The following is a 70,733-nucleotide window of genomic DNA, read 5'->3' on the forward strand; positions in this document are numbered from 1 at the left end:
TTTCCCCTGCAATAACAGTTGGACACCTAACTTGTCTAAACTCTTTTGAAAATCCCAGCCCGTTGGTTCACTCTTCATTTAACCCAAACTATGTCTCTATAAAGCCAACTTGGACAATAGATTTATTCGCTGAGGCAAAATTCTTAGCTGGCATATATCAGTGTAGCTCTGTTTATTTCAGTAGAGCTATGCTGCTTTCCATCAGCTGGGATGCTGTACAGAAGGATGATTTTCACCTGGTTATGGATTGCCAGCACCACTTCTTCTTATGTTTATAGCTTATGTGTTTGCACACTTAAGTGATACACAGGTCTTTCACACTCAATGGTGAGTGAAATTTGAGGGAAAAGAAATCATTTTAGAATATGGACTCTGTTGGCGAGGAAGACGGAGCAAAAGAAAATTTCAGGTGGTATCTGGGATTTAGCTGGAGGTATTGATGGTATCATCTGCCTCCCGCTCTCTGGGCTGGCCGGGTCAGGATGTGTCTCAGGATTAGGATGAAGAAGATCCACACTCTCATGAGAAGGTTGGTGTGGCAGCCATGATGGGGAAGGTCACTCCAGTAGTTGATTTTTCTCCCCAAAGTCTCTTTATTTATGAACCTCAAAAGGGAGTGATGGGTGCAAAAGCTCATCCCCTCATTACTTTGTCCACTACTTAGGCCTAGTTTCTGATACACTGATTTTGGTTCATTGATTTTTTGGTTTCATATTCTCTTACTTACTGAAGGGAAAAGAAGATGGGCACAGGAAGGTACATTTGATTTAGATGAACTGCAGTATTTGAAGGGGTTAATAGAAAATCCACACCCCAAGCAAATGGAATATTGGTATCTGTGGGATAATGTAGCTTTTAAACACCATACGGAAAGTCAGCGAGCTAGCTATAAATCAACGGTGAAGAATTTAGAAAGGAAATTGGCAACTGTTGCGCTGTTATCTGCACCGCCGATTTCTAACACTGGTGAATTTATTTCAAAAATCTATGCTTCTCTTACTAATCCTCTGCCTTACAATGAAAAGAGTTTACAAGCAGGGAAAGCAGAGGAGGAGGATTGGCCATCGCCTCTTTGCTGTGTGTTTGAGGGAGAGGGAAAGTCTAAGACCCGTCAGGCAGCATTCTGGAGTGGAGTTAAGCTTACTTAAAAATGTTAAGGTCCCTCTGGACCCTAAGCATTCTGTTCCGGTAGTGGGGGTGTCAGGAAAAATACACCGTGTTTCCCAGACTAAATCTACACTTGCTTGTATAGGACCTCTTACAGAACAACACGCTTTTTTGATTTCTCCAGATTTCCATCATCACTTGTTTGGGAGAGACTTGTTATGTTGAATGCCACTATGATTTTTACACCAGAGGGAATTTTTTGTCTTTTCCTAGTTCACTGGTTCCTTTATTTCAGGCTTTTATTACTGAAGTTGTAGTTAAACCGTCTCTTCCTCACCCTGCATTAAGTGAACTACCTGAAGGGTTATGGGCTCATACTTCTGCTGAAGTGGGGTTATTAAAATCTGCAGATCCAGTTAAAATTACTGTCCGTCCTGGTTCTACCACCTTCGGTGTCTCAGTATCCTTTATTACAGGAAGCTATAGAAGGAATTCGCCCAGTGATTCCAGAGTTTTTAAAGCAGGGTATTTTAGTACCTTGTCAATCTCCTTGTAATACTCCTATATTACCTGTTAAGAAACCCAGACCAGGTCCAGATGGAAAACCTGTGTATAGATTTGTGGTTCCAAATAAAGCAACTATTTTTACTTTAATTTCACCCTCTTCCACTTGTTTTACTTGCATTGATCTTTGTGTTGCATTTTTTTAAATACCTATTTATACAGATTTGTGGGTTTTGGGGAATGGTTAGTTATTGCAGGCAGTGAATTCCTAATTTTGCTGCAATAGCTAAGCCTCTGGTTACAGTTACTAAAGTTTCTGAGACTGATCCACCTCCTTGGTGAGAAGAAGCTGAGGCTTCTTTCATTTTTTAAAGTAACCTTATTTTTAGCCCCAATATTAGGGCTTCCCAATTATTTTAAATTGTTTAATTTTTACTGTTATGAACAACAGGGTACTGCATCTGGAGTGCTTACACAACCAATGGGAGGGGCTTAATTACCGGTTGCTTATTTTTTATGTCAGCTTGATTTTGTGACACAGGGTTATCCAGCCTGTCTTAGAGCTGTGGCAGCTGCTGCTTTACTAGTTCAAAAAGTACAAGATCTGATGCTTGGACATTTTTTAACTCTTTTATGTACCACATGCTGTAGAAGCCCTGTTAATTAAAGGAAAAACTCAGCATATTTTAGCACAACGCCTTACTCAATATGAAATTGTGCTTTTAGCAGCTGATAATATTATTATCAAACGTTGTGCATCCCTAAACCCAGCTACACTGTTACCAATTCCCACTGAAGGGGAACCTCATGATTGTGATTATGTTATTTTTCAGAGCACTACACTCCGCCCTGATTTACAGGATACTCCTTTGACTAACCCAGATTATATTCTGTATATTGATGGTTCTTGCTTTGTTGATGAGAGAGGAATGTGTAGAGCAGGGTATGTGGTATCTACATCACATGAGGTTTGGGAAGCTCATTTTTTACCTAATGTATATTCTGCTCAATTGGCTGAATTGATTGCTCTTACACGTGCTTGTTGTTTAAGTGTAAATTTGATGAGGTTCAACAAGGACAAGTGCAGAGTCCTGCACTTAGGATGCATTGACGGGCCTTCTTAAATCGGCCCGGTCGCTGTGGCCCTTCCTCGGGTCCTGACTCCGGAGGAGGCCACAGCACCTTCCTGTAGGGGAAAAGTTCGCTCTCCAGTAGTCTCTCTCCCGCCTCAGCAGGGCAGGCAAGCAAGCAGTCTCTTGCCCAGGGTTGGTTAGATATTCACACTAAGCAGTTCAGGGTCCTGTCTGGGCACAGTGGATATGATCATTTCATTTCTGTGTATTGCAGTAGGCTCTGTAACTTGAATCAAAACCTGTACTTTTTCAGCACGAAGTTTGTGACCTACTGTCCCTTCTTCCCCTGAAGGGAAGGTTCGTTCCAGCTTTTACAGAAGAATACAAATATCCACAAACTAGAAGATTGTTAGTCCCAGTCCTCTGGTAGCATAATTTGCTCCCTAGCCATGTAATGAGGTCTCAGTCCTTTATCACCTGTGGGGATAATTTTGTGTTGCCAAAGTTTTGTTTTCTTAACGCCCAGTATTGAATATTTGGGTCTCCTATAACTGCATTTTTAAAAGCAGACGGGTTTTTGTTTGGTTTTGTAATTGATCTCTGGCAAACATATTGCAGATAGGGATGAAATCCCATTGCTTAACTCTTTGAAGGAGACAGATCTAAACTGAAAATGGGCCATAACCCCGGGATGGCCCTGAATCGTCACACTGTGGTTTTCATTTTTAATTCCGAGTTTATCAACTTTTAATCACAATATTTTGTTACTGAAATCATGGTTTAATATTTATTACTGTCCATTTGTCATTCCTGTGGTCAGCTGCCATCCAGAGATTGTTAGATGAGACACACAAAATCCTGGCCACATTAACCTTGTCTTCCCCATAGTGGCTGTTCTACTCCCTAATCAGGCCTTTACCAGACTTTACTCTCCATTATGCACCATACCCCCGGTGGCAGCATAGGTGCACCCAAGCGTCTAGCTTCACACAAGCCTCTCTTTCCATCAGTCAGCCCTTTTTGACTTGGCAGATTATCAGCACTCCATGTTAATGCAAAAGCCCCTTTCCTTGAATTATCGGAGTTCATTTCAAAGCCAGGAATGTTCTGACGTATTTTCACAGGGGCTCACTGGTTGGGTGAGGTCTCCACCCTGATTTTGCACCAGTATCACTATTCTGGTTAGTGCTGTGACTTTGTTATGTCAGTACAACCTCTAGAGCGGCCACAGTTTCCCAATGTGGAGGTCTCTAGCATCGGTCTGGCTTATTGCCAGGACCATATGCGAATAAACTATATCTATATAAGCGCCTTCACATCACTATAATTGCATCCGCTCGCTGTGGATGAGTGGGTCCAGCGTGGCACCTCCTGAAGGCCTCAGAGTAGCCTAAAATTCAGCCCCTCACCTCAGTTTCCCGCCTTTGTTCCCCAATAAACTCCACACAGGTTTTCTCCAGTGCAAATCACAACAGCCCTCCCATCGGTTTCATACATTAACTTCAAGTTCAGAACTAAACCCAGAAGTCTTACCTGCAGCTGCAAACACCGCAAACAGCCCTCTGTTCAGAATCCTTCCTGCCATAGCAGGCTACCCCCAGCTCTTCCGGGCTGGAGCAATTCACCCAGTCGAAGGGTTTTCCCTCACTCACTCCCTGAAATTTCACTTCAGCTTTGTGAGATTGCCTCTCACTCTAGCTCCTTCTAGCTCTTTATTGCAAATTGCCAGGATAGCTAAAGTGGTGCAACATCTACATGTAGACAAACCTTTCCATATTGATTTCTCACACCAGACACGAAGGGAACAGATATTGGGAGATCTGACAACAAAGATGACAGAAAGAGACATTTTTAGCTTCCTTTAGTTTTTATTGATCTAGGCTTTTGGTAATAGACACAGAGTTATTGGTGTGTCCTAGAAAATGGTAAAACCTGAAAAGGTTCTGGTGAAAAACATCCCTTGGGCGTAGGGGGAATTCTCAGGATACTGGTTTGGCTATAAATGTACAGGCTTGGTTTTCCAATAAGAGATGATATTAGGCACCTAAATCCCACAGCCAAGGAATGGGAGTTGTGTACCTAACACCCTTAGGTGCCATTGTCAATTACAAGTGGACAGGGTGGAGCAGACATTTCTCCAGACTAAGACTCTGGACGGCTGGTTTCTGTGCTATTCTCTGCCACTCGCCCACTCAGCAACTCTGGACAGGTAACTGCACCTCGCTCTGCCTTAGTTTCCCAGCTGTAACACGAGGATGAGAATGTGGGCCTAGGTCTGGAGTCACAAAGCTTCCACGCTGGGCACCTAAATCCCAGAAACCAGCCTCCCAGGATTCACAAAACCCTGCTCAGCTGCCTGCGACCCTTTAGGCACCTAAGTTTTTGGAGAAAAAAGGCCATAACCTCTGTGTTTCTGTCTCTAGCCATGCCCTCTGTGGCCTCACACTGGACAGCTGGGTACAGAGACCGTAGAATGATGCAGGGACCTGGGGCAGGAATACATTCCCTGCCCTGAATCTCCTGCATGGCCCAATCCGGCAGGCGAAGTGCCCAAATACTTTTGAAAAATCCCATTACGAATCCAAGTATTTTGAGAAACTGGCCCTATGTCACTGCTGAGAATGGGCCAGTGATAGGTCTGTGCTGGGCCCTGTAGCTCAGGTTAGATGTTTCCCTTTAAATTCCTGTCCCTTTGGAAAGAAACCTGGGGATGAAATACACTACAAAAATCAAATGCTAATTACACAATTTCCTAACGCTGGGTCCCAGTCTGACTTTATACAAATATATGGTGGCAATGTAGGCACCATAGATTTTTGTGTGTGTATCTAAGTCTCTCACAGAAAACAGATGCCCAGCTGAGTCTCTTCTGCCTGCACCGTTTCACTGAGCACAATTCCTCATCATTGGCTGAACTTTGAACAGCCACTAGTTCAAATCTCCCACCAGCCCAGTAACACCCCAGCTGTGGCATCTGATAAAGGCCCTAACAAGAATGGGTCAGAGATTACAAGAGGTTCTGTCTGTCTCCACTTCGTCCCCTGGCTGTGACTCTCAGAGCATGAAAGAAAGTCAAAAAGCGAGTTGAAAGAGCCTGAGATTAAAGTAGACTTGGTTAAGGCCCGAAACCAGCATCTGGCATAGCTATTTTATTTCAAGCTAAGGCACTCGGTTGGCTACCATTGTCCTAACATGAATTTCCTGCAAGCTTTCCTCAAGGCTCCCTTCACCTCTTTGTTTCTCAGGGTGTAAATGAGGGGATTGACCAGGGGAGTCAGGACCGTGTAGACGACAGAGAGAACTTTCTTGAAGTCGCTCAGCGTGTTGTCTGTGGGGAACATGTAGACAAGAAGCAGAGTTCCATAATAAATGGACACCACAATGAGGTGGGAGGAGCAGGTGGAAAAGGCCTTTTGCCTCCCGGTGGTGGAAGGGATTCTCAGGATGGTGGTGATGATGGAGATGTAGGACATCACGGTCAGTAGGAATGGGACCAGTAAAAAAGGGAAGCTGAGTGTGAGAGACAACATTTCCATCAGCTTAGGATCACTGCAGGAGAGTTTTACAAGGGGGATACAATCGCAAAAGAAATGGTCAATGCTATTGGGGCCACAGAAATTTAATTGTGATATTGACACTGCTGTTATGCTACAAGCTAGGAAGCCACATACCCAAGAGCCACCTGCTAGCTGAAGGCAAGAGCTGCCATTCATACGGGCTGCATAGTGAAGTGGTTTGACTATGGCTAAATACCGATCGTAAGACATCACCGATAGGAGCAGGCATTCTGTACCTGCCAGAGAACTAAAGAAATAAAATTGTGTGATGCAGCCACTCACTGAGATGGTTCCATCCCCAGTCAGGAGACTGGCCAACATTCTGGGCAGGATGGTGGAGGTGTAGCAGGTCTCCAAGCAGGACAAGTTCCCCAGTAAGAAGTACATGGGGGTGTGGAGATGCTGATCAGTCACAACTAGCACCATGATGAGGATGTTCCCAGCCATGGTTGAGATGTAAATCACTAGAAACAGCAGGAAAAGAAGGATTTGCAGTTCAAGGACCGTCCCAAATCCTAGGAGGATGAATTCTGTGATGGACGTTTGATTTCCCTGTTCTGGGGTCACCATGAGGTGTGTCTACAGGAAAGAAATTCACACTGACATAAATAAACAACATTCACTCCGAAATATGTCAACCTTATTTTTCTTGTCTACCTCTGCTGGCTACCAGAAAAATAGCTGAATGAAATATGGAGGCTAGGGGAGGGGACATGCCATCTCTTTGTCTCTGGAACAGATTTCATATCTGGGCAGGCTGCAGGTTCAATACAACATTAGTTTCTCTGCAAACACAAGTAGTCACTTCACAGAGGGCACCCATGGCACATGATTTGTTCTCCGGTACAAGAGCATACAAACTCAGACATTGGTTCAAATAGTCACACCTTTCACAGCCCAGTGTATGAAAATAGAAGCATGTATTCGCAGATCAGGGTTCCACTGGCGAAATGGGTCAGGATTTTATATTTGGAAAAAAACAAGCAACTAAGACTCAGATATGCACTCACTGGGCAGCCAACTCCAAGTGAATTGCACTGGAGATGGGCCCACAAACTCTTTTAAAGCAATTTGAAAATGTATATCTGACAAATACCTGAGCTTCCCCAGGACAATATTTCTTTGTCCTGCAATGGGACACACCACACAGAGAGACAACCTAAACTAAAACTGAACAAAAACAAGCACTCCAGCTAGAAAGCACCATTTTGGCTAGAAATGTAGCCTCTATTGCAAGATCACATTCTGTATATAATTTGAAATTTGTACAGACTGGGTTATTTTCATACAATGAGAATTTCATGGGCAATTCTGTGATTTCAAATGTTGGTTTTCATTCCAAATCTGACTTTTTAAAAATGTATTTATCTATATTCATTTTATTTTCAGGTTATTTTTATTTTATATTACATTGTATTTTAGAGTAACTTTTTAAATTTTGTTTTATGCTGTTTCATAAATCCACAGACAATAACTTGCTTTGTAATAATTTTTTTTCTAACTTGCTATGTTCCCATGGAACATTTTGATCTCAATCAGGAAAACATTTCTCCCGCAAAAATACCAGTGAAATTTTTTTCTGCTCTACATTTTCTTCTTTATCTTTGGATAAAATAATATTAATTCTTTGTGTGTAGCTGTCTTCTCTGCCATTCCTCATCCTGATTAGTCGCTGAATAAGGACGTGATCCCATAAAGAGCGATTCACAGAATTAATGTTACACTTTTGGAATAACTCTGTGCAGTCTGAGCCTTCACTCACTGAAGCCTAAGCTAAACTTTCCACTGACTTCAAGGATAGAAGCCTCTGATTTCAATGGCATTTGCACAGCTAACGCCTGGAGCCTTCTTTGAAACTTACAGCTCAGCTCGGCAGGATTCGATTTCAATCATTAGACATCAATACATGTTGATATTGGCTGAAACACCGAAACCACTAATAAAAATGGTCAGTAACGCTGGGCGTTAGTGCAGCCTCCTCCCATGCCTTGTACCTGCAGGGATGGTCTCACCAGCCTCGCTGCCGTGCAGGAGTGAAAATTAAAATAGTTAATAACTGAAACCCCCCAAAATCGATATTAGTTGTCAAAAGGGCAATCCCTCCCCCAATTCGGCCAGGCCCACTCATAGCTAATGTCTCTGCCCTTCACACTCAGCACAACAGCAAATACCAGCTCTGCTTCACCCACATCAGCTCCCTGGAGCTCTCGAAGCTCCTTATGAGACTTTCAGGCGAATGATCAAAGGCTGGTGGGTTCCTAAACATGCGGACACATGCCTGAGTAGGGTTGGTAGCTAATCATTGATTTCAAATCCCAGCAGAGAGGTCTGTGCCTTTAGGTGCAGAAATATCTCTACCAATCAATCCCTCTGTGCTCCAGTCCCTCATCTGTAAAGCCGGGAGAACAGCCCCGCACCGGGGTGCTGGGAGGATAGACCCATGCAAGACAGAGAGGTGCCCAGATACCATGGTGATGGAGCCAGATAAGGCGCTAGGATAGCAGTGACCTGGCAGCTGTTGTCTTTTTACATATTCAGTCATTTTAGCTTTGGGCTGGGAGTTTGAGAGAGATCATTGCCCCATTGCGCTTGGATTGCCATGGGATAAGGTACCTGACACACTGACATTGCAAACAAGCTGCAGGAGCAGAGAGGAAAAGGCTGATGTACCTCTAAGGTGTATCTTCTAGCAGCTGCAGTCTCTGTTGTCACCTCCTCACTCAGCCGTTCAGGGATCTGGATCCAGGCTACTCCATCCATCCTTTCTCCCCACCAGATATACCTCCAGTCATTTTCCCAGTAAGTAGAACGAGAACCCAGATAAGCTGCCCTGTCTGATAACGTCACACATCCCTCATACCCTCAGTGAAACGGGGAACGTATTTCTGGTTCATTTTATATCCTTCTGTGGTAAGGTGCAGTCTCCTGAGACACGTCTGCTGTGGGGAACGTAACAGGTAAGGGAAAGCTGGGATTTACTCGACAGTTTTGCAAAAATAAACCAGAGTCAAACTTCTAGTCAGAAAGGGAAAGGCTTCTAATCCAGATACAAATTTCTCTTTATTGGTTACACACTGCAGTGTCTGTCAAGAAATATCTCACCAATCCTAGATTTTACAGATGAGATTTTCAGCAATACCAAAGTGATTTAGACGCTGAATTTCCAGCCAAATCCCATAGAAGGTTTTGAAAATCTCAGCAGAGTTCGTTGATCTTACATTTTCTCCATCCAAACCTCCCCTCACCCTCCAAGGCAAGTGTACATATATCCAATCCCCCTTCAATAATCTCACTCCAGGTAACATTTGTAAAGGAGTCTAAGTGATTCAGGAGCCTAAGTCCCATTTTTTTCAAAAATGACTTAGCAGCCTGGATGTCTCTGAGAGGCAATGGGACTTAGGTGCCTCTATCACTTTTGATGTTTGCTTAAGTTTTTTTGACCATGTTACCCTTAGCTCAGTGCCTGGCTCAGTCATTTCTGAAAGGAGGCAGCACCAGTTGCTCCTGAGATCCAATGCAGATGCAGCCAGGTGCTTTACACATTTCAGTTGGGATTCTCCCAGTGGGGCAATGTACACCAGAAACACCCAACTGCCATGACATAGCTATGAGAACTTGGCATCTAATTCCCTTAGGCTTCTTGGAAAGGCCCAGACTGTGGAAGCATGGAGGTTAGAGACCTGAGAGTATAAAGTATACATTTTTTGCCACCTGCCAGAAAAGTTTGTGTCACGGGGATTTTCAGTTCCACAGCAATTATAGAAATTACATCCCCTTGTACCAGAACTACAGGCTCTGACTGGTCTATTTGAGAGTTTCATAAACAGCAGAGCAATACTGACTCCATCCTGTGAAGGACGATGTGACACGTTCCCACAAACCCATTCATGTTCCAGTTTGGATACAGTCAATATCATCTGTTCAGTTGTGTGCATTGCAATAGGTCTGCAACTTCACTCCAAAACTACTCTGTCACTATTGAAGTTAAATTACATTTTTTGACAATGTTACCTTTAGCTCAGTGACCTGCTCAACCATTTCCAGAACTAGGCAGCGCAGGCTGCTGCTTAGATCAGATGCACCAAGATGCTTTACATATTTCGGGTGGGATTCTCAAAGTGGGTAATGTACACTATAAACACCCATCTGCAGTGACATTGCTAAGAGAATTTAGCACCTAACTACGGTAGAATTCTTGGAAAGGCCCAGATGATGGAAGGTTTCTTCCAGCCTTTAGGGAAGAATACAAGCATCGACTTATTTCTGAATGCAAAACTATCTAGAAGATTGTTGTTCCCAGTCCTCACATAGCATGACTGGCTTCCTCAGCATGTAATAAAGTCTCCTTCCAATTTAGCATCAGTGTGAATCATTTTGTGTCACCAAAGCTTTATTGTTCATGAAAACCAAATGTCGAATATTTGGGGCTCACATAATTGTTTTTTGGAAAAGGACTTTTTTGGTTTTGTTTTTCAGTTGATCCCTGGCAAAAATATTGCAGACAGGGATGTAATCACATTGCTCAATGCTTTGAAGGATAACTGTCTAATCCAAAACCTGGCTGTACCAAAGAGATAGACCTCAATCTTATCACATTGTGGTTTGACTCTGAATTACTTAAGGAATATTTGTAACTGAAATCACAGGTTTAATCATTATGACTGTCTATTTGCCGCTCTCTGTGATCAGCTGCCATCTAGAGATCATGAGGAAGGCTACATGAAATGTTGGCCACATTAAGCTTTGCTTCCCCGAGTGCCCAGTATACAGAATAGCCACCCCGCCCCATTCCTGAGGCTCTGCCGCCTCGAGTGTCTCTTCACCGCAGGAACATTGTTGCCTGTGCAGCTGGCACTGTGCAAAAACAAACAGGACATGGTTGAGAAAAACCAAACCCCAAAACATCTTTGTAGGCTGTATTAGGAGGAGCGTTGTGAGCCAGACACGGGAAGCAATTAATTCCCTCTGCACCATGCTGAAAGGCCTCAGCTGGTGTCGTGTGTCCAGTTCTGGGCACATATTTGAAGAAAGAAGTGGATAAATTGGGGAAAGTCCAGAGGAGAGCAACACATATGATTAAACGTCTAGGCAGCCTGAGCTATGTGGGGAAGTTGAACAATTAGGGGTTATTTAGTCTGCAGAGGAGAAAACTGGCGGGGCGGGGGACATGGGAAGAGGTTTCAAGCACATAAAAGGTTGTTACAAAGAGGAGGGTGAAACGCTATTCTCCTTCACCTTGGTGTAGGTCTATAATCACCCTAGGGACATGTGTGGTTGTGTATATAGTTTGGTATAGTTGATAAAGATCATTTAACAAAATGGAGTTTTTACAAGGTTTTGTCCCCTGCTGTGGCAACTGTCAGAAACTGTCACTTGGCACAAAGCCAAGTTCTCTATTCTACCTAGTGACAGTTGGAAAAGAGCGGGAAACACCTTTCTTAGTAGGTCCCTGTCCATCAAGGGGACCTAGGTTAAAAGGTCAGCTAAGACAGTTGGTCTAGTCTGCCCAGTAACATCTCTCTAGCCAATCGGAGACCAGGGCTGGCTATGAAGTGCCGTGTGCATAAGCCTATGGTGCCGTGTGCACAAGCTTATAGTGCTGAGTGCAAAGGATAGTGCCGTGTGCACACCCTCTCAGAGCGGGAAAAATCCCAGCCCTATGATTGGATCTCTAGCCATCGGCCAAAAACTATATAAGTCCAGAGCACCTAATGACGGGTGCTGTCCATTCTAGTGACAGTCTGTGTGGGGATACTCGTTGTGGTTGTTGTGGGTAGGCCTCTTCGGACCTGGAATTGAAGCAGACGACATCGGACCTGGGACTGAAGCAGACGTGACCAGATCGTACCATCAACGCCAGGAGGGGTGAAGAAATATCGTGAGCGTATAACACCAAGCCACAAAAAGACTCTTGGGGCGGGGTTAAGTTGCCTTCGGGTTGTGTTTGGGTACTTGGGTCCGGGGTTCAACCCCTCTGTCTAGACCCTCGTGCTTTTGTTAAGTTGTCATTCAATAAATTACCCCATTTGTTTTGGAAGGACTATCTGCGTCTGTCGTTTATACGTATGCCGTTGATAGATGCGTCCAGAACAAAGATCCCTCACCCTAAATAACTGTTCACAGGGTTAACATTGGGGGACAGGACAAGCAGCAATGGGTTTAGGTTGCAGCAAGGGCGGTTTAGGTTGGACCTTAAGGAAAACTTCCTGAGTGTCAAGGAAGTGAAGCACTGGAATAAATTGCCTAGGGAGACTGTGCAATCTCCGTCATTGGCAGTTGCTAAGAACAGGTTAGACCAATGCCCATCAGGGATGGTCTAGTCAATAGTTAGTCCTGCCTTGAGTGCAGGGCATGGGCTTGATGACCTACTAAGGTCTCTGCCAGTCCTCCCTGCAATGTCTATCACTAATATATCACTTTTTCCCTTTCCCGTGTGGGAATGAATTACACTGCCAAAAGCACCTTTAACTCAGTAGAATTGCATCCACTTGGAGGACTCACAGGAGCCCTTCAGCTCAGTTTTCCTCCTTCATTCTCCCTATAAGGAAGGAATTTCCCCCGTCTCAGGGTTTTTTCTCCAGGATCCTCTCTCACTCTCCGAAGTTTCAGTGCAGCCTCCCAAGTTTGCCTCTCACCCTGGCTACATCTGCCCTTGAGTGGAAAGTGCCTGATTCCCCTCAGCTCAGGCTCCTTCTCTAATCAGGGCTGGCGTGGCACCAGGCTGACCAGCCCAAGGCACACAGACCTGTCACAGGCAGGTGTAGGCCAGTATACTTAAAATAGTGCAACACTGAGGTGTAGAGATGCCATGACACATGTATTCCTCACACCGGACATGAAGGGAGCAGATAATGGGAAGTCTGAGAACAAAGACGACAAAAGAGAAGACTTTGTTTAGTTCTTTTATTGCACTCGGTTTTTGGTAACACACACACAGTTACGAGGGTCTGTTAGACAATGGTAAAACATGAGAAGGAGCTGGTGGAAAACATCCCCTGGGAGTGGGGGGAATTCTCAGGATACTGGTTTGGCTATAAATGTACAGATTGGGTTTTCATCCTAAGAAGTGATGTTAGGCACCTAAATCCCACAGACAGTGAACGGGAGTTGGGCATGTAACACACTCAGGTGCCATTGTCCCTTACAAGCGGACATGGTGTAGGAGACATTGCACTGGACTATGACTCTGGAGGTTTGGTTTCTAGTCTATTCTCTGCCACTCACCAGCTGAGCGACTCTGGACAGGTAACTGCACCTCATTCTGCCTTAGTTTCCCCAGCTGTAACACAAGCATAAGGATGTGGGCCTAGGGCTGCAGTCTTCCCCTTTAGGCACCTGAACCCCAGAATCCAGCCCTCCTGGGATTCACAAAACCCTGCTCAGCTGCTAGAGACCCTGTAGGTGCCTATGTGTTTGCAGCAAAAGGGCCACAGGTCCCTGTGTTTCTGCCATGACCTCTGCAGCCTCACATCAGGCAGCCGAGGCTCCAGAGCGATGCTGGGACCTGGGGAAGTGAGACGTTCCCCCGCCTAACTCACCTGCAGACCCCTGTGTTTCTGCCTCTGGCCATGACCCCTGCAGCCTCACACCAGGCAGCCAAAGCCCCAGAGTGATTCAGTTACCTGGGGATGGGAGATATTCCCCTTCCTGACTCATCTACAGGCTCCTCTGGCAGTCAATGTGCCCCGATGTTTTTGAAAAATCCCACTGGGCACCCAAATATCTTGAGAAACTTGCCCTACATCTTTGTTGAGAATTGGCCAGTAATAGGCCTGTGCTGGCCCCCATGGCACAGGTTAGAGGGTTTCCTTTTCATTCCTGTCCCTTTGGAAAGAAGCCCAGGGATGAAATATACTATAAGAAAGAAATACAAATTCCTAACGCTTGAGTCCCAGTCTGACATTGCAGCCATTATTTGTGTAATGTAGGCATCAAAGGTTTATGTGTGTGTGTGTATAAATCTCTCACCCTAAAAGGAAGGGATGCTCAGGTTCCCAGTTCAGTCTGTTTTTCGTGCACCATATCACTGACCACAATCCCCTGTCATTGTGTGAATTCTGAGCAGCCACTAGTTTAAATCTGCCACCAGCCCAGTAAAACCCAGTTGTGACATCTGATAAAGGCCCTAACAAGAATGGGTCACAGGTTCCGAGAGCTCTGTCCATCTCCACTTCCGCCCCTGACTGTGACTCTAAGAGCATGACATAGTCCAGTGACGCTTTGGTTCAGGCCCTAATAAGCCTGTGGCATAACTATTTTATTTCAAGCTAAGGCACTCGGTCGGCTACCATTGTTCACACATACACTTCCTGAAAGCTTTCCTCAAGGCCCCCTTCACCTCTTTGTTTCTCAGGGTGTAGATGAGGGGATTGACCAGGGGAGTCAGGACCGTGTAGACGACAGAGAGAACTTTCTTGAAGTCGCTCAGCGCGTGAGCTGTGGGGAACATGTAGACAAGAAGCAGAGTTCCATAATAAATGGACGCCACAATGAGGTGGGAGGAGCAGGTGGAAAAGGCCTTTTGCCTCCCGGTGGTGGAAGGGATTCTCAGGATGGTGGTGATGATGGAGATGTAGGACATCATGGTCAGTAGGAATGGGACCAGTAAAAAAGGGAAGCTGAGTGTGAGAGACAACATTTCCATCAGCTTAGGATCGCTGCAGGAGAGTTTTACAAGGGGGATACAATCGCAAAAGAAATGGTCAATGCTATTGGGGCCACAGAAATTTAATTGTGATATTGACACTGCTGTTATGCTACAAGCTAGGAAGCCACATACCCAAGAGCCACCTGCTAGCTGAAGGCAAGAGCTGCCAATCATACGGGCTGCATAGTGAAATGGTCTGACTATGGCTAAATACCGATCATAAGACATCACCGATAGGAGCAGGCATTCTGTACCTGCCAGAGAACTAAAGAAATAAAATTGTGTGATGCACCCACTCATTGAGATGGTTCTGTCCCCAGTCAGGAGACTGGCCAGCATCCTAGGCAGAATGGTGGAGGTGTAGCAGGTCTCCAAGCAGTACAAGTTCCCCTGTAAGAAGTACATGGGGATGTGAAGGTGCCGATCGGTCACAACTAGCACCATGATGAGGATGTTCCCAACCATGGTTGCGATGTAGATCACTAGAAACAGCAGGAAGAGAAGGAGTTGTAGTTGAGAGAGAGTCTTAAATCCCAAGAGGATGAATTCTGTGATGGACATTTGATTTCTCTGTTCTGGGGTTGCTGGAGGATGTGTCTACAAGAAAGAATGTCACTCTGATATAGATAAATAACATTCACTCCATAACATTGTTTTCATTGTCTCCCTTTGCTGGCTATCAAAAAAATAGCTGAGTGAACTATGGAGACCAGGAAAGGGGAAATGCCATCTCTTGACTCCTGGGACAGATTTTCTAACTGGGCAGGCTACAGGTTCCACAAAACGTTAATTTTTCTGCAAACACGAGTTGTAACTTGACAGTGGGCACCAACGTATTCAAAGTGTACATCATGGGGCTCGGGTATAATAGCAGAGAAACAGTTGTTTGTTCAAATAGTCACCTCTCTCACTTCCTGGTGCATCAGAGCAGAACCATGCCCTTCTCAGGTTAGAGTTCCTCTGAAAAGTGGGTCAGGATTTTATATTTTAGAGGAAGCCCCTACAAAAAAAGAAACGAAGGCCCAGAGATCCAATGATTGGGCAGCCAACTCATAGTGAATTGCAGTGGACATGAGCCATCTAACTCTATTAAAACCATTTGAAATTTTTTATCAGATAAATACCTGTCCTTCCTTAGGAGAATATTTCGTTGCACTGCCGTGCAAGACTCTACATAGTGATGCAACCTTAATTGAAAATGAACAAAAACAAAATCTCCAGTTAGAAAGCACGATTTTGGCTGGAAATGTATCCTCTATTGCAGAGGTTCTCAACCATGTACCACCGGTGGTACTTACCGGATGGCTGGATGGTACGCGCGCCGCTGAATCTGCCGCCGCTGGAAGGGCCCTCCCACCCGCCCCTGTGAAACTCTGCCGCCGAAAATGGGGCAACGGCGGAAGGGTTTCGGCGGCGGGTATTGTTTCCGCCATGAAACCCTGCCGCCCATCTCTCTCCGCCGCAAATCCCTCCCGCCGTGAAACCCCGCTGCAAGTCCCCTCCCTTTTTTTTCCAGAGTGGTACTCGGGTTGGGTACAGTCGGGTCAAGTGGTACTGGACCCGACTGTACCCGGCCCGAGTGGTACTCAGGAAAAAAAGGTTGAGAACCGCTGCTCTATTGTAAGAAAAAATTCTGTATAAAATTTGTATTTTGTACGAACTGTGCTATTTTCATATTGTCAGAGTGGGGTAGGTGTCAAATTTCCATTTAATTGGCAATTCCATGATTTTAAATGTTGGTTTTCATTCCCATTTTGACTTTTAAAAATGTATTTATCTATTTTAATTTTATTTCTAGGTTAATTTTATTTTACATTACATTGTATTTTACAGTTAAATTTCTATTAATTTAGTTTTATGTTATTTTATCTTATTTTATGCTGTTTCATAAAACCATAGACCAAATTGCTTTTCCTAAACAAAATTGTCGGAATTGACAGGTTCCCCTGAAACATATTGATCTCGATCAACAAAACATTTCTCCCTCAAAAATGCCAATCAAATTTTTATCAGCTCTAAACTTTGTTCTTTATCATTGATGAAAAAAATATCAGTTCTGTTTGTGGGTGTCTTTTCTGCCATTACTCATCCTTATTAATGGCTAAATAAGGATCTAATTGCATAGGGTGCTATGCACAGAGTTAATGTTTCACTCCGGGAATAATTCTGTTCAATCTGAGCCTTCTCTCTGAGGCCTAAGCTAAAATTTCCACTGACTTCAAGGTTAGGACCCTCTGATTTCAATGGCATTTGCACAGCTAATGCCTGGAGCCTTCTTTGAAACTTACAGCTTGGCTCGGCAGGATTCGATTTCAATCAATAGACATCGGTAAATATTGATGTCAGCTGAAACAGCGAAACCACCAACATAAAATGTCAGTAACTGTTGATGTTACTGCAGCCTCCCCCCATGCCTTATGCCTGTAGGGATGGAGTCACCAATCTCGCTGCCGTACATGGGTAAAAATTAAAACAGTTAATAACTGAATCCTCACAAAAATCAATATCACCATTACAAATAACCAAACAGGTTGTCCCAGGGGTGGATTGGGGAGACAGAATCCTTTATTGCCTGCTCGTTCCAGATCGGTGCCGCGAGTGAGCAACGAAGGGGTTACTTTACAATTCTTTTATCCATAACAGTATGTATATGTATACATTTCCAGCAACTCCCCATAGACCCTTATTTGGTTACATTGACACCTATACAATAAATATTAACAGCTACATGATTAATATAATTATACCCGCCCCTGTTTGTTGTTTACAGGATTACCATACAGAGGTCAGGCACATCACCTTCAAACCTATCAATTTCACACTAACATTCTTTGAAGTAAAGGCATGTCAGGGAGAAAAGAAAGATATTGCTTTCTTCCCACCAAAAGGCCTTGCACAGAAATAGCAATAGTTGTTTTATTAGCCTCATTCCCAGCACAGATGTCCAGGAAGGGAGGAGAAGAAGAGAGATAACAGACTCTAATTAGAAGAAGAGAGATAACAGACTCTAACTAAAATTCACACCAAGTAACAGAAACAAGGTTTGCCCTTGCCTTGACCCCGTTCCCTCTAGCTTAGGCCTGACCATTTGTCCAGCTTTAACGCTTTACTCTCCTACAGTAACACAGAGAAACAACGAAGAAGGGAGGTACACAGGGATTTACTTGGCTTGTTACTGGATTTTGTGCCTTACACAATGACAGCGCTGTGCAGGTTCACATGCTGTGCACCCTCCTCTCATAGCGTGAGTGTTGAGCCAGCACCATGGAGAAATATACCATCGTAGAGCGTGTATTGGTGCTGAACGTGGAGAATGACAGAGCTGTCCTCAGCCTCACTTTCCTGGGTGTTATGATACATGAACACAGCCTGGGACCATAAACACCCTCAGTAACTCTCAGCAGATTATCTACGCATTTTCCACATTACAACTGATACTTCGAATGGGAGTTTTCAACTTCATTTGAATGGGGGCTGATTGGTTAAATCACCAGGCAGCATTGCAAAACCTCAGTTTAAATTATTATCTCAGAGTCTCTGCATGGTTCTGTGAAAGCCACATTTACTGATGGCTTTGCTCAAGGCTGCCTTGACCTCCTTGTTTCTCAGGCTGTAGATGAAGGGGTTTACCAGGGGAGTCAGAACTGTGTAGCAGAGAGAGAACACTTTGTTCAGCTCTCGCAATGAATCACCTCTCAGTAGCAGGTAGACGATCATTAAGGCTCCATAGAAAACTGTCACCATGATGAGGTGAAAGGAGCAGGTGGAAAAGGCTTTTTGCTTCCCGGTGGTGGAAGGGATTCTCAGGATGGTGGCGATGATAAACATGTAGGATGTCAGGGTTAGCAGGAATGGTGGCAGGGCGAATACACAGATTAGAATGAAATCCAACAACATGACCAGGTGTGTGTCACTGCAGGAGAGTTCCAGCAGTGGGATAGAGTCACAGTACAAATGGTCAATTTCATTCGGGCCACAGATTATTAACTGTGATAGGAATAAGAAAATGATGGTAATAACCAGACAACCATTTAACCAGGATCCAGCAGCCAATTGGAGACAAAACCTGGTGTTCATAAGAGTTGAATAGTGCAGGGGTTTACATATCACTAAATACCGATCGTAAGACATTGCTGCTAGGAGGGACAGAGTCATCCATCTGCCGTCCGGACCAGGAAACTAGAGAAGTGTGCTGCTTGCCTGGAGCTAGGATTACGGATGTGACGGAGAGACTGCCAAAACTTATCAAGTCCTCAGACTGCTACCCCTTCCTGCTTCTCCACGTGGGCACCAATGACATTGCCAAGAATGATCTTGAGCGGATCACTGCAGACTATGTGGCTCTGGGAAAAGAGATAAAGGAGCTTGAAGTGCAAGTGGTGTTCACATCCATTCTCCCTGTTCAGGGAAAAGGCCAAGGTAGGGACCGTCGCATTGGGGAAATAAATGCATGGTTACACAGGTGGTGTCGAAGGGAGGGCTTTGGATTCTTCGATCATGGAATGCTGTTCCAGGAAGAAGGATTACTAGGAAGGGACGGGATTCATCTAATGAAGACAGGGAAGAGTATCTTCGCAGATAGGCTGGCTAACCTAGTGAGGAGGGCTTTAAACTAGTTTCAACGGGGGACGGGGACCTAAGCCCGAAGGTTAGGGGGGAAGAGGGACACCACAAGGAAGCAGAAGGAGGAGGGTGCAGCAGGGGAGGCCTCCCGATTCATACTGTGAAAGTAGGCCACTCGGCTACTTATCTCAAGTGCCTGTACACAAATGCAAGAAGCCTGGGAAACAAGCAGGAAGAACTGGAAGTCCTGGCACAGTCAAGAAACTATGACATGATTGGAATAACTGAGACTTGGTGGAATAACTCTCACGATTGGAGCGCTGTCATGGATGGGTATAAACTGTTCAGGAAGGACAGGCAAGGGCGAAAGGGGGAGGAGTTGCACTGTATGTAAGAGAGCACTATGACTGCTCTGAGCTCCAGTATGAAACTGGAGATAAGCCAGTTGAGAGTCTCTGGGTTAAGCTTAGAAGCAAGAACAATAAGCGTGATGTCGTGGTGGGTGTCTGTTACAGACCACCAGACCAGGAGGATGAGGTGGATGAGGCTTTCTTTACTCAACTAGGGAAAGTTTCCAGTTCACAGGGCCTGATTCTCATGGGAGACTTCAATCACCCTGATATCTGCTGGAAGAACAATACAGCAGAGCACAAACAATCCAGGAAGTTTTTGGAGAGTGTTGCAGACAATTTCCTGGTGCAAGTGCTGGAGCAACCAACTAGGGGCCGAGCTTCTCTTGATTTCCTGCTCACAAACAGGGAAGATTTGGTATGGCAAGTAGAAGTGGGTGGCAACCTAGGCAGCAGTGACCATGAGATGGTCGAGTTCAGGATCCTGACGAAAGGAAGAAAGGAGAACAGCAGGATACGGACCATGGACTTCAGAAAAGCAGACTTTGACTCCCTCAGGGAATTGATGGGCAGGATTCCCTGGGAGGCTAATATGAGTGGGAAAGGAACCCAAGAGAGCTGGCTGTATTTTAAAGAGACCTTATTGAGGGCACAGGAGCAAACCATCCCGATGTGCAGAAAGAATAGCAAATATGGTAGGCGTCCAGCTTGGCTTAACAAAGATGTCCTTGGTGAACTTAAATGCAAAAAAGAAGCTTACAAGAAGTGGAAGCTTAGTCAGATGACTAGGGAGGAGTATATAAACACTGCTCAAACGTGCAGGAATGAAATCAGGAAGGCCAAAGCGCAATTGGAGTTACAGCTAGCAAGGGAAGTGAAGAGGAACAAGAAGAGGTTCTACAGGCATGTTGCCAACAAGAGGAAGGTTCAGGAAAGTGTGGGCCCCTTAGAGAATGAGGGAGGCGACCTAGTGACGGAGGATGTGGAGATAGCTGAGGTACTCAGTTCCTTTTTTACCTCTGTCTTCAGAGACAAGATCAGCCCCCAGATTGCCGTACTGGGTGGCACAGAATGGGAAGGAGGCAAACATCCCGCAGTGCTGAAGGAACGGGTTCAAGACTATTTAGAAGGATTGGACATTCACAAGTCCATGGGGCCAGATGCAATGCACCCGAGGGTGCTGAGGGAGTTGGCTGAGGTGATTTCAGAGCTATTGGCTATTATCTTTGAAAGCTCGTGGCAACAGGGGGAGGTCCCTGAGGACTGGAAAAAAGCAAATAGAGTGCCCATCTTCAAAAAAGGGAGGAAAGAGGATCCAGGGAACTACAGACTGGTCAGCCTGACCTCAATCCCTGGAAAAATCATGGAGCAGGTCCTTAAGGAATCCATTTTAAGGCACTTGGAAGAGAGGAAGATGATCAGGAACAGTCAACACGGATTCACCAAGGGAAAGTCATGCCTGACCAACCTGATTGCTTTCTATGATGAGGTGACTGGCTCTGTGGTTGTAGGGAAGGCGGTGGACGTGATATACCTTGACTTAGCAAAGCTTTTGATACGGTCTCTCATGGTATTCTTATCGGCAAGTTAAAGTAGTATGGGTTGGATGAATGGACTATAAAATGGATAGAGAACTGGCTAGGGCATAGGGCTCAACGAGTAGTGATCAATGGCTCCGTGTCTAGCTGGCAACCGGTCACAAGCAGAGTTCCCCAGGGGTCGGTCCTGGGGCCGGTTTTGTTCAACATCTTTATTAATGATCTGGAGGATGGGGTAGATTGCACCCTCAGCAAGTTTGCGGACGACACTAAGCTGGGGGGAGTGGTAGATACCCTGCAAGGTAGGGATAGCATACAGAGTGACCTAAACAAACTGGAGGATTGGGCCCAAAGAAATCTAATGAGGTTCAACAAAGATAAGTGCAGGGTCCTCCACTTAGGAAGGAAGAATCCCATGCAAAGCTATAGACTGGGGACCGACGAACTGGGCAGCAGCTCTGCAGAAAGGGACCTGGGGGTAATGGTGGACAAAAAGCTGGATATGAATCAGCAGTGTGCCCTGGTTGTCAAGAAGGCTAATGGCATATTGGGCTGCATTAGGAGGGGCATTGCCAGCAGGTCACGGGAAGTGATTATTCCCCTCTATTTGGCATCGGTGAGGCCGCATTTAGAATATTGTGTCCAGTTTTGGGCCCCCCACTACAAAAAGGATGTGGACAATTTGGAGAGAGTGCAGCGGAGGGCAACCAAAATGATTAGGGGGCTGGAGCACTGGACTTATGAGGAGAGGCTGAGGGAACTGGGCTTGTTTAGTCTGCAAAAGAGAAGAGTGAGGGGGGATTTGATAGCGGCCTTTAACTACCTGAAAGGGGGTTCCAGGGAGGATGGGGCTAGGCTGTTCTCGGTGGTGGCAGATGACAGAACAAGGAGCAACGGTCTCAAGTTGCGGGGCGGGAGGTCTAGGTTGGACATTAGGAAAAAGTTTTTTACTAGGAGGGTGGCGAAGTACTGGAATAGGTTACCTAGGGAGGTGGTGGAATCTCCATCCTTAGAGGTTTTTAAGCTGAGGCTTGACAAAGCCCAGGTTGGGATGATATAGCTGAGGTTAGTTCTGCTTTGAGCGGGGTGTTGGACTAGATGACCTCCTGAGGTCCCTTCCAACTCTAATATTCTAAGATTCTATGATTCTATGGCATTCAGTAGCTGCTAGAAAACCAAAGAAGTACAGTTGTGTGAAGCAGGCACAAAATGAGATGACTTTTTCCCCAGTCAGGAGACTGGCGAGCACCCTGGGCAGGATGGTGGAGGTGTAGCAGGTCTCCAAGCAGGACAGGTTCCCCAGGAGGAAATATATGGGGGTATGAAGGTGCCGATCAGTCACAACAAGCACCACGATGAGGGTGTTCGTGGTCAGAATTGTGTTGTAGATCACTAGGAACACCAGGAAGAGAAGAATTTGCACATCAGGGACTTTCCCAAATCCCAGGAGGATGAATTCCAGGATGGCGGTTTGGTTCTTCCATTCTGTGTCTGCCATGGGCTGAGTCTCGGAACAAAACAAGGAACTGTGCAATTGAATCAGAAGAACATAGAGTTAAAAGTTAATCAAGTCTTGTGAATTATTTCCAAAAATATTCATAAACTCCCTGTAGGCGTTTCTGGTTCCGTGGGAGGCCACAGCGGCTTCCTACAAACAGGGAATAGCTCGCGTTTGGCGAGTGAGTAGTCCTACTAGTCCGCCCTTAGGCAGGGTGAGCAGCAGTTACTCGCTCCGGCCCTCTGTCAGGGCGGGCGAGCAAAGAGTCAGTGGCTCCAACCCCTAGGCAGGGTGAGCAGAGGCAGATCGCTCAGGCCCTCAGGCAGGGTGAGCAAACAGGGAGTCTATTGCTTCAACCCCTAGGCAGGGTGAGCAGAGGATCGCTCAGGCCCTTAGGCAGGGCGAGCGAACAAGGAGTCAGTTGCTCCAACCCCTAGGCAGAGTGAGCAGAGGAGGCAACAGCTTTCAGCGGGGTCAGGAGAGCAATCCTCCTGGGGTGGTTAGGGCAAAGGGGAAGGGGAGGGGGACGCAGGCCCACCCGTCTCCACTGCGTCCCAGCCCAGGGCCCTAGCAGTGGCAGAAGCGGCTGCCACTGTGCCGGCGGGGCTCCCGCCGCAACACACCGGCTATAAGGCGGCTTCAGCCACAGGCCGTGGCTGTCCCTGGGCTACTTCCTCCCCACTGACCCTAGTACCTGCCTCCTCCGTGCCACGAAGGTGGTCCTCCAGGGGTAGCGCCGTCAGTCCTTCCTCGTCGACGGGGGTAAGGCGGGGAGCTCCTCTTCAGGGGGCAGCTCCTCAAGGTCCAGCCCCACTGTAGGGAGGGGCTCGGTGGCTGACAGTTCCTCCAGATCTAGCCCAGCCTCCGGGGATGCCCGCCACTCGGGCCGCTCTGGGGTCTCGGCCCAGTCTGGCGGTTCCAGCGTATGGCCCCGGGCTCGGGGTCGGGGTAACTCGGCCCAGTCGTCCTGGCCGGGTTACCTAGTCCAGCTTCTCGAGGGCCCTATCCAATCCCCGGGCCCAGGTGGGGCCGGGGTTCTTCGTCGGTGGTTAGGCTCTGGCCTAGGCCTCTGCTGGCGGGGCAGCATGTCCGCCTCTGGCAGCAGTCTGGGGTCTACTGAGCTCAGGGGCCAAGCTTTTGTACTTCCCCTTCCTGTTGGGGCTCCGCCCTGCGGCAGCCAATTGGCCTGGCCGGGTTGTCCTATCCCGGCCCGGGCCCTTTGTTGCCGGGCAGACTCCAGGGCAGGGTGTGAGTTGAGCCAATCAGAGGGCGGGCGTCCTTCCTCAGGCTCTGGTTCCGTGGGAGGCCACAGCGGCTTCCTACACTCCCCTTCCTCTCCCTACCAAAGGCTGAATTTTAAGGCTAAATGTTGATTTAAGAGCAAATTGCCGGGAGGCTCAATTCAAGAACAGATTATTATTTGTAACAATGCAGACCATCGTCTGCCACATCAGATCAATAACTACAGTAATAACAGTCCATTGCTCTGGTAGCTGAGTACTAAAAGGGCAGATCAGAGCATTTCTTTATCTGTTATCGTATCCCATCTGGTGACATACAGGAGCTTAACAATGACGTTAAATGCTGCATTTCACTTCTGGCAATGGCCAGAATCATGCCATACCTCAGGAGCTGTATGTCAATCTGCATCTCTGTTAAATGGTGCTATGGACGCCAAATGGCAAGGGAAGGTGAGGCTAAAGCTGTTAATATTCACCTGAAGACGAACTTGGAGAAGCTCAAAAGCTTCGCTCGTTCACCCACAGAAGTTGGTCCAATAACAGATATTACCTCACCTGCCTCATCCCTCTCCTCCTCCCCAAGCACATTCACGCCCTGTCTGGAAGGTGGGAGAGAAACGCTGTAGGGGAGTTGGTGCTCACCTGTCACCCCAGGGCAGCCCCAGCCTGAAACGATGAGCTCCTACTTCTCCAGGTTAGACACCAGGAGCCAGGATCCGCAGCTGAGGTTCTTGTGTCTCCTCTTCCTGCAGAAGCTGGGTTTTCTCAGTGCAGAGACCTGCAGTTATCTGAAGAGATGAGCAGGTGCATTGATCTACCTTTGGAAAAGTGGCTGCCCTTCGATTTGTGTAAATGCTGCCTCTGGATTAGCGTTGGGTCCCCACGCTTTTTAATATGGTTCCACTTCAACCTTTCTCCCACTTGTTAATTTCGTGTCTCCCAAGCTTTGTGGCTAACAACACCCAGTAGGACGTGTGCAATGCGACGTACATATTTTTTTTAAGTCTAATGATCCGATGTGAAAAGTATTTGAGATCATGATGAAACACCAGCTCAAATTTTTGAGTGATGCCTGTCCAAGCTGATGGCCTGTTATAATACAATTGCATCATCCCTTGATTAATATGCACTGGGTGCTGCCACGTAGTGGGCCATTCCAATAAATAGCTGCCCATATCTCATCCTTTCAATCTGCTTCCACCTGTGGCCATCTTACAGTGTAGCTTTCCCATTAGTGTACTGGCTACTGAAACCTTTTGGTCACTCGTCAGTATTTCTGACCACTGCTTCATTTCCTCTACCCTTCTGCCAGCTATTGTCGACTTAATAAAATCATAGAATCATAAAAGGTGAGGGTTGGAAGGGACCTCAGGAGGTCATCTAGTCCAACCCCCTGCTCAAAGCAGGACTAACCTCAGCTAAATCATCCCAGCCACGGCTTTGTCAAGCCTCAGCTTAAAAACCTCTAAAGATGGAGATTCCACCACCTCCTTAGGTAACCCATTCCACTGCTTCACCACCCTCCTAGTGAAAAAACTTTTCCTAATGTCCAACCTAGACCTCCCCCACTGCAACTTGAGACCATTGCTCCTAGTTCTGTCACCTGCCACCACTGAGAACAGCCTAGCTCCATCCTTCCTGGAACCACCCTTCAGATAGTTGAAGGCTGCTATCAAACCTGCCCCCCAAGAATTTTTCTGCAGAACTGTTTTCTAGCCAATTGGTCCCCAGTCTGTAACAGTACATGGGATTATTCCCTTCTCAGTGCAGGACTCTGCATTTGTCCTTGATGAACCTAATCAGATTTGTTTTGATCCAATCCTCCAATTTGCCTAAGTCACTCTGTATCCTGTCCCTACCCTCCAGTGTGTCTGACACTCCCCCCAGTTTAGCATCATCTGCAAACTTGCTGAGGGTACAATCCACCTTATCATCCAGACCATTAATTTCCCAGCATGACAGCCTGTTGCTGTGTTTTCCTCCAGTGGATTTTCCTTGATATAGCTGCCTTTTTCCCATTCTTGGCTCCTATGTCATGTGGTGGCCATTATTTAGTGTAACAGCCCATTTCTCATTCTTTAACGTCTGCTACTGTACTCACAGAATTCATTACATAGCATAGCGGTCCTCTTCTCTCCAGTGCTCTGTGCTCAACACTCTACACGCCATTAGACAGCATCACCCCACAGTTCCACTTTCCTCTGTTGGTCATTTGGCAACAAAACGTCTCCTTTCTTGTCCCTCCACTTTGGCCACTATCTGTTGGGTGGAAGCACTGCACCTTTCCTGTTCCTCTGCCCTGTAGGGTCCTAGACAGGATAATTGCATCTTTCCTCTCTTCCGACTTACTGCTAGGTGTGCATTGTTCCAGAGCTGTTGGTACGCTGGGAACCAAAGTATACAGCAGGCTGATTGCTACATTGGTGCCTACAACAGCAGCAGTGGCTCTCAAAGGCACAGCAGGGTTTTCCCATCATAGACTCATAGACTAGAAGGTCAGAAGGGACCATTATGATCATCTAATCTGACCTTCTGCACAGCCCAGGCCACAGAACCTCACCCACCCACTCCTGTCATAGACCCCTAACCTAAGACTGAGTTACTGAAGTTCTCAAATAATTATTTAAAGGCTTCCTGTTACAGAGACTCCACCAGTAAGTGACCTGTGCCCCATGCTGCTGAGGAAGATGAAAAACTCCCAGGGCCTCTGACAAACTGTCCTGGATGGGGGAAATTCTTTCCCGACAACAAGTCTGGCGATCCGTTAGAACCTGAGCATGTGGGCAAGACTCACCGGTCAGACACCTGGCAAAGAATTCTCTGTAGTGACTCAGAACTCTCCCCGTTTAGTTGCCCCATCTCCGGCCACTGGAGGTATTTGCTGCTAGCAGTCACAGATCGGCAACACGCCAGTGTGTACGCAAAGATGGGAATAAGCACAGTTTGAGGGGTGGCAGATTTCCCAGGCTTACTGTTAGAGGCCTAGTATAATTTGAGTTGCTTGGCCACTGTCCTACAGGCCTTGAATAGCATCAGTTGCTTGCTTGGCTATTCTGACCCCTGTAGCATGACATCTTCCAGTTGGCAGAAACTAAATAACCTTATAGATGTTTGAGTTTCTGCATAGCACGGCACATAATAAGACAAAATACAGATACTGTATGCTTGCAGATGCACATAGATAATGGTGATGGGAATAACAAGTTATCCTTGAACATCTGGGGTACACTGTTTTATTGCAAAGGGGCATACTTTTACTGCGCCCCTCCTATCACCAGGTGGTGTTCTGACGACCCCAATTATCATGATGAGAATGGAATGTACTTAAGGGTGGAAACCCAATGTAGGTAATTAGCATATATGATAATGAGAGAGATATTAGGTGAAGGTTGTTTATGGAAGGGTATAAGTAGTCACCACTTAGACAAACCATCAACACCTGACTCTGTGGGAGGTGCTGCCAGTTGGACCAGAGAATCCACTGACTCCCTGGCGGGGCCCCTGAAGAAAGTTGTTCCTGTATACAGCCTTCTGAGTAACTGCTTAGCTCTCCAGACTTAGTGAGTGTGATGTATAGGCTTTGTATCTAACTAGTATATTTATAATATTGCACATTAAACCTTATTGATCTGCAAATCGGGCGTACCGTGTCTCACTGGTATTCACACTGATCACAAAGTGTCCAGAATCAAGACAGGGTCAATTGAGCTGGGTGGAGTGATAAGGAGTGTTTGTTCAGTTACAGCCTCTAGACCATTCGTTCCCCTTCGCCTCACGACCAACGAAGTGAGCCCCAAGTTAACTATTTTACAACTTTTTATTTAAAAGAATACATAAATACACACACTTCTACAACACCCCATGAAACCCCTATTTGGTGATATAAATTAATATTAATGGCTATAGGAGGCATGTAATTATATTATTTATAATTATATATACTTATATTTATTATTTACCACTTAACCTGTGTGATATAAGCATTTTTGCCATGAATTTGGCTATCTTGACAGCAGGAATAACCATAAAATGTTCTTAATGAACCATCTCAAAGGAAGAACAAGTGGGATATATCCTGAGCTTTCTCTAATAGGCATGATGTCTGAGGAAGAAGATATAGCACACTTCTTACTACCTTCTTTGTCTAAATGGTGAGGAGAGGAATAGAAGGGGGACATAGCCTGCCCGTACTATAACCCCGTTACCATGGTACTTATCGGTCAGGTCATTTGCCGTGCTTCAGTGTTTACTTCTCCCCTTCTGTAATTCCACGGCTAGGAAGCTGCAGTGATCAGCACATAGAATCATAGAATCATAGAATATGAGAGTTGGAAGGGACCTCAGGAGGTCATCTAGTCCAACCCCCTGCTCAAAGCAGGACTAACCTCAGCTATATCATCCCAACCAGGGCTTTGTCAAGCCTCAGCTTAAAAACCTCTAAGGATGGAGATTCCACCACCTCCCTAGGTAACCCATTCCAATGCTTCACCACCCTCCTAGTGAAAAACTTTTTCCTAATGTCCAACCTAGACCTCTCGCCCTGCAACTTGACACCGTTGCTCCTTGTTCTGTCATCTGCCACCACCGAGAACAGCCTAGCCCCATCCTCCCTGGAACCCCCTTTCAGGTAGTTAAAAGCTGCTATCAAATCCCCCCTCACTCTTCTTTTTTGCAGACTAAACAAGCCCAGTTCCCTCAGCCTCTCCTCATAAGTCCAGTGCTCCAGCCCCCTAATCATTTTGGTTGCCCTCCGCTGCACTCTCTCCAAATTGTCCACATCTTTTTTGTAGTGGGGGGCCCAAAACTGGACACAGTATTCTAAATGCGGCCTCACCAATGCCGAATAGAGGGGAATAATCACTTCCCGTGACCTGCTGGCAATGCCCCTCCTAATGCAGCCCAATATGCCATTAGCCTTCTTGACAACCAGGGCAGACTGCTGACTCATATCCAGCTTTTTATCCACTGTTACCCCCAGGTCCTTTTCTGCAGAGCTGCTGCCCAGCTCGTCGGTCCCCAGTCTATAGCTGTGCATGGGATTCTTCCTTCCTAAGTGGAGGACTCTGCACTTGTCCTTGTTGAACCTCATTAGATTTCTTTTGGCCCAATCCTCCAGTTTGTTTAGGTCACTCTGTATCCTATCCCTACCCTCCAGGGTATCTACCACTCCCCCCAGCTTAGTGTCGTCCGCAAACTTGCTGAGGGTGCAATCTACCCCATCCTCCAGATCATTAATAAAGATGTTGAACAAAACTGGCCCCAGGACCGACCCCTGGGGAACTCCACTTGTGATCGGTTGCCAGCTAGACATGGAGCCATTGATCACTACACGTTGAGCCCTATGCTCTAGCCAGTTCTCTATCCATTTTATAGTCCATTCATCCAACCCATACTTCTTTAACTTGCTGATAAGAATACTGTGCGAGACAGTATCAAAAGCTTTGCTAAAGTCAAGGTATATCACATCCACCGCCTTCCCTACATCCACAGAGCCAGTCACCTCATCATAGAAAGCAATCAGGTTGGTCAGGCATGACTTTCCCTTGGTGAATCCATGATTATTGCCTGTGTAGTACATGGCCTTTTAGCCCAAGCCAGGGTTCCACGGAGGAAAATTTGTGCCCAAAACCTGAGCCCAATTCTCAGCCCCCCAGGAATTTGGCCCAGCGCTGATGTCCTCGGTCCCTGAGCCCACAACTATGTCATGAGCAAAGTAGCCACAGAAAATAACAAAGCTCTTTTATGGGCAAAGGATAAAGTACAAGTCAATGACCTCATTCTTGCTGATGACATTGCCATGCTTTGTTCAACAGATGGCTTGTTGAAAGAAAAGACCCCCCTTGCGACAGATACAGCAAAGCAAGTCGGAAGAAAAAATATATTGATACCAACTGTCAGAGAAGATGAAGTAACACTAGACAAAGTAAGTCATTTGATTTATCTAGGGAGTAAGACGTATTGGGCTTTTCTGCAAGATATTTTCCAACAAGCTTACCTACCATTCGGTTTGATTCCAGTTTTCATCACTCTGGTATCTTTATTTGGCGTACCCCAAAGCTGTGCGGAGCTGGTCTGACTCAAAGGCAGGTGTTTGGTGCTGGACACGTCACAGATCCAACATCCCTCCGTGTGATATGGGGCTGTTTCTTGGAGGATCTCAGCTGTTTGAAGCAGAGAGAGGGAGCTGCTGAAGGACTAGGGTAAGAGGGTGGAGGATGCATCAGGAGCTGTAGAGAAACAACCTGACCCTCCTTTTCCTACTGTCACCAGCCAATTTACCAGCTGGGTGCACATCTTGCAGATTTCTCTCTATTCATAGAATCCTAGAAGATGAGAGTTGGAAGGAACCTCAGGAGATCATCTAGTCCAACCCTCTGATCCAAAGCAGGAACAAACCTGACTAAACCATTCCCGTCAGGGCTTTGTCAAGCAAGGCCTTAAAAACCTCTAAGGATGGAGGTTCCATCACCTCCCTAGGTAACCCATTCCAGTGCTTCACCATCCTCCTAGTGAAAAAGGTTTTCTTAATATCCAACTGACACCTCCCCCCCATTGGAACTTGAGACCATTGCCCTTGTTCTGTCATCTGCCACCACTGAGAACAGCCAAGTTCCATCCTCCCTGGAACCCCCTTTCAGGTAATTAAAGGCTGCTATCAAATCCCCCCTCACTCTTCTCTTTTGCAGACTAAACAAGCCAAGTTCCATCAGCCTCTCCTCAAAAGTAATGTGCTCCAGCCCCCTAATTATTTTTGTTGCCCTCCACTGGACTATCTCCAATTTGTCCACATCCTTTCTGTGTGTTTTTTTTTTTTTGGGGGGGGGGCAAAATTGGACACAGTACTCCAGATGTGGCCTCACCAGTACTGAATAGAGGAGAATAATCACTTCCCTCAATCTGCTGGCAATGCCCCTCCTAATGCAGCCCAATATGCCATTAGCCTTCTGGGCAACCAGGGCACACTGCTGACTAATATCCAGCTTTCTGTCCACTGTAATCCCCGGGTCCTTTTCTGCAGAATTTCTGCCTAGCCCGTCAGTCCCGAGTCTGTAGCAGTGCATGGGATTCTTTCATCCCAAGTACAGGACTCTACTTTTCCTTGTTGAACCTCATCAGATTTTTTGGCCCAATCCTCCAATTTGTCTAGGTCACTCTGTATGCTATCCCTACCTTGCAGGGTATCTACCAGTCCTCACCCCCCCCCCCCCCGCTTAGTATCATCTGCAAACTTGCTGAGAGTGCAATCTACCCCATCCTCCAGATTATTAATGAAGATGTTGAACAAAAGACACCTCAACACCGATCCGTGGGTCACTCCATTTGTTACTGGCTGCCAACTTGACATTGAGTCATTGATCCTTCGGGCCGGATGATCTAGCCAGCTTTCTATTCATTTTATAGTCCATTCATTCACCCATACTTCTGTAACTTGCTGATAATACTATGGGAGATCGTATCAAAAGCTTTACGAAAGTCAAGGTATATCATGTCCACCACTTTCCCTACATCCACAGAACCAATCATCTCATCATAGAATTGACTTGCCTTTGGTGAATCCATGCTCACTATTCATGATCACCTTCCTGTCTTCCAAGTGCATCAAAATGGATTCCTTGAGGACCTGCTCCATGATTTTTCTGGGGACTCAGGTGAGGCTGACCTATCTGAAGTTCCCCAGATCCTCCTTCTTCCCTTTTTTGCAGATGAGCACTATATTTGCCTTTTTCCAATCATCCGGGACCTCCCCAATCACCACAAGGTTTCAAAGATAATAGCCAATGTCCATTAATGATGTTCTTGAGAACTTAGAATATTTCCTGGTTATTAAAGTGGGATGGAGGTTCTAAGCAATGAGAATCTCAAATTCAGGATTACACATAAAGCTAAGCCTCATGGTACAGACACTCAGATCACGTGAAATGGAAAAGCTTCACAGGGCTATGCAAATTTACACCACCTGGGAACTAAAGCATACTTACACAAACTGAGGATTTGAGCCCACCGACTCTAGTCATGCTACACTGGGATCCACGACCTGGGGTCGAGCCCTTCATGTTTGTTCAATCTTCCTGACACTCCTTCAACCGGTGTGAATTAAACATTTTTAAAATTCCAGGCAGCATTGCACCTGTAGGCTAATGAGCCTTTGAATTTACTGCTGTCTGGAATAAGAAAAAATATAATTGCTAAGAAAGAAAGAAAGTTGAGGTGTTCAACCAGTAGAAGTTGAAAATCAGATACAGTAAATCTTAGCAACAGTGAACTCCTCGAAAGATCTGTCCCCTCCCTGTGGGAATGAATCACTCCTTAACCATTAAAAGTTGCATTCCTTCAATTACAGCAGAACCTCAGAGCTACTAATATCAGCTTTCATGCCCAGAACTGTGTTAAGCACAAACTACCAAAAATATAAAGGGAAAGTTTAAATAAACTATTTGACACAGTGAGGAAACTGATTCTGTGCTTGTTTCATTTACATTAAGCTGGTGAAAAGCAGCATTTCTCTTCTGCAAAGGGAAGTTTCAAAGATGACTTGAGTCAATGTTCGGCTGTAAACTTTTGAAAGAAGAACCAGACTGTCTTGTTCAGAACTGCAAACTTTGCAGAGTTACGAGCAGCCGCCATTCGCCAGGTGGCTGGTAACTCTGTGGTTCTGCTGTAATCCCATTGGGCAAAGAGCTAAGAAAGAGCAGACGGGTTAGGCACTTCTGTCTCTTGTTCAGTTCAGATTCACAGGCAAAGAACAGGGATTGAAACTGTTTCATGGGCAGGTTCCCAGCAGGTGTAAATCAGCCATGGCTCCATTGCCGTCAATGGGCCAGATCCCCAGGTGCTGTAAATCACTTTCAGATCCACTGAAATCAAAAGGCCACATCTCCACTGGGCACAAACCATCAATGAAATGACACCAAGTGACATCAGTTTTGGACACTGCACTGAGCTCTTAGTGTTTGCCTCTGGCTACCTTTTAGTGAGCAGCGTCCTACACCCAGGGCAGCCAGAGCTGCGGGTTCCTCTGGAGGCTGCATCACACCAGCTGCTGATGCAACGCAGGAGAGAAACATCTCTGCTGTCTCAGAGCTGGTTGTGTGGCATTACTGAAGGAACAGGCTATCCCAGCCCATCTGAGTTTCTGGTGCCACTGGGCTCTGAGCTATTGTAGGTCACAGCTCTGGGCTAGCCCATAAATGTAACTATTATTCTGCAAACCCCTTGGGACACCCCTTGAGCCTCAGCCCTGCCTTGTTTTTAGCCCAGGGTTCTTCCAGAGATGCCGCCATGACATGAGATCTATGGGGATCGTGTTCCCCTGCTGTAGGCTAGGGTCAGCTGGGACAGGCTGTCAGGGCGGTTTGCTGCAGAGGTGAGATCAGAGCTGGGCTCGCATCTCTGGAGATCGTATTCAGCTATTTAGTCCCAGAACAGGGACATCCTGGATTGTGACGGTGTTTGAAGCCTGCACTAGAGCTGGGAGAGGCTTTCAGTGCTTGATCCCATCTAGTCCTGCACCATCTAGCCACACCTGCCCGAGGAGGGGAGCAGGGAGCGGCCATCTGTGGAGTGGATCCTTGTCTGCCAGGACCTGCAGAGAGACCCAGCAACTCAGGAAATATGGTGAAGGGGTAGGGAAATGGCTGCTGGATAATACAGGGACGGTGTCAGGCAATGACTGAAGAATCCTGACTTGTTAAATGCATCACGAGCTGGGCAATTTCCACATAATGCAACACAGTAAGTTTGGTGTTTGGATTATAGGTTTGGGTATTAAACTCCTGGGCAGATTTAATAATAGAGCTGTGAATTACAACAGGAATTCTTCGAGACTTTTACTATCATTTAATCAAACATCTAGAGCGGCTCAGGTTTCTTTCCCCAGCCAAAAAAAAAAAAAAAGGGGGTCTTTACATAGAAATTGTTATAACCAATTTTTTTTCTGTTTATTGAAAACCAGGTGATTTAAGGTAAAAACTTCTGAAAACTGGAAAGAAATGACTGAAACTAAGAAAAAAAATGTTTTCAGTTTTCCAATATCTATATGCCTGCAGAAATTAAATTTGTTAGTCTTTAAAGTGCTACAGAACTCTCGTTGTTTTTGCTGTATACAGACTAACACGGCTACCCCCTGGAACAATATCTATATTGTATTTCTAGGACAACAGAGACTTTGCATGAAAACTTCTTCAATAGAAAACCCAGTTTCCTTTTGTTATAATTTCAGCACAGAATATCTCACCACTCCCTCCTGGAAATGTAGGTGTAAGCTGAAATGGGAACATTAATATTGACCAATAAAAGCACATTCGCTCTGTTGCAATGGCACTTATTTCTGTTTCAAAGGGACACTTGCAGGACGGTAAAACGGAGGAAGTGGCAAAGCTGGAGATCCCCCGGCGTATGTATTAAACACACTAGTGCCTTCAGCTGGGAACGGTGGGTTGGAGCCCCCAGCCAAAGCCTGTTTCTCTGGACCCTGCACAAGGACATGGAGAAGGTCAGTGGATTAGAACCAGCTCTCCTGCTCTAGCGCTGGATCCGCTGCTCCCCTCTGCTGCCAGCTGAACACAGATGCTGTTGGCAGGGGAACAGAACATACACATAACCAGACACAGCCCACCCCAAGGAGCTCACAGTCCTAGCAGACAAGGCAGAGCAGTGTAGGGAGGGGAAACAGAGGCACAGAGAGGGGAAGTGACTGGCCCAAGGTCACAGAGTAGGTCGGTGGCAGAGCCAAGTCTCCTGACTGCCAGGCACCCGCACACACATAAAGTTACAGCAGTAAATGACCAAGCACAGAGGCAGCTGAGCGATGCTATTAGCCCACGATGACACAGAGAGGGAAATACAACTGGGATTTGGTGTAATACATCAATCCATCAGCAGGCAGCAGGCCGCCTGGGTGGCGTTGCAGAGCAATCATTACAGAGGAGCTCTCACACGAGTACCGAGTAACACTACGTCATATTTCCGCCGAAAGTGGATGTCAGGCAGTGCTGGCATTTTAGTTTCATGCCCAAGCTCAGAGCCTGCGGTTTGAAGCGAGAGGGGATCCAACTTGGCTAGAAGTGTTGTGTTGGGGTTGCACTTTGCTCCATCCTTCACACGGCATTTCATTAAGACACATCCTGAGCTAGACCTTCAGGTGATGTACACTGCTGTATCTCCACTGACTTTACAGGAACCTATTTACCTTCAGGTGATAACTCACCACTCCTAGTCAAGGGAAGGGACGAAACCTTTGACACACACATCATGAGATATTACTGAGGGGGATCAGGCTCATTCCGTCTGTCACTGTAATCCCAACCGTTATCTTTGTCCTTCCCTCTAGAGCCATCAGAGAATATACAGAGGAAGAAAATGTCCAACCGAACCGCTGTGACTGAGTTCCTTCTCCTGGGATTCTCAGACGTTCGGGAGCTGCAGATTTTGCACTTTGTGGTGTTTCTGGTGATTTACCTGGCAGCCCTGATGGGGAATCTTCTCATCGTCATGGCCGTAGCCCTTGATTGCCACCTGCACACCCCCATGTACTTCTTCCTGCTGAACCTGTCCATCCTAGACCTTGGCTCCATCTCTGTCACTGTCCCCAAATCCATGGTCAATTCCCTCATGAACACCAGGTTGATTTCTTATCCTGGATGCATCACCCAAGTCTTTCTCATTGTTGTCTTCACTGCAACTGATCTTGCCTTACTCACCGTCATGGCGTACGACCGATACGTCGCCATCTGCCAACCACTGCACTACGAGAGGGTGATGAACAGGACAGCTTGCATTCAAATGGCAGCCGGTGCCTGGATCAGTGGTATTGTCTACTCTGCACTGCACACCGGAAACACCTTCAGATTGCCCTTCTCCCAGTCCAATGTCATCAACCAGTTCTTCTGTGAAATTCCCCAACTGCTCAAGCTCACCTGCTCTGACTCCTACCTCAGTGAAGTTGGGTTTATTGCCTTTGGTGTTTTTATAGGTATGAACTGCTTTGTTTTTATAATTGTGTCTTATGTTCAGATCTTCAAAGCAGTGCTGAGAATGCCTTCTGAGCAGGGCCAGCATAAGGCCTTCTCCACCTGCCTGCCTCACCTCACTGTGGTCTCTCTGTTAGTTTTCACTAGCTTCTTTGAGTACCTGAATCCCCCCTCCACCACAGCATCAAATCCGGATCTGTTGGTGGGTGTTCTCTATGCCGTGGTGCCTCCGGTGATGAATCCCATCATCTATAGCATGAGGAAGAAGGATTTCAAAGCTGCATTACAGAAACTGATTGTGTGGAGGATACTCACCAAGAATTAGAATGTCCGTCCTTGCTCTTTATCGACCGATGACAACATTGTCTCCTTGATATGTGTGTAATATGTTTATGAAGTAATAAAATCCAGACTAACTCCACTGAACTCAGAAGAGTTACTGAAGGGTTACAACAGAGTAAATAGGATCAGAATCTCTATATCTATCCATAAATCTGCCTACACACCTATCTGTTAATTTTAGAGGTTTATACTGCTACCATCACCACTCGACCTGACCACGTTGCACAGAATATCAATAGCCATAGCTAAGTCCCCAATGAACTTCATGAAGTTTCTGTCTCGTCTCCTTTTTTGACATAAAAATTGTGTTTCAGGTATAAGTGGTTTGCTTTGTGTTTGCTTGATTGTTTCTTTTTGTGTGTTATTTTGTTTATTGGGTGGTTGATTTGTTCCTGTGCTCCACGTGGTTTATTTGGGAGGTAGGAGTTTGGGACTGTGGTATATGCCTGTTTAAATGAGGGTATCAATTATTTATCATCTATTCGAGATGCAATCTCATCATGTCTTTGACGGGGTTTTCTGAGAATCTTAAAGTTTTGCATTCCCCATTCATGAAGACTTGGAGAAAAATTTGTATGGGTGTCAGGGTAGCTGAGTTTCTGGTCAAACAATTATTTTTATGCTGTATCGTTCTTTCCATGGTGGAAAGACATTTTGGAAGAGAAAGCTATTGCAATGCCTAACGACAAACTGAGTCGTGGTAATAAGGTGAAAGTTTTGTCCTACCGAACAATTGTTGTGATGGATCTGGAGTTGCTATCTAATATTTTCTCTTATGTTAAACTTTGTTCCTACTGTGGTAAATAAATCACACTTTGTATGGAGAAGTCCGGCCAGTCACTCAACTGACTACTGCTCACAGCTCCTGAGAGAAGAACTGCTGGTATCAAACCCTGTTGAGAAATCACGTTGGTGCACAGGGTGTTGTCGGCTGAGACCCTGCTTGAGAGGGGAAAAATCAGGTTATTCTGCCTTAAAAGAGGGGCAGGCTCATGGTTGAGACCTGAGGGGGTGAACTCAGAGAGACCAGAGAAGGGGTCAGAGATGTAGCTAACCCTGTAACCAGGGCAACTGGGATTTAGTCATTCACTGCAAAGGGTTGATTTGGAATTAGCCAATGGTCTTTCCTCCACACAGGGTTCCAAATGTGTCGAGAGCACAGAAGTTTGCTGTTATTGCTGCTGCTGTTATTATTAGTACTGATATTTTAAAAGCATGTTTTAAAACCTATTTGTGTACCCTATGTATACATTAAATATAAGCAGAGTATGTAGATAAATAGATATATAGATAGTTAGATTATGAATAATCAAAGCCAATTATTGTGGCTCTTTTGTTGTTCATTATTGTTGATGTCCAGATCAATGATTTCCTTGAAAATATTCATTATTTGGTGCTATTTATTAAATAATTTCTGCAAATACATCTGACCCCAGAGCTCATTGACAAGAACTTCATGATAAGAAATGTCTGTTAGCTTTGAGCTGTTTTGACTGGACATATTTCATCAGTCTCTATTTCTCTTGCCTTATTGGTTACAACAGATTATCCCACTCCCACTTTGTATAAGTAATGTGCTATTCATTGGGCCAAAGGCGGTGATGGGTAGGACACTCAGGTTCCAGCTCTGTCTCATTTAGAACAGCCCTGTTAAGTGATCTGATCACTGCCTTATTGGCTATTCTTGGCTATTGCTCCCTGGTGTTGGCTCGAAATCCCATCCTGCACCCAAGACACCGTCTCAATGGAAGTTTAATCACAACAGATGTGCTTCTAGGAGAAGCTACAGCATTGACAAATCAGTATTTTATTATTAAAAAAGCTTCCTTTGAAAAATCCCAATGACAAAAATTGGATTGGAGTTTTGTCTCATTTTCCAGAGTCAGTTAGGAAACACTGCAAAACCTTCCTCTTCCAAAAAAGACTTTCTGCCATAAGAAGAATGACACAGCACTGGTGTATTTAGGTATCAAGGTGTAAAATAATAAAAAGGATGCTTATCCAGGCAGATTAATAACCAGATAATAACCCATTTAGTAACCCAATAAAATCCCAGCTGCATTAATGTAATCATCTCAACAGGAGCCCAGACATCTATGAAACTCTTCTGCACCCTTCTGTCCTTCAAACCTTCAACTCCATTTGAAAACCCCATTAAAGAGATGACACAACATCACCCCCATGAGATGACTGAATCTTGACTAATGCATCTAACCAAACATTTCCAAATAACTCCCCTTTGCCTACCCTGAAAACCAAATATCTGCAACAAAGAAACCAACCAACCAAAACAAAAAAAAAAGGTCAGATTAATAAACTATAAACCCCCCAAATTTCCATCCATAAGCAGAGCTTTTCCCCCACAAAAGTAGAAGAACCAGAGGTTCCACGAGGTCCACTAGGGACTTTACTATTGCTACTGGTTTTGTGAGGCAGGTGTTCTGATAGTGTGGTAACGGGAGTGTTGTGCCATGCACCGCTGCTCACAGCTGCCTGCAGGTTCTGGATACCAGGTGAGGAATAAAAACAAGCCCACACCACTTCGGTACACTTATCTTTAATCACGGCTTATGCTCCAAAGAGCAACAGGAGATTCTATGAAGACCTCTATGAAGTGGGCTGCAGGGGATTTGTACCACGCAATCCAAGTGGATTCATGGCTGAGTCTCATTACACAGTTTGCATTTCAAGCTTTTGTATGCAGCATAACATATCAGCTCTAAGGTACAGCTAGCATTGGCAAATGTACAGCACGTGACCTTGCTTCCTCATTTTCCCCCTCCTTTGGCACCACAGCCAGTCACACGGCCTTGCACAGCCTGTTTACCAAGCTGAGTAGCGCCTCTTATCAAACTGGTTCTACCAGGCCCATCATTTTCCACGACCTACAATCCACCCCTTGGTGAGTCGGGTATGGTCTGACCATAGGTAATGTGCTGCAAATAGAAAACACTCCTGAATACTTTCTTCAATCTACAACAACCATAAACATTCCAAATACTAACCACTACAAGTACTACTAACATAAGCACAAGTGGGTGTAACATTACATTTAAAGACTTGCTGGCCCCAGGGGCCCAATTTAAAACCATATCATACCAATGACATACTGTTAACTGTTGGCCATGATATGCTGAGCGAACCACCGCTTGACTGTCAATTGTCATTCTAACTGTTGCTACTCTGGCCAAAGTCCTGACTCAGACAAACAGGTGCTGCACTCGTCGCCCTTCTAGTTGTAATTCATGGGCTCGGGGCAGAAATACATGATATTCCTAGAGTCAGTGGTGTGGTAAGGTAACCTTTAAATTCTGTACCTGGTCTCATAAGCAGTGAGCATATAGCTTCGCCCGGTGTCAAGATCCATCAGTGAGGTAACCTCGTCCCTGCAGTCTACCCCTGACCCTATGTAATTGGCCCAGATGACTACCGCACCGTGCTGGCTGTAACCACGCAGGCTGAGGACGGACTGCATTGATAGACATCGGTGACATTTATGATATATTGATACCTCATACATTCTCCAGGCACAGGGTGAAGACATGGGGTCAATTCTTGTCTGGATAGGGGGCATACCCAGCCTCGCTGCCAAAGGGTGCAACGGGCCGCGTCTACCACAAAATCCTGTGAATCAATCATGTGGGCATCTATTTGGGGAAGCCAAAACCCTGCTTCCATCTGGATGGGAAGTATAAAAATTGGGCACCAAATATCCTCTTGCCAAGAAATTGCCACGTGCAGGTGGGCCTGGCAAAGGTGGTACTGGCAGCAGAAGGGTTTAGGCTCCACCCACCACAAAGGAGACATATTTAACTGTTCTTGCCAGTGGTTGGCCCATTTCTGCTGCCACTGCAAGTAAAAGGCCAGATATTGCTGGGTGGCTATGGTCTGCCACAGCATACAGATGATGGCATTAATGGTATCAGAAAGGCTTACCAGGCTCTGGAAGGTTTGCCAATGACTTTTATTATTCCAGGCCCAAGCGATCTGGAGGGACTCTGCTGTGTGGGTACTAACGGCTCCTATTAAGGGCCCCCTGTGAGCAAGGGTGATCAAACTATCCCCCATCTCCGTTCCAGCATTACTGAGCTTGTTCCGCAGTGCTTCTATATCCCATTGGTTAAGGGCACCCACCGCCACACCTACCCCTTCGGCTAATATTGCACCCAGATCTCGTTGGATGCGCAGTGGGGGTATGGGCCACATAAAGTGGGTATATTGCCAACACCCCGGGACATGAAACATTAACTCGGGACGGATCAAAGGTTAAGGTCACGTCCCGAATCGGGCTGCCTGTATCATAGACTGGCAAGCTGACAATTGCCGCACCATGGCACCCTCAGGTGAGGCCCTGGGTTGACCCCTGTTAACACTCCCTCAGGCAGCAGTATGGCCCCAAGAAGGGGCTGCGACCCTGCTCAGTGGATAATACCATTGAAAGGCAAAAGCCGTGGTCGGCCCAGCTTACCAGGGCATTCTAACAAATCAGTGGCCTACACCACCAACATTTCATTTGGGGACAATATTCCAGTGGTGCCAGCTTCCGGGCAACTTAGAAGCCATACTCGGGTGGCCTCTAGCTCGGCCTGAGTGGGTCCTCCCCCCAAAGTGGTCCGATGAAATCCACTTGCCACACTTGGCCCGGATGGGTCCCTCACTTCAGAGACCCCGTGGGGTGCTTTATCCAAGGTTGTGTTCGCACAGTTGTGCACACTGGGCAGTTCTCCAGCACTGTCTGAATCACATCCTGGTTTGTTGGGATTCCTCGCCGACGGGCCCACTGCGTGGTGCCTTCCATTCCTCTGTGGCATCTTTGTTCGTGGGCCAGTGCCTCCACAACTGGTTCAAGCATCCTCACTGCTGCCAGCTGGTCAGCTTCTTGATTAGCCCATTGGGCTGACCGGCCCCCCTTTTGGTGGGCATCGACATGTCCAATAAAAACCTGTTTCTTTTGTGCTGCTTGCCACAACAGCTTCCCTGCCTCACACTGCCTGAGAACTGGAGACAATAGATTGCTCCCCTACCTTGCCCTGCCTGAGAACTGGAGGCCATAAACAGCTTGTCAGCCCACCCTGCTGGGGACCAAGGCTAAAGACTCTTGGACAGGCACTGATTTCCCCCTTAAGGAAGGCGCTGGGGCCTTCCTCGGAGCTTGGGTCTGAGGAAGGGTCGCAACACGGACCATGCCACCGGCTTACAGTCCCCCTTCTGCCAGTCCCAGTCAACACTGAGCTGGAAAGTATTTTCGAACTCTGTTCTTTTTGTGATCTGAGAACAAACACAAGAACAAAACAATACACTCCATGAACTCTTCAATTAACCCCCTGGTGGCAGAATACCCGACTGACTAAAGCAGGCATTTCTTCATCATGCCCAGCAAAGGTCAGGGCACTTCAGAGAATCTTTGATCCTAGCCCTAGCCGCAGTGCATGGTTCAGATGTTAGAGAAGAGGCAGACTTCCGGGGCTGTTTCATTTTTGGAGCTGTTCTGTTGAATCCTTTTAATTGCTTGTATTCAGAGAGACAGAAATCAGCACAGGAAGACGGAGAGATGCAACATGGGAAGTGTCTTTATGGAACTAACACTAAAACCAGCCAGGACTGGCTGAGCTGTCCCCTAATAGTCTAATTCTATTGCTTCTGGATAGATTGAGCGGGTCTTTACTGACCACTCAATCGATCCAGAAAAGTCAATCTGAGAGCGGTGACTTTGCCGCCGTCAGTGTAGACAAACTCTTTCTTTCTTTCTTTCATTCGTTCATTCTTTCATTCAGCAGTTACATGTTTTTCTTTACACACATAACACTGAAATCAAAGGCTCCTTTGGCTGCAGATGCAACAGCACGGGACATTTTAAAAATGTTCCATTCACACTGGGTGTGGGTAGGTCAGAGAGATGAAAGAAATATGAAGGGCCAGTTACGTAGCTGGTGTAAACCAATGACGCTACATTGTAATGAACGGGCTAGTGCTGTACATCAGCTGTAGATCCACTGCAATCACTGCGGTCAGATCCCAGTAGGGTGAAATTTGCATAGTGCTGTGAAGCAATGCCAGTTTACAGGAACTGAATATCTGTAACACGAGGTCCAGTTTTAGTTTTTTTCCTGTATCTGAGATGCTCATTGCGCAATACCACAGTCCCATTTTAATACCCGTGGCAGATTGTAAGATGTCACGATAATTGTTAGTAGACTGAAATTTGTCAGACGGGCACCCAGCCAGCAAACAAACTGATCAATGGGGTCTGGGGCTGATAGGCAGCATACCAGGAATAGAAAGAGGTTGGGGGTGGGGAGAAAAATTGAAACAGACACACCCACCCAGGAAAGAACCTACTCCAGAAGAAGGGAAGCCACCTTCGAGGTACCCTGGGAGAAAGTGGGAAGAAAGTAATGTTGCTGCATCGGTTACACGCTCAGGGCAGCTCAACAATGGAATACCACTGGAATGGGTTACTTAGGGAGATGGTGGAATCTCCATCTTTAGAGGTTTTTAAACTGTGGCTTGACAAAAACCTCACTGGGATTATTTAGCTGAGGTTAGTCCTGCTTTGAGCAGGGGGTTGGACTAAGTACCTCCTGAGGTCCCTTCCAACTCTATGATTCTACGATTCTATAACAATCTCAGAGTAATTAGTTCACTCTGCTGTATGTTGCTTTGTTAATTTCATTTGGCTATTGTCTTAAGACTCGTTAATATTTTCAGGCTTTCCTTCCCAACCTTGAGGACCAGAAAATTACTTTCTGAAAATGATACTAGATACCTATTTGCACCTTTAAGTTATGTCTACACAGTAAGCAGGATCCAACCGCAGCAAATCTCAGAGCCCAAGTCTGCAGCTTGGGCTCGCAAGGAATGTGTTACATTCCTAAAAATACCTGCGTAAACATTTGGGATCAGGCTAGAGTTCAGGCATTGAATACTACGGAGTGGGTTGGCACACGTAAGTTTTGCCTGGCGGGGAGTGAGGGATAGATGGTCTTGAGCAGCCTCTCTTTGCAGAACTGCCACTTTTGGAAAAACAAACACTTGAACCTTGAACTTTTAAACAGAACCCATCTTGCAAAGGTCCCACAAAAACTTTTTTAGCAGTCTCATTCCATTAAATCTGTCACCCACAGTCATGCAGATTTTGATCTGCAGAAGGGCTTAACGGTGCTACGATTGATACACAAGTTACATTGACTTTCAATCAGATTTGTGCTCCTCAATCCCTTCATAATTTTAAAAACATCATCCTCAAAAGCTTCCATTATGAAGTCCAGAGATACCTACACACACACATATATGGGGCGAGGAAATGTGTGTGTATTGTGGCTGATGGCCAGCTTCCCTCCAGTGGGTCTCGAACCTTCCTTCTTGTAGTGGGCCAGGAAGTTGCCCAGGCCCACCCGCTCCTCCGGGTCCCAGCACTCCTACTTCCTCCAGCTCATGCCCTGTGTGTTTGGGGCAGAGCCCTTTTATGGAGCACCTGGCTGAACCTTAATCAGCCTCAGCTACTCCTAATTGCCCCCAGTGGCTCTGAGTTAGTTAGCAGGGAACAAAGCCCGGAGCATTCTGGGGCTCCCATCCCAACCTCCACCACTCTCCTCAGGCTGCCATGGAGAAGACTGTGAGCTCGTGGAGCTCCTGGGGCCGCTACTGTTACTGCTTGGGGGCCCTGCCGGCCTGCCCCCCTCCTGGGTGGCTGGGGGGGAGTGGGTGAGTGGCCCCTCCACCGCCACCACCACCGCTGCTGCTGCCGCTGCCACCACCACCCGCACCACCGGTGAGGAGGCCTTCCAGGGCTGGCTGCTGCTTGGGGGCCTGCTGCTGCTGCTGCTGCTGCGATTGCTGCTGTTGCTGTGCCTGTGAGGAGGGGACTGCTTGCCATCTCTGCGACCGCTGCTGCTGCTGGGGGAGCGCTCAGGAAGGGGCTGCTTTGTGTCCTGGACTGAGTGACTGTGCCACCTCTGCTCTTGGGGTGGTGGGGACAGGTACTGTTGTTTCTGTGGGGAGCGGGGGGGAGGTAGTGTGGAGCTCTCCCCCCACTCCATCTGCTCCCCACGTCGCCCCACCACCACCACCACTGCTGTCACCTCCTCCGCTGCCCCCCAGCCACCATTTGTTGCCCCTCCTCACTCTCGGCTGAGCCGCTCGTCCCTTGGACTGCCTGGGACCTTTGCAGCAGCAGGTACTGGGTTTTTTCCCATCACCCAAGCCCGCCTGGGCGCCTGTGCCCCCCTTGGCCCTCCTCCCCTTTCTGGGCAGGGAGGCTCCCCTTGCTCCTTGCTCTGCCCTTTGGAGCCTCCAGCTTCATTTGCCCCCCCTTGCCTTTGTCCTTCCCTGGCCCCGAGTGTTTGTTTTGTTTGCCCTGCCCAGCCCCGCCCTTCAGCACTTTTTGTTTGTTCTTGCCCCGCTCCTTGGGGATTTTTTGCTCCTCCCTGCCCCGCCCTTGTTCTGTGCCTGCCCCTGCTCATCCCTATGCCCCTAATGCCTTTCCCTGTGCTGACCTACCCCCTCCCCCCTCAGTGCGCCTGGGTGCTCCTCAGCACCGTGAGCCCCCAGGACCCCGGTTCCTATTTCTTTTGACCCCTATTCACCGCACCCCCTGATGAGCTTGTGACCCCCCCTTCCCAGTGCAGCCGGAGGAGCCGGCACCCCCCCACATTCCTGCCCTGACCCTGCCCTCCCACCCCTTTGCGGTGCCCTCCTCCCCAGCCTGCAGCCTAGCGGGGAGGAGCAGTTAGCCGTTCTGCCCATCCCCCTTCCCACACCACCCTTTCCCCTCGGTGTTTGCCCCTGGAACCCTGCCCTGCTTGCACCCTGGCCCCTGCGATGGCCCCTGTTCCTCGCCCTCAACCCGCTCCCCCGCCCGACCCTGTGGCCACCGCCTCAACTGCCGCTCCTTCTGCCACCGCTGCCCCCCCCCTCCCCCGGGCACCGGTGGTGGCCGGCGTAGGGGGGACCTCCACCGCTGCTGCCTCAGATCCCTCAACTGGCAGGAAGGGCCAGGGTGGGAAGAAGGGCAAGGGCCCTGCCCGGAAGCCACCCCCCTCATCCCTTCCGTGGTCCCGCCATTGGCCGCAGCCCCCCCCTCCTCTGCCATCCCCTCCACCAGCTCTGGGGGTGCTTCTGCTCCCCTCCCCAGAGCGTACGCCCAGGTAGCTGCCCCCCGTCCAGCCACCGCCTCGTCATCTGCCCCCGCCGCCTCCTCCGATTCCATCTCCAGCGGCCGGGGCCCCTTCCCCACCCTGACCAGGAAGCACAGCATCAGCTGCCTCCTGGTGCCCTCCTTGCCCCACATTGAGACCTATGTGCGGGCGTTGGCGCGGGTGGTGGGGCCTTCGGCCATCGCAGCGGCCTCCAAGATGTACAGGAAGGTTATCTTCTTCCTGGCATCGGAGGCCGCCGCCCAGGAGGTGGTTGAGAGGGGCCTGGCGGTGGGGGGCGTTTACGTCCCCCTAGAACCTCTGGAGGACCTGGGCGTACGGATGGTCCTTACCTCCGTCCCGTCCTTCCTCCCCAACGCTGCCCTGCTTCCCTTCCTCTCCACCCTGGGGAAGCCCATTTCAGTCCTCAGCCCCCTCCCGCTGGGCTACAAGGACCCCGCCCTCCATCATGTTCTGTCCTTCTGCCAGCAGGTTCAGCTTCAGGTGCTAACGGCGGTGGCACGTGACGGGGGGGCTCTCGAGGGGTCCTTTTTGGTGCCCATTCCCGGGTGCATTATTCCTCGGTGGAGGCCCAGTGCTTCCTCTGCCAGGCGATGGGGCATGTACGGAGGGATTGCCCCCTGGCCCGGCACGGAGGAGCACCTGGGTCACCCAAGGCCTCGGTGGGCCCCGGCCCTGCGACAATCAGCAGCCCTGGCCTCCCGGCCCCCGTGGCTGCCCCTCCTCCTCTTCCTTCTACGTCCATCTCCGCTCGGGACGCGGGGGTGGCCCCCCTCTTGTGCCCCGGTGAGCGGACGGACCCCGTCGCCCCCACAGTGAGTTCTGGGACGGGGTCCGTGGAGGAGAGAGTCCCCGGGTTGGATCCGGGCTTGGGAGAGCGCTTGCCCCAGGGGGAGGTTTCCCGAACCTTCGCTGCCCTGTCCCCGCCCCTTCGACCCTTGATATCACTGCCCTTGCCGCCTGGCCCCGGCCCTGCAGGCCCGCCCTCTGTTAACACCTTGGAGGGCTGGGTGCTCGTTGGGGAGAAGTGCGGCAAGCGGAAACAGGCTCAGCACCTCCCCGCTCACTCAGACGGGGAGAAAGCCCCCCGGAAGTCCCGGAAAGGGACTACTACCGCTGAGCCTTCTGCTGCGCCCCCGACGACGTCCCACAGGTGGCGCCGGTTGAGGAGGCCATTGCAGCAGCGTGGAGGAGTAGCTCCGCCCCCATCTTGGAGGCCCCCTTCGCCCCCCCTCCCTGCGGGAGTCGCGGAGGGAGATGCCTCAGCCACCCTGTCCCTCTCGCCCTCTGTTGTCATTCCAGCAGCACCCGGGGTGGCGGAGGGGGACTACGACTCCATCTATGAGGAGATTGAGTCCCTGGGTCTGACCCCGGTCACCCAGGGGGAGGATGACCCGTTACCATCAGGCCTCAATCTCAGTGGTCTCCTGCCGGCCCTTCCCCTCCCTCCCTCTTCTCTTCCCCAGACAGCTGTCCTTGCCCTTGAGCTGCCACCACCCGATGTCCCCGTTCACCCGTCTGTGGCCGTCTTACCATCAGCGGCCACCGGGCCTCTCGAGTTGACAGCCAGCGCTGAGCAGCCGGGCCCCGGGACGTCTGAGGCAGGGCATCTGTCTCTCACCCCTCCAGGGGGCCCTGACTTGAGCCGCCCCCTGTCTCTTGCGGGGTCCGCGGGTGCTGAGCTCATCCTGGCACCTGGGCCGAGTGTCGGAGAGGGCCGTCTCCTGACCCTACGCCCCTGACCCTTGTGTTGGGTATGGAGGAGTCATATCCTGGTGGGGCTGCCCCTGGGGCCCCTGATCCTCACCCCGCCCCCGCCTCTGTCCCTGATCCCGCCCCTGGCCCTGACATTATTTCCACCCCTGATTCCGTTTCTGTCCCTCCCCTGCCCAGCTCCCAGATTGTTACTGCCCCTGGGGTTGTGCCATTCCCCTTGCCATCTGCCGACTCCCAGGAGGCGGTATTTGAGTTTTCCCTTCCATCTGGGGCTGCTGTCTTCCCTCTGCCGCCGCTCCTTGTGCCGGGGGTCGAGGCGGGCAGCGCGGCGCCCATGCCATCGGCGCCGCGTCGGGGTTCTGCCCCTTGTCTGCCCATCTCTGCCCATCTGTTGGCCACGGGGCCGCTGCGGGGCCCCGGCCGGAGGACAGCCCGGGATCTTCTATCCCGGCCCCCGAGGCGCTGCGGGATGAGCTGCAGACCTTCCTGGCCGACTGTCATGGGGCCAGGAATCGGGTGCAGCTCGCCCTGCAGCGCTGGGGGGATTTCCATCTCGTCCTCTGGGCTGTGAGGGCTATCCTGAAGGAGGGGAAAGGGACCAGGAGGCAGGACGCTGGCTCCTACCGACAGGCCCTCAGCTTCCATGACTCCCTTCTGGCCTTTGGGGTTGGTCATGGATTGCTACGGGACCTGATGGAGGCCGCCAGCGTTCCTGCCAGTGAGGATCCTCCCCAGCCCTCCTCATGGCTGCCACAGTCTTCGCCACTCTAAACGCCAGGGGCTGTAGGATGGGTCTCCACAGGAATCAAGTGCTCTCCTTCCTGCGGGAGGGGGGGTACTCGGTCGTGTTCCTGCAGGAGACCCATACGGACCCAGCCGCTGAGGCTGTTTGGCGGCTGGAGTGGGGGGACAGGGTGTTCTTTAGTCATCTCTCTGCCCACGCGGGCGGAATGGCCACTCTGTTCTCCCCTGACCTACAGCCCGAGGACCAAGATCGTGCCGGGTCGCCTGCTGCACCTCCGGGTCCGTATGGAGGGGCTGTCGTTGAATCTGGTCAATGCCTATGCCCCGACATCGGGCTCAGAGCGGGTGCATTTCTTTCAGCAGGCGTCCGCCTTCCTCAGCACTTTGGATCCTCACGTGTGCCTGGTCCTGGGTGGGGATTTCAACACCACCCTCGAGGAACAGGACCGCACAGGGAACGAGCAGTGCCCGGCCGCCGCGGATGTCCTCCGGGAGATTATAGACCATCACTCCCTGGTGGACATCTGGCGCGACCACCACCCGGACGACGTTGTCACCTTTACCTTTGTCCGGGTGGGGGAAGACCGGTCGTGCCACTCCAGGTTGGACCGCATTTATATTTCTCGTCACCACCTTTCACAGGCCCACTCCTCCAGCGTACGGCCGGCCCCCTTCTCGGATCACCATTTGGTGTCCATGACGGCCTCTCTCACAGCGGAGAGGCCGGAGCCGGCCTACTGGCATTTCAACAACAGCCTGCTGGAGGATGTGGGTTTTGTGGCGTCCTTCCAGGAGTTCTGGCTGGCCTGGTGGGAGCAGAGGCATTCCTTTCCCTTGGCGCGGCGCTGGTGGGACGTGGGGAAGGTGCGCGCCCGGCTCTTCTTCCGTGACTACACTCGGGGGGCCAGCTGGCGGAGGGATGTGGGGATAGACCAGCTGGAGCAGGAGGTTTTAGAGCTGGAGAGGCGTCTGGCCACCAGCCCCTGTGATCCGTCCCTCTGCGGAGCATGCCGGGAGAAGCGGGAGGAGCTCTGGGCCCTCGAAGACCTCTGGGCTCGGGGCGCCTTTGTTCGATCCCGCATCCATCTCCTTTGGGAGATGGAACGCAGCTCCCGCTTCTTCTATGCCCTGGAGAAACGGAGGGGGGCCCGGAAGCACGTCATCTGCCTTTTGGCGACCGACGGCGCCCCCCTCACGGATCCGGTGGAGATGCGTGGCAGGGCCAGGGCCTTCTACGCTGATCTTTTCTCCGTGGATCCGACCGACGTCGCCGCCTGCAGGGTCCTCTGGAACGAACTCCCCACGGTCGGCGCAGGCGACCGGGACCGGCTGGAGTTACCTCTCACTCTGGCCGAGTTCTCGGTGGCCCTCCGTCTCATGCCCACTAATAAATCTCCAGGCATGGACGGGCTGACCATGGAGTTCTACCGCGCATTCTGGGACGTCCTCGGCTCGGACCTCGCCGTCGTCTGGGCCGAGTCCGAAGGCAGCGGAGCGCTCCCCCTTTCGTGCAGGCAGGCTGTGCTCGCTCTGCTGCCTAAGAAGGGGGACCTCCGTGACCTTCGGAACTGGCGTCCCGTCTCGCTCCTCAGCACGGACTATAAGATCGTAGCCAAGGCCATCTCGCTGCGGCTGGGGTCCGTGCTGCAGGACGTGGTCCATCCCAACCAGACCTACACCGTCCCGGGCCGGACCATCTTTGACAACTTGTACCAGGTCCGGGATCTCTTGGAGCTCGGGTGTAGGGACGGTCTGTCGTTCGCCCTCCTGTCCCTGGACCAGGAGAAGGCGTTCGACCGGATGGACCACGGGTATCTCCTGGGCACCCTGCGGGCGTTCGGCTTCGGGCCCCGCTTTGTGGGCTTTCTCCGGGTGCTGTACGCCTCCGCAGAGTGCTTGGTCAAGCTCAACTGGACCCTGACCGAACCGGTCAGCTTCGGGCGCGGGGTGCGTCAAGGTTGTCCGCTGTCGGGCCAGCTGTACGCTCTGGCCATCGAGCCCTTCCTCTGTCTCCTCCGCCGGAGGTTGACAGGATTGGTGCTCCGTGAGCCAGAGCTGAGGGTGGTCTTGTCAGCGTACGCCGACGACGTGCTCCTCGCGGTCCAGGACCCGGGCGACCTGGTGCAGTTGGAGGCTTGCCTGGCTGTCTACTCGGCGGCCTCCTCCGCCCGGGTCAACTGGGTCAAGAGCTCTGGCCTGATGGTAGTGGCCGGGTAGCGGGCGAGCTCCCTCCCACCCACGCTTCAAGCCATCCGGTGGAGCGCGGGTCCGCTGCTCTATCTGGGTGTTTACCTTTCCGCCACCCATCCCTCCCCGGCGGAGAACTGGCAAGATTTGGAGGGCAGGGTGTCTGAGCGGCTGCGGAGGTGGACAGGACTGCTCCGGTGCCTCTCCGTCCGGGGGAGGGCGCTGGTGCTCAACCAGCTTGTCCTGTCCATGTTCTGGCACCGCCTCAACACCCTGGTCCCGACCCCGAGTTTCCTGGCCTACCTCCAGAAGACGGTTCTGGAGTTCATAGAATCATAGAATCATAGAATATTAGAGTTGGAAGGGACCTCAGGAGGTCATCTAGTCCAACCCCTTGCTCAAAGCAGGACTAACCTCTGCTATATCATCCCAACCAGGGCTTTGTCAAGCCGCAGCTTAAAAACCTCTAAGGATGGAGATTCCACCACCTCCCTAGGTAACCCATTCCAGTGCTTCACCACCCTCCTAGTAAAAAACTTTTTCCTAATGTCCAACCTAGACCTCCCTCCCTGCAACTTGAGACCGTTGCTCCTTGTTCTGTCATCTGCCACCACCGAGAACAGCCTAGCCCCATCCTCCCTAGAACCCCCTTTCAGGTAGTTAAAGGCCGCTATCAAATCCCCCTCACTCTTCTTTTTTGCAGACTAAACAAGCCCAGTTCCCTCAGCCTCTCCTCATAAGTCCTGTGCTCCAGCCCCCTAATCATTTTTGTTGCCCTCCGCTGGACTCTCTCCAACTTGTCCACATCCTTTTTGTATTGGGGGGCCCAAAACTGGACACAATATTCTAAATGCGGCCTCACCAATGCCGAATAGAGGGGAATAATCACTTCCCGTGACCTGCTAGCAATGCCCCTCCTAATGCAGCCCAATATGCCATTGGCCTTCTTGACAACCAGGGCACACTGCTGACTCATATCCAGCTTTTTATCCACTGTTACCCCCAGGTCCTTTTCTGCAGAGCTGCTGCCCAGCTCGTCGGTCCCCAGTCTATAGCTGTGCATGGGATTCTTTCTTCCTAAGTGGAGGACTCTGCACTTTTCTTTGTTGAACCTCATTAGATTTCTTTTGGCCCAATCCTCCAGTTTGTTTAGGTCACTCTGTATCCTATCCCTACCTTGCAGGGTATCTACCACTCCCCCCAGCTTAGTGTCGTCCGCAAACTTGCTGAGGGTGCAATCTACCCCATCCTCCAGATCATTAATAAAGATGTTGAACAAAACTGGCCCCAGGACCGACCCCTGGGGAACTCCGCTTGTGACCGGTTGCCAGCTAGACATGGAGCCATTGATCACTACTCGTTGAGCCCTATGCTCTAGCCAGTTCACTATCCATTTTATAGTCCATTCATCCAACCCATACTTCTTTAACTTGCTGATAAGAATACTGTGAGAAACCGTATCAAAAGCTTTGCTAAAGTCTAGGTATATCACATCCACCGCCTTCCCCACATCCACAGAGCCAGTCACCTCATCATAGAAAGCAATCAGGTTGGTCAGGCATGACTTTCCCTTACTGAATCCGTGTTGACTGTTCCTGATCACCTTCCTCTCTTCCAAGTGCCTTCAAATGGATTCCTTAAGGACCTGCTCCATGATCTTTCCAGGGATTGAGGTGAGGCTGACCGGTCTGTAGTTCCCCGGATCCTCTTTCCTCCCTTTTTTGAAGATGGGCACTAGATTTGCTTTTTTCCAGTCCTCAGGGACCTCCCCCTGTTGCCACGAGCTTTCAAAGATAATAGCCAATGGCTCTGAAATCACCTCAGCCAACTCCCTCAGCACCCTCGGGTGCATTGCATCCGGCCCCATGGACTTGTGAATGTCCAATCCTTCTAAATAGTCTTGAACCTGTTCCTTCAGCACTGCGGGATGTTCGCCTCCTTCCCATTCTGTGCCACCCAGTACAGCAGTCTGGGAGCTGATCTTGTCTGTGAAGACAGAGGCAAAAAAGGCATTGAGTACCTCAGCTTTCTCCACATCCTCCGTCACTAGGTCGCCTCCCTCTTTCTTTAAGGGGCCTACACTTTCCCGAATCTTCCTCTTGTTGGCAACATGCCTGTAGAAACCCTTTTTGTTCCCCTTCACGACCCTTGCTAGCTGCAACTCCAGTTGTGCTTTGGCCTTCCTGATTTCATTCCTGCACGTTCGAGCAGTGTTTATATAATCCTCCCTAGTCATCTGACCAAGCTTCCACTTCTTGTAAGCTTCTTTTTTGCGTTTAAGTTCGCCAAAGACTTCTTTGTTAAGCCAAGCTGGACGCCTACCATATTTGCTATTCTTTCTGCACATCGGGATGGTTTGCTCTTGTGCCCTCAATAAGGTCTCCTTAAAATACAGCCAGCTCTCTTGGGTTCCTTTCCCCCTCATATTAGCCTCCCAGGGAATCCTGCCCATCAGTTCCCTGAGGGAATCAAAGTCCGCTTTTCTGAAGTCCATGGTCCGTATCCTGCTGTTCCCCTTTCTTCCTTTCATCAGGATCCTGAACTCGACCATCTCATGGTCACTGCTGCCTAGGTTGCCACCCACTTCTACTTCCCCTACCAAATCTTCCCTGTTTGTGAGCAGCAGGTCAAGAGAAGCACGGCCCCTAGTTGGTTGCTCCAGCACTTGCACCAGGAAATTGTCAGCGACACTCTCCAAAAACTTCCTGGATTGTTTGTGCTCTGCTGTATTGCTCTTCCAGCAGATGTCAGGGTGATTGAAGTCTCCCATGAGAATCAGGCCCTGTGAACTGGAAACTTTCCCCAGTTGAGTAAAGAAAGCCTCATCTACCTCATCTTTTGGCCAGGACTGCACTGGGTCTCTGCAGGGATCCTGAGTCTTCTCCTGGAGGAAGGGGGGCAGGGCCTGTGCTGCATCTGCAGCCAGGTCCACACCTTCCGCCTCCAGGCCCTGCAGAGACTCCTTTATGGTGCAGGTAGTCCGGCGTGGAGCCACTTGGCACACGCCTTCCTCTGCCGCCTCCGAGGGCTCCGATACGACCGGCAGCTCTTTCTTATCCATCCGAGGGGTCTTCCGCGAGACCTCTCCGAGCTGCCGGTCTTCTACCAGGACCTCCTCCAGACCTGGAGGCTGGTTTCTGCCTCCAGGCCCCCTTTGTCCCCGAGGGGGAGGATCTTCTCACGGAGCCCCTGCTACACAACCCACAACTCGGTGTGCAGGTTGTGGAGACCCCCTTGGTGCGACGGAGGTTGGTCCTGGCGGGAGTCACCAAGATCGGAGACCTCCTGGACTACGACCGGGGGGACTGGGTGGATCCCCAAGCGCTGGCTCGGCGCATGGGGTTCTCCACCCTTCGTACCCCCGGTGCGTACTCCGGGAGGTGAAGGCGGCCCTGCCCCCTGCTGCTCGGGTCTCCCTCGAGCGGATCCTGCGGGAGGGTGGCCCGCCCTCCCCTCACTCCTAGCCCTCCGGTGCTTTCCATCGGGCCCCGGCCCCGTGAGCCCCCCGGCCTTCCTCCCCCTATGCCCCGAGCCGGCTGCACGACTTGCAGCCGGTTCTTTTTCAAACCGCGCCACGGGACCATCTGTACACGCTCGTGCTCCACACCATTCACTTCCTCGCCCTCGTGTCCCTCCCCGACACTAAGTGGCGGGACCTATTACCATCTGCGGAGGGCGAGGACCCCCGGTGGGCCAGTCTGTATTCCACCTTGACTCCGTGGCCCACCGGGGACATCAGTTGGCGGCTCCTTCACTGGGCCGTGAACACGGGCGTGTACCTGGCGCGGTTTGCCCCTCTTCCCGACGCCTGTCCCTATTGCGGCAGGAGGGATACCCTGGCGCACGTCTACCTTGAGTGCGCCAGGCTGCAGCCCCTGTTCCGGCTCCTCCAGAACCTCCTCCTGAGGTTCTGGCTGCACTTATCTCCGCACCTGTTCCTTTATGCACTCCCTATCCGTGGCCCCACAAGGTCGCGGGACCTCCTGGTCAACCTCCTCCTGGCCCTGGCCAAACTGGCAGTCTACAAGACCAGGGAGGGGAGGTTGGCCGGGGGGGCGCTCAGGGACTGTGGGGCCTATTTCCACTCCCTCGTGCGTTCACGGATCCGGGCAGAGTTCCTCTGGGCAGCGTCCGCCGGCTCCCTGGATGCCTTCCGGGAGCAGTGGGCGCTGTCCGGGGTTCTCTGCTCGGTGTCCCCCTCCGGTTCCCTCCTTTTGACCCTGTGACCCCCACGTCCCTCCCTGTTTTTTCATTGGTTGTCCCCCGACGTTAGTTGTCTCCCGGGTCCAGTGGCTCCTCCCCTTAGGCTGGGGGAGGGGCCTTTAGCAGTGGGCGGGCTTGCGCCCGCCCACTTCCCGGGTCGCAAATAGGAGCACTCTCCTACTGTCCTCTGCCTTCACTATCTCACAAGAGGCAATCACATTGACACCCTAATAAAGAACAAAAAAAGATATTGGGATCTAATCAAACATACTGCACCCTTGGAAATTCCCACCCCCCAAAATAAATTTAGAATAAAGAAGCATGTCAATCAGCCAGTAAATCAAAAACGAAGCAAAGACACAGAATAGAATCAAATAAACAAAGACTCTCACAACCAAAGTACGTGTTTTACCCCAAAACAAGAGAACAGCCAAAGACTCCATGAATTCCACCATGGACTTTCTAATAGATATTGATTTTATAGGCAACGTGTTCAGACAATATGGTGAAGATGACCATATAAATCCTTAAGATAGATAGACTATGATTTTATTTCTGCTGGAGTAAACACCCTGGGATAAAGAAGCAAACCAACCAAAGAATCAATAAAACAAAGCAAAACAAAAACCAGGGACAATTCAGAAGAAAAAAAAAACCAACCACCCCAGAACTTGTCATATTTCAAGTAGAATTTCTACTCCCCCCAAAAAAATCAGAGACTCCATGAAGTCCATCAGAAGCTTAGCTATGACTATGAATTTTATATGCAAAGTTCTTGGATATCATGGTGATGGTGGCAGCATAACTCCTAAAATACATAGATTCTGATCTTTTCCTATGTGTGTAATTCAACAGTAACAGTGGACTAAGTGTGCCATTTTTACTATTGCATAAACAGATTGCTGGCTATGTTGTCATGGTAACAATATTTTCATCAGCTAATTATGTTTATAAATAAACACAGACTGCAATCATGGTCGAGGAAGAAAGACAGTCCTTTTCTTCTTGCTGAATAATCTCCACCCAATCAACTTCTTCACTCCATTTTTGATCTCTTTATTCCTCATGCTATAGATGATGGGATTCGTGACTGGAGGCACCATGGAATAGAGAATAGCCACCAAGAGGTCCAGACCTGAGCTTGAACTGGAGGTGGGTTTCATGTAGGCGAAGGAGGAAGTGGAAAGAAACATGGTGACTACAAAGATGTGAGGCAGACAGGTGGAGAAGGCTTTATGCCAGCCCTGCTCAGAGGGGATTTTCAGCACTGTTTTGAAGATCTGAACATACGACACAGTCATATAAACAAAGCAACCTAGACCTAAACATACACCAAATGTAATAAATCCAACTTCATTGAGGTACAAGTCAGAGCAAATGAGCTTGAGTTACTGGGGGATTTCACAGAAGAACTGATCCACTGTGTTGTCTCCACAGAAGGTTAATGCAAAAGTGTTTCCAGTGTGCAGTGCTGAGTAGATAATACCACTGATCCAATCACTGGCTGCCATTTGGACACAAGCTTCCCTGTTCATCATCCTCTCATAGTGCAGTGGCTGGCAGATGGCGACGTATCGGTCGTATGCCATGACGGTCAGTAAGGCAACATCTGCTGAAAGAAGGAACAAGAAGAGAAAGACTTGAGCGATGCATCCAGAATAGGAAATTGACCTAGTGTTCATGAGCGAATTGGCCATGGACTTGGGGATGGTGACAGAGACGGAGCCAAGATCTAGGATGGACAAATTCATCAGGAAGAAGTACAAAGGCATGTGAAGGTGGGGGTCGAGGGCTATGGCTGTGATGACGAGAAGATTCCGCTCCAGGGCTGCCAGGTAAACCACTAGAAATACAACAAAGTGCAAAATCTGCAGTTCCCGAATGTCTGAGAATCCCAAGAGAAGAAACTCAGTCGCAGTGGTTTGATTGGACATTTTCTCAGTACATTGTGTGATGCCTGAGAAGGGAAGAATAAGGACAATGGTAAGGATTCATATGACAGAGTAATGACTCTGACTCCCCTCTTCATGATAGAGATTATAGAAAGTGTGGGCCCCTTAGAGAATGAGTGGGGTGACCTAGTGACGGCAGATGTGGAGAAAGCTGAGGTACTCAATGCCTTTTTTGCTTCTGAGTTCACAGACAAGATCAGCTCTCGGACTGCTGCACTGGGTGGCACAGAATGGGAAGGAGGCGAACATCCTGCAGTGCTGAAGGAACGGGTTCAAGACTATTTAGAAGGATTGGACATTCACAAGTCCATGGGGCCGGATGCAATGCACCCGAGGGTGCTGAGGGAGTTGGCTGAGGTGATTTCAGAACCATTGGCTATTATCTTTGAAAGCTCGTGGCAACAGGGGGAGGTCCCTGAGGACTGGAAAAAAGCAAATCTAGTGCCCATCTTCAAAAAAGGGAGGAAAGAGGATCCAGGAAACTACAGACCAGTCAGCCTCACCTCAATCCCTGGAAAAATCATGGAGCAGGTCCTTAAGGAATCCATTTTAAGGCACTTGGAAGAGAGGAAGGTTATCAGGAACAGTCAACACGGATTCACCAAGGGAAAGTCATGCCTCACCAACCTGATTGCTTTCTATGATGAGGTGACTGGCTCTGTGGATGTAGGGAAGGTGGTGAATGTGATATACCTTGACTTTAGCAAAGCTTTTGATACTGTCTCACACAGCATTCTTACAGGCAAGTTAAAGAAGTATGGGTTGGATGAATGGACTATAAAATGGATAGAGAACTGGCTAGAGCATAGGGCTCAACGAGTAGTGATCAATGGCTCCATGTCCAGCTGGCAACCGGTCACAAGCGGAGTTCCCCAGGGGTCGGTCCTGGGGCCGGTTTTGTTCAACATCTTTATTAATGATCTGGAGGATGGGGTAGATTGCACCCTCAGCAAGTTTGCGGATGACACTAAGCTGGGGGGAGTGGTAGATACCCTGGAGGGTAGGGATAGGATACAGAGTGACCTAAACAAACTGGAGGATTGGGCCAAAAGAAATCTAATGAGATTCAACAAGGACAAGTGCAGAGTCCTCCACTTAGGAAGGAAGAATCCCATGCACAGCTATAGACTGGGGACCGATGAGCTGGGCAGCAGCTCTGCAGAAAAGGACCTGGGGGTAACGGTGGATAAAAAGCTGGATATGAGTCAGCAGTGTGCCCTGGTTGTCAAGAAGGCTAATGGCATATTGGGCTGCATTAGGAGGGGCATTGCCAGCAGGTCACGGGAAGTGATTATTCCCCTCTATTCGGCATTGGTGAGGCCGCATTTAGAATATTGTGTCCAGTTTTGGGCCCCCCACTACAAAAAGGATGTGGACAAGTTGGAGAGAGTGCAGTGGAGGGCAACCAAAATGATTAGGGGCTGGAGCACAGGACTTATGAGGAGAGGCTGAGGGAACTGGGCTTGTTTAGTCTGCAAAAGAGAAGAGTGAGGGGGGATTTGATAGTGGCCTTTAACTACCTGAAAGGGGGTTCCAGGGAGGAGGGGGCTAGGCTGTTCTCGGTGGTGGCAGATGACAGAACAAGGAGCAATTGTCTCAAGTTGCAGTGGGGGAGTTTTAGGTTGAATATTAGGAGAAGCTTTTTCACTAAGAGGGTGGTGAAGCAGTGCAATGGGTTACCTAAGGAAGTGGTGGAATCTCCATCCTTAGAGGTTTTTAAGGCCCAGCTTGACAAAGCCTTGGCTGGGATGATTTAGCTGTGTTTAGTCCTGATTTGAGCAGGGTGTTATACTAGATACCTTCTGAGGTCCCTTCCAACTCTTATCTTCTATGATTCTTAGTGAAGCATCCTGAGGATCCTGGGCCGGCCCTTCTCAGGTTGGGAAGACTCCACTGTATGGAAGAGAGGAAGGGGAACTCTTGTGGTCAGTCAGTAAAGAGAGTTGGGTCAGAGTCTCAGGTACTTTCACCATCCAAGTCCGGCATAAGCCAGGAAAATTCCCCACCATAGTAGGATCACTTCCCGTCTTATATATGGGGACCCCCCATGTCCTCATAAAAGTCAGTATCCATCATTCAGGAACTTGCTGTTTTTTTACCCAGGGAAACTTCTGCTGACATGGATGAGGCTACTCATATGAGTCAGAAGTAGGCACAAGGATTCACACACAAATGAATTTTGATCATATGCCTTAACCCATTGTACCTCAAAGCTAATGGGAGCACATAGTTGCCCCAGGTTTGACATCATTCAGCTTGTTCCATGGATGAGTGCATCTGTAAATGCCAGACCTTCTCCAACCATGCTGGCTTTCATCTCTCTACTTTGGTGGATCAGGAAGATCTTAGGCAGTTTGGTGCCTGTTGTCTCCTATTGTAAATACGCACAATTTATGTGCTCAAAATCTAGTCTCCCTCTCGTGTCTTGAACCAGCAACTGTAGCAGCCTGCCACTGACTCACATACAATGATATTATTCCTTTAGGTCACATGGTAGAGGCTTAAGTTTTACAATAGGTGGTTTGGAAGGCAATACCTTTTGTAGATAGATAGATGTTGATACTGAACTGATAATTACTCTGTGCTCTTATGCTCCATGGAGAAAGAGGTGCTTAATGAGATATCTTATCAATACTCAGGACTAACATTACATACTTCTGCAAGGACCACACACCAGATTTTGGGAGAGAAAACTTCAAACAATCCCACTCAGCCAATGTACAAATTCTTTGGAGTCAGATGGAAGATAGGTGCCCACCCTGTTTCTTTTGTTGTTGGTGGTGGTGGTGATGGGTTTTTTTTTTCTAAATTAGGTCCATAAATAGCTGATGGGAAGCATCTATCCATCTATCTATTTATCTGTCTACTTAGGTCTCTACTCCCCACCCTGATCTAAAACAGCTCAGAAGTGATAACCTTTCGAGCATGATGCAAATGTGTAGCAGTAGGGTGTGCAATCTTAGCCTTTATTGCCAGCAAGGTAGACGATGCCTGACCTTCTAATTCTGCACTATTTAAATGGCTTCTTATATCTGTAATTAAAACATGCTGAGATTTTACTGTAATCCACCCGAGAAATGCTCTAAGAATCAGAAATTTCTCTTAAATCCTTTAGGTCATCTAGCTCCATAAGAAGATTCTCTAACACTGCACCAGGCAGAAGCCCAGATTTTTAAATGTATTTAAGCACCTAGCTGACACAAAAATCAAGGGGAGTTTGATGCCTCAGTGTCTGTAAGAATCTGGCCTGGAGCCCTTGCAAGCAATTAAATCTTCCCTGGCTAATAAATTGAGGCTGGAATTTCAAAGAAGGTTTGTTACATTTAGAGGGGTGGGATCCTGGAACAGCCTTTTAACTGAAGTAATGAGGGCAAACGAGAGTGAAGATGGAGCTTGATAAACTGATTAAAAGGATTATAGGATCAGGTCACCAGTGGCAGCAGAGACTGGACCTGATGATGAGGAGGTCCCTCTACTTTCTTCAGATCTTTTGCAGGTTCGGTATTGAAGATATTTATCTATGCCCTTTGGTCACTGACTTCTATCCCCTGTTGTCCTTCCTCCCTCAGTTTCCATGGTTCATTTTCACAAAACCACTTTTCTGTTTTCATCATCTTTCAGCCGCATTCCCTGGGACCTTCTTTGGTAGGTTCCTCTTTAGAGAAGTCAGATCATTGTGTTCACTCACCAAATGTCATGCTCCCAGATGAGGGGACTGTTTCAAACTGGAACACTGCATTAAAACTTTTGCCATAATACAAAACACAAAGACAACATTCCCCCTCTACCTCCGGTTACACAAGTCCACTGTGAGAATCTTCCGAGAGATGTCCGTGAGTCTGCCGAGTCTGAGAAAGTGTGTGGCACAGCCACTGATTTTCACAGAATTCTAGAAATGTGGGAATAGAAGGGACCTTGAGAAGTCCTCAAGTCCAGCCCCCTGAACTGAGGCAGGACCAAGTAAACCTAGACCTCCCTGATAGGTGCTTGTCCAACAAGTTCTTAAAAACCTCCAGTGATGGGGATTCTACAACCTCCCTTGGAAGCCTATTCTAGAGTTTAACCACCTTTGTGATTAGAAGGTTTTCCTAATATCTAACCTAACTCTCCCTTTCTACAGATTAAACCCATTACTTCTTGTTCTACCTTCCGTGGACATGAAGAGAAATTGATCTCCATCATTTTTATAACAGCCCTTAACATATTTGAACACTGTTATCACGTCCCCTCTCAATCTTTTTTTCTCAAGACTTATCATGCCATTTTTTTAACCTTTCTTCATAGGTCAGGTTTCCTAAACACTTTATCCCTTTTGTTTCTCTCTGCTTTTAATGAGGTGTGTTTGTCTTTGGATCTAAGAGACAACTGAAGGTAGCCAGTCTTAAAAATACCTGTGGTATATAAGCTATCTTTTAAATCAGCTTCTGTTTCAGATGACTGTATGATAGCTAATGTGATGTCAATTTTTAATAAAGGCTCCAGAGGCGATCCTGGCAATTACATGGTAGTATGCCTAACTTCAGCACCAGGCAAATTGGTTGAAACTATAGTAAAGAACAGAACTATCAGACACATAGATGAATACAATTTATTGGGGAAGAGGCAATATGTTTTTGGAAAGGGAAATCATGTCTCACGAATCTACTAGAATTTCTTGAGGGGGTCATCAAACATGTGGACTAGGTTGATCCGGTGGATATAATGTATTCAGATTTTCAGCAAGCCTTTGACAAGGTCTCTCATGAAAGGCTCTTTAACAAAGTAAGCTGGCATGGGATAAGAGGGAAGGTCCTCTCCTGGATCAGTAACTGGTTAAAAGATAGGAAACAAAGGATAGGAATCAATGGTCAGTTTTCAGAATGCAGAGAGGTAAATAGTGGTGTCCCCCAGCAGTCTGTACTGGGACCAGTACTGTTCAACATATTCATAAATAATCTGGAAAAGGGGATAAACAGTGAGGTGGCAAAGTTTGTAGATAATACAAAATTACTCAAGGTTGTTATGTCAAAAGCAAACTGTGAAGAGTTACAAAGGATCTCATTAAACTGGGTGAGTGGGCAAGAAAACAACAGATGAAATTCAATGTTGATAAATGTGATGTAATGCACATTGGAAAACATAATCCTGATCATACATACAAAATATAGGGTCTAAACTGGCTGTGACCACTCAAGAAAGAGATTGTGGAGTCACTGCAGATAGTTCTCTGAGCACATCTGCTCAGTGTGAAATGCCAGACAAAAAGCTAACAGAATGTGAGGAACCATTCAGAAAGGGTTTGATGATAAGACAAAAAAATATCATAATGCCACTACATAAATCCATGGTACACCCACACCTGGAATTCCTCATGCATTTCCGGCTACCCCATCTCAAGAAAAGACGTATTAGAATTGGGAAAAGTACAGAGAAGGACAATGAAAATAATTAGGGGTATGGAACCACTTCCGTATAAGGAGAGGTTAAAAAGACTAGGACTGTCAGATCGGAAGAGAGATGACTAAGGCAGGATATGAAAGAGGTCTATAAAATTGTGAATGGTGTGGAGAAAGTGAACAAGGAAGTGTTATTTTCCCCTTCACATAACACAAGAACCAGGGCTTACCCAGTGAAATTATGAGGCAGCGGGTTGAATTCAAACATAAGGAAGTACGACTTCATACAACACACAGTCGATTTGTGGATTTTGTTGCATGGGGATGTTGTGAAGGCCACATTTATAATTGGGTTCAAAAGAGAATTCGATAAGTTCATGGAGGACAGGCACATTGAAGATGTCCAGGCTAAATCCCATCTGTCTGAGAAAGCCTTGCATCATTCAGAGGATGACCTCTTCATCAGTTACTAAAAGGTGGCGTAGGTTGCCGGGTAACATCACAGCAGAGTCTCTGCAGTGAAAATTCCCATGTGGTCGCCAAAGCAGATATAAGTGATTGCCACACAGCACATGGGAAATCATGTAGTAAAAGTCACAGTTTGTGTTTGTTTGTGCAGACAGGAATTTGTATGGGGACATTAAAAAATCAAAGAGGAAGAAGATGATACCTCTCTTCTGGGGTCATTCTCCTCACACTTATCCCAGTTTTATAGCAGTGCATCTCTATTGCATTCACTGCAGTTATTTCTGATTTATGCTGGGGTATGTGAGAAGGGAACTGTGTCTCTCCAATTCAATCCGTAAAATGTTTAAACCTTTATTTTATTTTAAATGTTAACTCTGTTCCTATAATTTTATGTATTTAGGTCCGTTTTATTGATTTTTCCCCCTCTGAAAAACAGAAAAAAATCAGAAGAACAGAAAGGTAAAGTGAAGGGAGGGTAGTGGAGGGAAGGGAGGAATGTGGCAGGATGGGGAAAGAGAGATACACCTTGGTTTCCATCCATTACGGATTAATCAAAGGTTAGAATTAAATCTTTTCAAATTGGTCTGAGGTCTCTCTTCTTTAAAGTGTTACCTGACCTTAGCTTCTAGGTCAGCCAAGCTGTTGGTGAAATCTTCTGTCTACCTCTTCATTAGTAGCTGAAAGCCCATGCTCTGGCACAGGGTAATTTGCAAAGGCACATGTTAAAAAGCCTGAAAGTGGCTGAGAACTTACAAATCAGATGATCATTGAAGCTTTTGCTAATCTAAAGAGAAAGAAACCTGAACCATTCGTGGAGTTGTTCCCATCACTTTGCTCAAACTCAACATACAGTCCAGGCTTCAGAGTTATGTTTGGGATATTTTGTGTGCTGATTGTGATATTGTCTGGGAGTTATCTTCATCTGTGTGTGTTGTGATATTTGTGTTGATTTGTGCTAGTGGTGTATGAGGGGTTGGTGCTGTGGTATGCGGCAATGTGTGATTGAGGTTACTGTGTGTGCTGGGTCTGTTGTGTGCATGGTTGTGCTGATGTATTGTTTTGTGCTGAGAGATTTGTGCTGATTTTTTGGGTGTGTGCTGCAGTGAGGAGCAATGGGTGTTTAAGGTTATTGTGTGTGCTGGTAGTGTTATTGTGTGGGTGGTTATGTTTATTTGTCAGCCTTCTTCATGTCAACCATTATTTGCTCTCCTTTCGTGCTGACTAAGGGACCTACACTTTGCTTCGCATTTTGCTTACTTCTAATGTACTCGTAATTCTTTCCTTTTATGGACTATTTAGGTGTAACTCATGTTTTGCTTTCGCCTTTCTGATTTTTTTCAGGCTTAATAGATTACAGAGAGACACACAGAGTGGCAATCCTGGAATCTTATTACATGGATTTTAATATCAACCCAATCAGTCATGGCCAATGTTTTGCATTTGATAAAAGCCCACAAGTGCTGTATTTGTTCGCTTCTCTGTAGGTACAGTAAAACTTAACTTTCAACCTAAATGCTCTATTTTGCCATTCAAAATCTCCCTCTATGGCAATTAAGTGAATAATTCCCATCAAAACACCTCTTACCATTTCGAAAACCTCATCCCCTTCATTCTGGTTTCAGACAAAATTTCAAACTGGGTTAATTTCCTTCTGGGGGGCCCCAGGCCCTGAAATACGTGTTCCCACTGTGTGTGTCATGTCTCTGCACCCAAGGGAAAATTGCATGGTTCTCTGATTATGGCATACACACCTGAATAAGTGTGTGAATGCGTGTGTGTCCATGTCTGTGTGTGAGCATTTCAAAGTCTTCATTTACATACTGTAATGTTGGGTTTTTCTTGTGTGATTGATTCTGTAGAGACCAGGGCATGAATAGGCGCTGGCCCTGAATGATGTGCCAGATTATCTCTGTAGTTATGTGGAATAAATCAACAACACCCTTCCGTATTTCCTCATATTTTAGGACACTATCTCGTATTACCTAATTTCAACCCTATCAGCATATTATGGAACAATAATGGGGTTAAAAGAAAAGTTGAGGCTCAGATAACTGAACTCATTAAAACAGTGCTTTTACCAGCAAATCTCTAATTGTCATCAGAAGCCTTATAAGAGACTTTAGAAATCACCAATCTCTGTGAGGGGTCTGTTGTATTTTTTCCATTAATGAATATGCCCATGGGTTGTTTTAGTGGAGCCGTTTCAGTGAATGGGAAAACCTAAATGCAGCTATAACAATCCCATCAAGTTCCCCTCTCTGAATGAAGGCTGGTCTGTCATGAATGGATCCAACCACTGCTGAGTTCCCTGGAACGGGCAGTGACCATTCATGGTTCTTAGATGTGAGTCTCTCAATACTCCCATGGTTTCACTGGGGGGTGAGCAATTCAGTGTTGATGGATCATGATGGCTTTGTCACTGATCTCCAGACTTTGCTTACCCAGGACATGTTACATGTTTTCTGCCACAAAAGAGTTGATCTCATCCAGAATGAGGGTTGCAATTAAATATAGCATTCGTAAGCCCAAGTGGAAATAACAACTGGAAAAAGACATATTGCCCAAACTGTCACAGCGACCTTAGCCAAGGAAGCATTGGCAGACCTCCTTAATCAACCTCTCCAGCCATGCTCTTTAACTGCTTAAAAATGTTAAAAAGGCCCATCCACAAGTTTAGGTGCAGGAATAATTTTCAAAATCTGGTCCTTGGGCATTTCTGAAAATGTTACCCGTACATTTTAGGTGTTGTACGTCCGTTAAAAAGAAGGATGCACATTTTGTGCAGAGAAGGAACATACTATGTAATTTGCTTTGGGACAGACTTAAGAGAGAAATCTTTGCAATATGATTGGAGAAAACAAGAAATAGCTAAAAATGATGTGTGTTGTGAAACAAACAATTAATGCCATGTCTGCAGAAATGAGGCAGAAATATAAAAGATTGATGTGAATGTGGAGCGTATTGAGAGTTCTGAATGGCCTTGTAGCGGTATGATCACACTGACAAGTGATATAGCACTCATTCTCATAAATATTGAAGAACTTTGTAAAGTACCATCTCCATTTTACACAAGAGAAAATGAGCATATGGAGAGAGCTCTTGTTTCATAAATTTAAAATTGTATTAAAAAACAGTAAGTGGTATCATCATCAACGATTTCATAGAGGAGGGCACAGGGCCATGGAGATAAAAAGTGACTGAGTGAATGAGCCTTCATTAAAACCCAGACCTCTGGAATCAAATTCTAGTATCTACTCTGCTAGTGCTAGACTCTGTAAGTATGGTTCAATGTGGTATGATCCCTGCAATGAGATATGACAGATATTTTCATATGAGCACGAGAGTGTGGCATTCAATTCCTTATGCTCCACTGATAATTTCAGACATTGTGGCTGAGGAGATGCACGAGGATGTTCAGGGTCCTGAAGGCGAGATGCGTAGAGATAACAGACAATAGGAACGTTTCCAATGTGATTGAACTTAGGCACTTACAAAAATGTTACCCAGAATATTCCTGGCATTTGGAGTCTCGACTCAACCGTTAGTATGGTAACCAGTTGGGGGAAGCCAGAATTAAAATGTTGGCTGTTTGGAAATGGATGTTAAACTATACATTGCAGAATTTGTTTTATTTCCCATAGATGAAACCCGCGGCAAACAAACACCAGGGAAATCAAACAACCATCACAGAATTCATCCTCCTGGGATTCGGGGATCTCCCTCAACTGCAGACCCTTCTCTTCCTGCTGTTTCTAGTGATCTATGTTGTGACCGTGGCTGGGAACATCCTCATCGTTGCACTCGTTGTGACTGATCAGCACCTTCACACCCCCATGTACTTCTTCCTGGGGAACTTGTCCTGCTTGGAGACCTGCTACACCTCCACTCTCCTGCCCAAGATGCTGGCCAGTCTCCTGACTGGGGACAGAACCATTTTGTTTAGTGGCTGCATCACACAGTTCTATATCTTTGGTTCCCTGGCGGGCACCGAGTGTCTCCTCTTCTCTGTGATGTCTTATGACCGGTATTTAGCGATATGCAAACCACTGCATTACGCAGCCCTTGTGAATGGCAGGATCTGCCTCCAGATGACAGCTGGCTCTTGGGTAAGTGGATTTCTGGCTTCTTTGCAAACAATATTCTTGATATCCCAATTCACTTTCTGTGGCCCCGATGAACTTGACCATTTCTTTTGTGATTTAAGCCCAATAATAAAGCTGGCCTGCAGTGACACACACTCGCTGGAAGTTTCTACTATCATACTCTGCTCCATACTCACTTTGCCTCCATTTCTACTGACCCTGGCATCCTACGTTTCCATCATCATCACCATCCTGCAAATCCCTTCCACTATCGGGAGGCAGAAGGCTTTTTCCACCTGCTCCTCGCACCTTATCGTGGTGACAGTTTTCTATGGGACTTTAGTCACTGTGTATCTGTTACCATACTCTGATGCACTGCAGAACCTGAACAAAATGTTCTCTGTTTTCTATGGAGTCCTGACCCCACTGGTCAACCCCCTGATATACAGTCTGAGAAACCAGGAGGTAAAGCAAGCCTTGAGAAAAGCCATCCTTCCATTTTTTTTCTTTTAGAAGAATAGATAATATGCACACATGTAGACAGTAGCCAAGCATGAGGATATGTTCTAGCAAACTGTGAATCATGTGAGTATGCCATACTCATCTTTGTGTGCCTGTTTAACTCATAAATATCAGGATCAGGATTTCCTAGGTGTTTCCTGCCTCTGGCCGTGTTATACAATGTGTGTGTGTGTGTGGGGGGGGGAATTAGGAGACAAAGCCAAATCCAGGGACATAAACTGCACCGTACTGTTCTGAGTATCCTCCCTGAACTTTTATTACTTTATCTTTAAGTGTGGATGACTTTGCAAGTAATTATCTTCATGAGTTCATGAGAATCAAATAGTTAAGGTAATTAAAAATGTGCTCTTTCATCAATTTAGAATTTGTTGTCTCTCCATGCTTTCATCCTAATGATCTTACTGCTGGTGACCTCACACTTTCCATAACATTAAAACTCATTTTAAATGTGTGTGTAGGCCACAATTGAAGACATTAGGAAATAATGCAGCTAAATGGTTTGGGTTTTTTTTTCCTTCAGTTTGCAGGAGCTGGTACTGGGTGATCTACTGAGATCAGCTGACCCTAATTAGGGGCCTATAAAGGCAGCCACTCAATCAGACAGCAGCACAGCTGCAGCAGCACAGGAGCCAGCAAAGAGAACTGAAAACAAAGGAGTTTGAGTGGGAGTGTGGGAACGGGGTGTGTGGTGTTGTTGTATTGTTGGGGTGCTCGTTGGGGGTTGTTTTGGTGGGATTTTTTTGTTTTACGCGTCCAGTTTCGGGCCCCCCACTACAAAAAGAATGTGGACAAATTGGAAAGTCTAGCAGAGGGCAACAAAAATTATGAGGGGGCTGGAGCACAAGACTTATGAGGAGAGGCTGAGGGAACTGGGCTTGTCTAGTCTGCAGAAGAGAAGAATGAGGGGGTATTTGATAGCGGCCTTTAACTACCTGAAAGGGGGTTCCAGGGAGGATGGGGCTAGGCTGTTCTCGGTGGTGGCAGATGACAGAACAAGGAGCAACAGTCTCAAGTTGCAGTGGGGGAGGTCTAGGTTGGACATTAGGAAAAAGTTTTTCACTGGGAGGGTGGTGAAGCACTGGAATGGGTTACCTAGGGAGGTGGTGGAATCTCCATCCTTAGAGGTTTTTAAGGCCTGGCTTGAGAAAGCCCTGGTTGGGATGATATAGCTGAGGTTAGTCCTGCTTTGAGCAGGGGGTTGGACTAGATGACCTCCTGAGGTCCCTTCCAACTCTAATATGACTCTATGATTCATCTGCTCTTGTCCTGCCTGCAAGTTTCCATGCACTAAATGTGCCCGGGCCCTTAGGCATACAGGAAAGTCTGCTCTGCCAGGTCTGACCCCACAGCTACAAGGCCATGGTGGTGTTCAACATGTGCCGATTGCCCCCGTACATATTCCCAGCACTGATTCACCCCCAACTAGTTACAGGTTCTTCCCATGGTGTGGCTACCTGAGGGATCTCTGTTTTTCAAACCACTGCTGCCTGGGACTGGTTTGTGCTGAGTAGCTTAATTAAGTTGGCTCCAACCCAGGTCATTAAATTCAGTTTCAGCCACTACGATTACTTCTGCTTTTCTGCTGCTCCCTGGGCTCCGGGCACACACCAACAATCTCAGCCGGGGAGCTGTGTCACAATCGATAACTGCAACTTCGCCAGACTCCTGGTCTGTTTCCTGCTTTCTTTCAACAGCCTCTGCATTGGCGTCTCTGCCCAGGTTTTGCCCCACTGGCAGCTCCCTGCTTCTTGTGTTAACCTGTTCATCTTTCACAACTTGGGAAATCCCTTTAAACCAGGGAACCCCGAATTTTCCCATCAAGTTGGTTTCCAATCAGCAGCACAGACGGCATTAGGCTTTCACAGGAAGCTTTGAGGTTAAAGCCGTTTAGAGCCGCTCTGAATCTCCTTCGTTAGCAGCACAAACAGGCTGGTGAAAAACATTCCCCCTTTTCCTTCACTGACACTGCACAGTTGTGAGTGACTTCCTCTTCCTTTTCACGGCAGGGCTGCCTGGAGCAGTCAGCTGGGAGAGAAAAGAAATTTCATGCGTCTGGATCAATTTCCAGTGAATGCTACTGGGCCTTTTGACACTCCATTACTGTAATCCACTCATAAGTGTACACATTTTTCCTATTTTATTGGGATTTTTTCAGAATCAGAAGAACAGGAAGATAAAGGAATGGGAAGAGAGGGAAGAGAAGAGAGGGATATGTCAGGAAGGGGAAATGAATGTAACCTCTTGGTTTCCATCGGATAGTGATTAATCAAAGGTTATTAAAAACTTAGAATTAATCCTTTCAAATTTGTCTGAGGTCCCTCTTCTTTGAAATGTTACCTGAGTTTTCGCTGCCATGTCGGACAGGACAAGTTGTTGGTGCTATCTTCTATCCTTGAATGCAATCTGTTTACCTCATCACTAGAAGCTGAATGCCTGTGGAATTGCACAGGTGTAATGTGTAAAGTCACCTAAGTGAAAAAGCCAAAATGTGGCTGAGAACTTAAAAAGTGAATGAGAACAGACTGTGAATCCCAGCAATAATTGAATCTGTTCCTAATCTAAACAGAAAGAGGTCTGAACCATTCTTGTAGTTGTTTCCATCACTTTGCACAGACTTAACAGACAATATAGGCTTCAGTGTGAGGTTTGGGTTAATGTGTGTGTGGGTTGTTTGATTTGTGTGTGGGTTGTGTTGTGCTGGGATTCTAATGCTGATTGTGTGGGAACGTGCTGCGATGAGGGGCTATGTGTGTTTAAGGTTATTGTGAGCGCTGGTAGTGTTTTTGTGTGGGTTGTTGTGCTCATTTGTCAGCCTTTTTGATGTTGTCTATTATTAGCTCTCCTTCCCCGCTGGCTAGGGGACCTACACTTGCCTTCATTTTCCTCTTGCTTCTAATGTATTTATAATTCCTCTCCTTCTTCCCTTTTACGTTCCTTTTTTAATAGATTGTAGGGTGACACACAGTGTGACACTTCTGGAATATTATTACATAAATCTTAATATCAATTCAATCAGTCATGGCCAAAGTTTGGTATTTGATATAAGCCCAGAAGTATTGTATTTGTTTCCGTCTCTGTGGATAGAGTATAAGTTACTTTTCGACCTAACTCATTTTTTTTGTCATTCTAAATCTCTTTCTATGGCAATTAGGTGAATAAGTCCTGTGGAAAACCTTGTAACAATTCCGAAAACCTCAGCCCCTTCATTCTGGTTTCAGTCAAAATTCCAAACTGGGTTAATTTCCTTCTGGGTGGCTCCATAATCTGAATTATGCATTCCCACTGTGTGAGGCCTGTGTTGCACAGGAGGTCAAAACAGATGGTCACAATGCTCCCTTCTGTCCTTGGAATCTATGATTGAACTGAATTGCCCATGGTAGTAAGCATTATACTCCAGTGATAAATGCTTCTAGAACCAAGCTCTGAACAGGAAAGCTTCTTTTGTGACCTTCTTCATGTCTTCTCTCTTTCTGATTCTCAATTTTGCCATAGCTCTTAACATTTAATTTTTATTTACAGCGTCAATTCATTACTTTTTAAAGGGTGTTCTACTTTAAATTGTTCAAGGATCAGAATGTGCCACTCTCCCTCTCATGGAGTGGTACCTTAATGTCTCAGTAGAAGTATCAGTTCAGAGGAACACCTGGAGTTAGATATTACCCATTGTAGGAGTGAGTGCCGGAATCCAGGTTGGGAATTTTAAAGGATGCTAAGAGATTTAGGCACCCAAATTGTTGTTGCCCACCCATCTCCTCTAGGCCTTTATGAAAATCCACCTTTCCTGTTCAGAGCATAATTCTAGAAGCACTTATCACCAGAGTATAGTGCTCACTGCCATGAACAGTTCAATTCAATCATAGATTCCTCGGCCAGAGGGGACCATTGTGACCATCTAGGCTGACCTGCTGTATAACACAGGCCTAAAGCTCCCCCCAAATAA

The 70,733-nt window shown here is 47.7% G+C and overlaps 5 protein-coding genes and 1 pseudogene across 5 annotated transcripts; 2 read left to right on the forward strand and 4 right to left on the reverse strand.

Annotated features, from left to right (window-relative positions):
- Window positions 1–5,860: 5,860 nt before the first annotated feature.
- Window positions 5,861–6,811, reverse strand: LOC137146213 (olfactory receptor 10A7-like). Its single transcript, XM_067537411.1, has one exon. It carries the CDS (start codon window positions 6,809–6,811, stop codon window positions 5,861–5,863), a length of 951 nt encoding a protein of 316 aa, XP_067393512.1.
- Window positions 6,812–11,971: 5,160 nt separating this feature from the next.
- On the reverse strand, window positions 11,972–15,353 carry LOC137146218 (olfactory receptor 11A1-like). The gene is made up of 4 exons (XM_067537417.1): window positions 15,103–15,353; window positions 14,580–14,898; window positions 13,466–13,520; window positions 11,972–12,030 (listed from the first exon to the last, which is right to left on the reverse strand). Exons 1-4 carry the CDS (start codon window positions 15,351–15,353, stop codon window positions 11,972–11,974), a joined length of 684 nt encoding a protein of 227 aa, XP_067393518.1.
- Window positions 15,354–18,416: 3,063 nt separating this feature from the next.
- LOC137146214 (olfactory receptor 6N1-like) lies at window positions 18,417–22,837 on the reverse strand. Its single transcript, XM_067537412.1, has 2 exons — window positions 22,491–22,837; window positions 18,417–19,032 (listed from the first exon to the last, which is right to left on the reverse strand). Exons 1-2 carry the CDS (start codon window positions 22,835–22,837, stop codon window positions 18,417–18,419), a joined length of 963 nt encoding a protein of 320 aa, XP_067393513.1.
- A 12,599-nt stretch (window positions 22,838–35,436) lies between these two features.
- Window positions 35,437–36,372, forward strand: LOC137146215 (olfactory receptor 14C36-like). Its single transcript, XM_067537413.1, has one exon. It carries the CDS (start codon window positions 35,437–35,439, stop codon window positions 36,370–36,372), a length of 936 nt encoding a protein of 311 aa, XP_067393514.1.
- Window positions 36,373–55,365: 18,993 nt separating this feature from the next.
- LOC137146219 (olfactory receptor 14A16-like) lies at window positions 55,366–56,328 on the reverse strand (annotated as a pseudogene).
- A 9,502-nt stretch (window positions 56,329–65,830) lies between these two features.
- On the forward strand, window positions 65,831–66,784 carry LOC137146216 (olfactory receptor 11A1-like). The gene has a single exon (XM_067537415.1). The coding sequence runs from the start codon at window positions 65,831–65,833 to the stop codon at window positions 66,782–66,784; it is 954 nt and encodes a 317-aa protein (XP_067393516.1).
- Window positions 66,785–70,733: the final 3,949 nt, after the last annotated feature.

The sequence above is a fragment of the Emydura macquarii genome, unplaced genomic scaffold, assembly GCF_026122565.2.
Source record: "Emydura macquarii macquarii isolate MOO-44397 ecotype Brisbane River unplaced genomic scaffold, CSIRO-AGI_Emac_v2 contig_393, whole genome shotgun sequence".
NCBI lineage: Eukaryota > Metazoa > Chordata > Testudines > Chelidae > Emydura > Emydura macquarii.

Bases quoted from the DNA above. Each gene is read 5' to 3' on its own strand.
- LOC137146213 (XM_067537411.1), bottom strand. From the start codon at position 6,811: ATGGTGACCCCAGAACAGGGAAATCAAACGTCCATCACAGAATTCATC.
- LOC137146218 (XM_067537417.1), bottom strand. From the start codon at position 15,353: ATGGTTGGGAACATCCTCATCATGGTGCTAGTTGTGACCGATCGGCAC. The intron at 14,899-15,102 runs GTATTTAGCCAT...ACTCTCCTGCAG, and splicing joins TCGGTGATGTCTTATGATCG to CGATCCTAAGCTGATGGAAA. The intron at 13,521-14,579 runs GTGAAGGGGGCC...CTTGTGTTACAG, and splicing joins ACACCCTGAGAAACAAAGAG to CTGGGGAAACTAAGGCAGAA.
- LOC137146214 (XM_067537412.1), bottom strand. From the start codon at position 22,837: ATGGCAGACACAGAATGGAAGAACCAAACCGCCATCCTGGAATTCATC. The intron at 19,033-22,490 runs TAGAATCATAGA...GATGACTCTGTC, and splicing joins CTAGCAGCTACTGAATGCCA to CCTCCTAGCAGCAATGTCTT.
- LOC137146215 (XM_067537413.1), top strand. From the start codon at position 35,437: ATGTCCAACCGAACCGCTGTGACTGAGTTCCTTCTCCTGGGATTCTCA.
- LOC137146216 (XM_067537415.1), top strand. From the start codon at position 65,831: ATGAAACCCGCGGCAAACAAACACCAGGGAAATCAAACAACCATCACA.